Source organism: Mesitornis unicolor, unplaced genomic scaffold (genome assembly GCF_000695765.1).
Source record: "Mesitornis unicolor isolate BGI_N332 unplaced genomic scaffold, ASM69576v1 scaffold7886, whole genome shotgun sequence".
In the NCBI taxonomy this organism is placed as follows: domain Eukaryota; kingdom Metazoa; phylum Chordata; class Aves; order Mesitornithiformes; family Mesitornithidae; genus Mesitornis; species Mesitornis unicolor.
In genome coordinates this window covers 4251-68641 of record NW_010188835.1, presented here as the reverse complement: position 1 = coordinate 68641, position 64391 = coordinate 4251, and the positions used below count along the sequence as shown (strand labels likewise).

At 45.7% G+C, this 64391-nt stretch overlaps 3 protein-coding genes across 5 annotated transcripts; 1 reads left to right on the top strand and 2 right to left on the bottom strand.

Moving 5' to 3' along the window:
- Positions 1–10902: 10902 nt before the first annotated feature.
- On the top strand, positions 10903–14092 carry LOC104541733 (galactose-3-O-sulfotransferase 2-like; the record flags this gene model as incomplete). The annotated part of the gene is made up of 3 exons (XM_010185863.1): positions 10903–11013; positions 11592–12543; positions 13235–14092. Coding segments are annotated over 3 exons (1921 nt in total), but the record flags the coding sequence as incomplete, so codon positions are not given.
- Positions 14093–16939: 2847 nt separating this feature from the next.
- LOC104541732 (aquaporin-12-like) lies at positions 16940–18871 on the bottom strand. The gene is made up of 3 exons (XM_010185862.1): positions 18265–18871; positions 17566–17682; positions 16940–17121 (listed from the first exon to the last, which is right to left on the bottom strand). Exons 1-3 carry the CDS (start codon positions 18869–18871, stop codon positions 16940–16942), a joined length of 906 nt encoding a protein of 301 aa, XP_010184164.1.
- An 8717-nt stretch (positions 18872–27588) lies between these two features.
- PAK2 (p21 protein (Cdc42/Rac)-activated kinase 2) lies at positions 27589–47946 on the bottom strand. 3 transcript variants are annotated; one of them, XM_010185859.1, is made up of 14 exons: positions 47766–47946; positions 41931–42031; positions 40770–40937; positions 40454–40502; positions 39415–39503; positions 38138–38270; positions 37288–37351; positions 36454–36502; positions 34233–34345; positions 33622–33739; positions 31707–31806; positions 28902–29098; positions 28221–28358; positions 27589–27675 (listed from the first exon to the last, which is right to left on the bottom strand). In XM_010185859.1, exons 1-14 carry the CDS (start codon positions 47944–47946, stop codon positions 27589–27591), a joined length of 1587 nt encoding a protein of 528 aa, XP_010184161.1. The 3 variants fall into 3 exon arrangements, with proteins under 3 accessions (XP_010184161.1, XP_010184162.1, XP_010184163.1); XM_010185860.1 differs by lacking the exon at positions 40454–40502 and adding an exon at positions 39859–39896 and having other exon boundaries at positions 39415–39522; positions 40787–40937; XM_010185861.1 differs by lacking the exon at positions 40454–40502 and adding an exon at positions 39865–39896 and having other exon boundaries at positions 39415–39522; positions 40787–40937.
- Positions 47947–64391: the final 16445 nt, after the last annotated feature.

The window sequence follows — 64391 nt, the reverse complement described above, 5'->3', positions numbered from 1 at the left end:
CCGTCTTCCACAGCATCCTCCTGGAGAAGCTGGCTGGACATATGCTTCACTGGGTAAAACACTGCCTGGATGGCTGGGCCCAAAGAGTTGTGGTGAATGGAGTCAAATCCAGCTGGCAGCCAGTCACAAGTGGTGCTCCCCAGGGCTCAGTACTAGAGCCACTTCTATTTAATATCTTTATCAATGTCATGTACAAGGGAATCGAGTGCTCCCTCAGCAAGTTTGCAGATGACACTAAGTTAGGTGAGAGTGTTGATCTGCCTGAGGGTAGGAAGGCTCTGCAGAGGGACTTGGACAGGCTGGATCCATGGGCCAAGGCCAACTGGATGAGGTTCAACAAGGCCAGGTGCTGGGTCCTGCACTTTGGTCACAACAACCCCATGCAGCACTACAGGCTTGGGGAGGAGTGGCTGGAGAGCACCTGGAGGAGAAGAACCTGGGGTGTGGGTTGAGAGTGGCTGAACATGAGCCAGCAGTGTGCCCAGGTGGTCAAGAAGGCCAACAGCATCCTGGCCTGCATCAGGAATAGTGTGGCCAGTGGAAGCAGGGCAGGGATCCTTTCTCTGTGCTCAGCACTGCTGAGGCCGCACCTCGAATCCTGTGTTCAGTTTTGGGCCCCTCACTCCAAGAAGGACATTGAGGGGCTGGAGCGTGTCCAGAGAAGGGCAATGGAGCTGGGGAGGGGTCTGGAGCACAGGAATGATGGGGAGCAGCTGAGGGAGCTGGGGTTATTTAGTTTGGAGAAGAGGAGGCTGAGGGTCGACCTTATCACCCTCTACAGCTCCATGAAAGAAGGGGGTAGTGGGGGGGAGTCGGTCTCTTCTACCTCGTAGCGATTGAAAGGACAAGCGGTAATGGCCTCAAGTTGTGCCAGAGGAGGTTTAGGTTGGATATGGGGAGGAATTTCTTTACTGAAAGGGTTGTTAAGCACTGGAAGGGGCTGCCCAGGTGGTTGAGTCATATTCCTTGGAGGTGTTTGAAAGACAAGGAGATGTCGTGCTTAGGGACATGGTCTAGTGGCAAATTTAGGGCTGGTTCGATGATTGGACTCAATGATCTTATAGGTCTTTTCCATCTGAAACCACTCTGTGATTCTATGAGAAACAGGTAAGTAGCTAGATAGGTCTGTCAGCACACACTGGGTCTCCAAAAGGAGCAACTCCCCTTGTAGGAAAGCTTTAAGTCCAGAGTCCTCCTGACAAAAGGGAGAAGTGGCAGAGCCTTCCCTTTTGTGTATGTTATGGATAGATTGTAGGAGCAGAACATCAGCTTTTCATCCCTAGCCAAATGTGTCACAGTCACTCACAGAAACTCCAAGGACCAGACCAAGAAGCAGGTGAGAACCCCACAACTCAGACCTGAATACCTTTATGTGGGGATTTGGCTTCAGAAGTCCTTCCTTCTTGGGATGAAGAGATCAGTGACAAAGGAGCCAGACCAGGACAGACCAGCATGTGCTGGTAGAAAAGCAGAGGGGTCAAGTGAAGCTCCTTGTGAACTTCTTCAGCTCCTTTGCCCACTTCCAAGGTCTGCAAATTATTTTCCTTGCGCTGAAAACATTTTGGACAAGTGAACACATTCCTCCATCAAAACTAGGGATAGAAAATTCAAAACTCAGGGGCTTTCTTCCTACAAAATGTAGCTCTGATCAGGAAATACTTTATTGTCCCTGTTCTCTGGGCAGCTACCTGCGACTTCTATGCTGCTTTGATGACCCCTGCAGGGACAAGCAGTAAAAAAGTTGTGAGTTTTTAATCCCTCACCTAGAAGAGCTGTGGTCGTTCTTGTAGGACAGAGCTATCGAGGCTGCTCAGCCTCTCCTCCCTGGGGGAAGCAAAGATTTAACACTTGTAGGAAGCTTCTGGAGTTTGAGGTTGTGTTGCCGTGAAGGGTGACTGTTCTCAGCAGCATCCAGCTGTGGCTGGGGATGAACAGAGGAACCAGATACAGCATCTGCCACACAGAAATTCCTGCAAAAGAGCCAAAAAATGAGTGTATGCACATTACTAAGAGTGGTACTGGCTGTGTCCTGATGTCTTCCACCTCTCCTTTGACTTTGACATATGGCGGGCTTCCATCCCTCCCAAAACTCCTAGATGTCTGAAGAGGTGTTTTCAAGCTCGTCCTTCTACACAGCCACTGCTTTATTCCCTTTTCCTGGAGCGTGCTCTTTCTTCTCCAAATCCTTCAAGGACACTAGCACCAGTCCTCTTGTTCTCCTCCTTGCTGATGGGACTCCATGATCAAATTCCCATCAGAACCCACACAGCCTAACACAGGGACTAACACACTCAGCATACAAGAAGGGGGCAGTTCTGCTGTCAGGATCTACAGTAAAATACAACTGCAAAACCATGATTTTGGCATCTTTCCTCTTACTGAACTGAGGCTTGCTTGTGTGCAGCTGAGACTTGGAGAGAGCAGAGCATATTCTCATGTCCCACATCCCACCTCACATGAAGAGAGGATGGAAAGATCTGATTTATCTGTGGACACCTCCTCCAACATGAGCCGACCATGACCCACACACTAACTACATTTCACCATAGCTGCAAGTGTCCCTATTACGTACTGAACCCATGTTTTACAAAGTCTTGGAGAACAGGCTCTTAGATGACTATCAAATGACACACACCTTGCTGTGATGGCCTCCTTGCAGGGTGCTCACAGGAACACTTTGCACTATGTCTCCATTATTTTAAATAAAATAAAGAAATAAAATAAAATTTCTTCAATATGCAGAAATAGCCGTTCCAGGGAGCAGAGCGGGGAGGGAGCACAACCCCACCGCTTTGCGTGTGCCAGACCACCTTGGGACAACTGTTTAGCACTCGCATGTCAATGTGGCAGCTTTCCTAGAAACCATAAAATCTCTCATAGATTTTGCCCTGTTTTGTTGTTTGGATTTTTTTTTCAGCAGGTGGGGCACTGACATTTGTCTGGGCGCCTTGTCACGCTTTCCATAAATATGAGGTGGCAGCAGACCATGAGGTCCCCACCCTGTTTGCCTGCTGATTTATTTCACAAGGCATTTACTCTGTAAACCCCTGCTCCACCTGGTTTCGTTCAGTCAACAGGGCTTTTCTAGCTGGGCTTCACCTGAAAACCATTTCCACTACTTTATTGTGGGCACCATGTGCTGACTGGGGCAGAGCTGGGGCTGGACCCATCACTTACCCACTCCTCCAGGTCAGACGCAGCTGCACAGGACTTTCATTGGCCATGGAGAGTCCTAAAGACATCTCTGACCATCCCCAGGTCAAGCACAGCTTCCTGAACTCAGCAGCAGCTGCCTTTTCCACTCTGCTCAGCACTACTAAGGCCACACCTGCAATTCTGGGTCCAGCTCTGGGCTCCCCAGAGCAGGAGAGAGATGCACTTACCGAAGCCATGGAGACGATGAAGGGTCTGAAGCATCCTTCATACAGGGAGAGTCTGAACAAGCTGCAGCTGTTCAGCCCAGAGAAGAGTAGGCTTGGGGGGGACCTCAGATGTGTACAAACATCTGATGGGAGGGACTGAAGATGAAGGAGCCAGGCTCTTCTCAGTGGTGCTCCCTGACAGGACAAGAGGCAATGGGAACAAACTAAAATGCATGCAGTTCACCCATGGGAGCTGCCTCTCTCTGCTGAGGAGAGCCCGTGGCACCTTGCAGTTAGAATACCCACTTTCTTTTCTGCTTCCAGACACCCACAGATGGGTCAGCAAATTCTCACATGTAACTTGGTGTCTTTGGAGGAGAAGACATGGACAGTCATTGGGAATTCTTCAGCAGATCCTGAATCCTCCAGGGCCCTGAGGGATCTGGTCTAATGTCAAAGCCACCCTAAAATATACAGGTCTTTCTGCACCTGAGTGATGCCAGCCCTGCAGGCTTCAGAGGCTTCCGGAGAAAACCCAGGTTTGAGAAAGATCACTCTAATCTCTCAGAGGTCTCTGGCAAGGAAACAAAACCAACCGAAAAGAAATGGCAAAGCCTGTTCCCAAGGTGAGTGGAGATGTATTTGGTTGTTCAAAGGCTTCTGATAAGGTGACCAAGATTAAAGAACAAATAAGCGTATGGTTAGGGCCAAAGTCCCAATGCAAGCTGAAAAGCATACAGCCAGAAGCAATTACGTGCTCCTCACCTAAACCAGAGTACCTCCAGCTGTTCTTCAGCCGTCACATCCAAGAGGAGATGGTACTGGCTCGGCCCCTCTGGGACAAGGTCCCATGCCGGCAGGGACCCCATGCAGCTCCACAACCACAGCACATCAGCACTGATCCTATACTCGGCTCTCTCTGCACTTTGCTCCCGACTTCCCAGCAGCAGTCATTTGCTCCCGCTGGCCCTGAGCATCCTTTCGGAGGGAGCTGGTGTCAATGGGCACATCACCGCAGAGCGGGCTGGCTTCCATGACAGAGGAAAGCTGTTGACGTTAATAGGAACTAATTAAATCTGGATGACTCCCTCACTCTATAAAGTGTAAAATTAACTAAATATCAATTTAGGCAGGCACTAATGGGCCAGTAGCTGCCCAGTAGCGGAAGGGGAGGCCCGCTGTGTGATAGATTTCAAAATGACTTGGAAAGCAAACTTGCACATTGCTGATAAGGTGGAGTGCTGATTCTCAGAAGAAAGTCATCTAGAAATTATTGTGGGTCACTTTGTGAATAGGTCTGTCTGGAAACTGGTCTGAAAAGCAAACAGGAAAGAGTTTGCTGGAGGTGGGGAGAAGGCCTGTCCCTCTCTGAAGTTTCTCTCCATCAGGGGTTTTACAGGAGTCTGAAAGACCTTGGAAATTGAGGTGTCCTAGACCCTGATTCCACCACTGTGTCCAGGACTGACTTGTTGCTGAGGAAGCAAACACAAAACTCTTGTCTCTTCACCCTCCTGAGACGAAATCAAGCAGCTTTTCAATGCAAGCTCCAGGTTGCCAGAGTGCAAGTGTCACGGCCAAACTGGCCACGTGTAGGCAGAAAATGACAAAGATAAGTCCTTGATTAAGCAATGCACGCGGAAAGAAAAAAAAAAAATCAAAGAAATAAAGGCAGAACAAAAACATGCAGGGACCAGACAGTGGGAAACAGGACCTTGTGGTTATCCTCAGTGAGGAATAGGACCCAGTCCAACATCGGACCTCATGCCTTCCCTGACTTATCCCAGCAGGAACAACATCCTTCCAGGCTCTCAAAGTCTACCTACCTGCCTGGCTTTGGCAGCACTGTTGTCTATGCATCCCAGCCCTCACGGGAGAACAAAGCTTTGCTGTTTATGCCTGGAAAGCCCTTGCTGGCTCCTCACCTTTGCAAGGAGATCTGTCGTGCCACCCACCTAAAGGTGGATGTTCATGCCTTGGGGCTCAGCAGGGAGTGTTCTTAGCAACAAACAGATCTGCCTTTAGCAAGACCAAACAAAAACCCACACGCGTCTTTCTGCCATGTTATTTTTTTATGCTTTCCCACCAGGAAAAGGCACAAGGTGTAGATGAAAGGAGGCAGAGCACTAGTTGATGTTACAGTGAGGATCAACCACTTGCAAGCCTCAGTGCTCTCCCTCATACGATCCATTTCTCCAGAAATTGGTCCAGCCCCTAAGATTGGAAATCTGGGTTAAAGGTCTCCGCTCCTCCTCACTGGAGAGGCAGTCACCTTTCCACACAATTCTCTTCACTTCAGCCTTGGAAATGGACCAGAGATGCCTGCATCCCAGGTGCAGCTTGTCCAGCAACCCTGGTTAAAACCCACCAGCAGCACCTCAAGACCAAGCAGGAAAGCCATTGCGTGAGAATGGCATGGTCCTGGGTGTCTTGAGGCAAGCTGAGGTCTCCTTGCTCATCATCTTAAGCAGGGCTGAGAGTACAGGGATGGAGGACAGCAAGGGACTGGAGTGTTTGGGGCTTCTCATTTGCCTTCTGCTGAGCTCAGCCCCTTCCCAGGTAGTGAACGTGCACCCACCTAGGAGGTGGTTGTCATAGTATGATGACTCTCTGAGGGTCATACTCAGCAGCGGGCAGCTCAGGCAGTTCTGCACTACCAGGACAGTCCTCACACCTACACAGAAGTTATGAGCCCCAGCAGGACCTGGCTGCCTGGAGAGCAGAGGCAGAGCCCAATCCCTCCTCTACAAAGACACTTTTCACATTTCAAAAGGCACAGCTGCAGAAGATGCATTTGTCTGCCCATATCCTGATAAGGATTTAGCATCTGCCCTATCTCCAGCACCTGTGGAAGAGAAGAGACCACTGAGTGTAGCCTCAGAGGACTGGCATCTCCACCAAGGCCCTCAGGCACTGGTCCACAAGTAGAGCCCCATTCCATCCAGGTTATGCTTGGAAACAGCCTCCCTGGGATGTGATTGCAAGACCTGCCAAGGTCCTGCAGAGGTGGCCTTCAACACTCTTGCACATACAAGGCAGATGACAGCGTATGCTGTGCATCACATCACCAGATCCAAGCAGAAGACAGCTTTGCCTTCTGAGTTTCTCTTCCACAGATGTGTCAAGTCATGCCCAAGAAAGAGGCTGCCAGGCAGCAAACAGGAATACAGGCAATCCTGACCAGGATTACCTACCAAAACTGGACTTCCCATGAGATTCTCATGGACAGACAAACTTATCCTTAGGGAAACACATGAGCTGAGCAGCAGCAGATCCTACAAGTGGCAATCCAGCATGAGGAAACAACTAAAGAGGACCAGGATCAAGCCAGTCTGGGCACTCCCACGTTGATGAGCCTCTGAATGATCTCCAAGGGTGCCCCATGCCCTCCACTAATAGGATGTCTCCCAGGGTCCTGCCTGGGTGATGCTTGCAGACCCCTAAGCCATGGCTTATCCATCTCATCTTGCACAGGGCACGGTTGTACAGAGGGAAGGAGAGGGGAGAAGCACCAACCCTCAGTCCCAACAGCAGAAAGGGGTTTGATCCCCAGCAAATGGCAAGCTAGCCCATGGCTCTCACCCAGCCCCGGACTCCCAGATAAGCCTGGGTGCAGGATGGGTGGAGAACGCGACAGCCCCACAGTAAACTTGTGGTTTCGATGAGGTGGACAGGGAGAGGCAGCGCCTGCCCATGCCAGGGTGAGGGGAACAGCTGCCTTCCTGCCTGTGAAGGAGGAAGCTGAGCCCTTTTGTCCCTCAAAGCCAAAGTCTGGGCTGGAAGTGACTTACCTGCCTGGTGTGCATTTCCTGAGACCCACAGGCAGGGGTGAAGGGAAAGTACACATCGCCAGAGTCCTCCCCACTGGTGCGAGAAGGCAGGTGGGCAGCCACGCATCCTCCGTCTCCACCACTGCCCCAAGGTACATGGTGCCCAAATATGAGAAGCGTGTGGTCCCATTACCTGTGCTTAGGGCCCCTGGTCACACAAAGCCATGGCTGTGGCTTGCTGATGCTGTGCAGAATGCTGGGATGAGCCTTGAAGGGGAAGGATGTGGAGGAAAAGCTACTGAAGAGGGAGGAGAACCTGGTCAAAGGAGCGGCTGCGGACCTTCATCATGGAGGGCAGCCTCCCAGTCCTCCTTTGAGTTGTCTTACATTGCTCACCAGCCAGCAAGAAGCAGACTCAGTGCCCATTTTTTTCTACTGGTACTGGAAAACAGTTGGCTTCCTAGCAGGGCTGTCCTGTTGCTGGTCATCCTGGCAGAGCACAGTTCCAGCACAGGGCATTGAGGACTCTGGGGGAACATGGGAGGCCAGTCTGAAGATGGCAAATACAAGACATCAACGTGTGAAGTGGTGCCTGGAGCAGCAAGTAGGGCAAAGGGAAGCAAAGAAGGGGTGGCCAGGCATTGCTGTAATCCCAGTCCAGGGTGGACAGAGCCAGGCTGCGTTGGAAAGTATTAGCTCCACGCCATGCAGGTGTGCCCCGGTCTGCACAGACCTAAAGACTGTATCAACACAGGGATTTTATCAAGAGCTAAACACTCATGATCAAACCATCTCTGTCCTCAGCTTTGTCAAGAAGTAAATGCAGGACAGCAAAAGGGAAAAAAGGGACAACCACAAAGAGCAGAGCAGGAGGACATGAGGTGTCAAAGCAGAACATCAACTGTCATGGGTGAAACCAAGGAGTAGGACAGGAATGCAGACATGAGTGGCAGGGACACACCCCGCGGTGCCCAGCAGTGCCTGGACAGGCTGCCCACAGCTCTACGCAACATGGCAGTGGTCTGCAGAAGGCAGGTTGAGGCCATGGCAGTGTATGAGTGCCACTCACCGGAGCGGAGGCTGGTCACTCCCTGGGGCAGGCACAGGAGAGCAGGGCACCGGTGAGAAGGTCTCAGGTGCCCACCCCGGGGAGGGGCCGCCAGCCGCAGGCACACAAGTCAGGCTGTAGTTGTTTGCTTTCCATTCTCCCAGTCTGACGATAACCACCCGCTCCACAGCCGAGGCCCCAGCTCACCATGCTGAAAGTCAGAAGGTATTTGATCACGTAAGTGGATTTATTTATTTATTTATTTATGCAAAATACTATTTCCTTAAGTAAAATTCTATTTGTGTCCTACCCAGAGGCCATGCCTTTGTAGGTCCCTCTGTGTTGAGAAACAGTTGGAGATTGAAGTGATGATGGGAATGGGCAGAGAGCTTCTGCTCCGCATAAATGCAGGGAGGTCTGGGTTGAGGGGACTCTCTCTTCTCGTGAAGCTCCAAGGGTGGTGCTGCTCCCCTGCACGTTAAGCAGGGAAATGGCATCTTTTGTAAGGCCTGATACCACAAAAGAAGAGGAATGGCAAAGACCTTGGTAGGGCAAGTAGGATGCTGAGCCCTGCTGTCTTATCCCAGGCAAGGGCTCACCTGCGGAGATGTAGAGCAGAAACGTGTCTCTCTGCAAGCCTTTTACATGGCCAACACAATGAATGCGTCCAGGCTGAGGTGTGCTCCTCCACAGCCTCTGTTTTGGAGAGGATGGATGAGGAGCAGAGAAGGGCAAGGCTTGACTGCGGCAGTGCCCTTTTGCTGGGGGAGAGCATTTCAAGGCAGGACAGCCCTTTCCACACACACCTGCAGCATCCAGGTCGTCACACACCCTGCTGCTAATGTACACATGTTGTTAATTGCCCAGCACATATCTAGCCACAGCAAATCTATAGTCATTTTTCTGCCACCTACCTGCCTGGTGAACTCAGCTTCAGCTCCACCTCCTGCCCAGCCAGCTGAGACCCTGCACGGCTCAGCCACTGACCTCTCCCAGCCAGTGCACTTATTTCTGTGTTGGACAGGGAAGGGACACGGGTCAGAGGGAAGCAGGACATCCTCTCTACTTCAAGTGGAGGGGAAAATTTGGAGGCAAATTCTTCAGCTACAGCCTGCCCACAGCCAGAGGCATTCCCAAGGCTCTGCAGTTTGCTCTCACACCCCAACCTGCCCTACGGGGCAGCATTGACTCCCACCAGCTCCAAGTGCATCCTGGACATCTTCCTGGTGCTTTGATTTCAAGTACTCAACTCTGCCTGCGGATACCCACACCATGATCTCATCCTGACACGTTCAACTGACAGAAGGCTATGAAGGAGTTACCCATGGAAAGCAGTTGAGCCTTGTGATGGCTTGTTGTCCAGATACAAATCCTGCAGCTGCTCCAACCTCCCAGACAAAGGCCTCACACACTACCTATGTCATTTTATCCTGGTTTCGCTTCCTTCAGTGCCACTTTGTGGAACCTTTAATGCAAACTTCAGTGCTGCCACAGCGATCCCTTTCTCAGCGCACCCTCCTTGATGCACATGTGTCCCACCAGAGCCACCCTGGAAGAAGGCTTCTGGCTTTATGCTGGCCTGATCAGGCCCAAACAGCCAGCACCACGGCGCATGTTCTCAACTGGTTGTTCAACCCACACAACAGCCATCTCAAAAGAGGCAGCGGGCTAGCAGCAGAAGGACCTGGGTCTTTCACAAGTTCTTTACAGGTTGAAAGGGACCTCTGTGGAAACAAGTCTAGAGTTATATCTGCACAAAATACAGATATCAGAGTAGCAGAGGGAGCTGCCTACCTCAGCAGCGCTTGCCAGGGAACTGTTGCATCATTCTGCCTTTGCTACTGGGTGCTAGTGCAGATCTCCCCAAAGACAGAGTTCTCTTCTTGCCACTTTTCTTAGGCTGGCCAGGCAGATGAACTCATCATCAACTGAGCATTGAGTGACAGTGAGAGGGGGATCAAGTCTCCAACACGATCTGCCCATCCTGGAGCAACTCCTCCTTCACTGTCTTCCCCCTCTTTGGTCTCTCTGACATCAAGTCATGCACATGTTTGCAACCACTTGTCTTTCATCTGAGCTTGGCAGTCTGCTCCTCCAGGGGAAAATAAGCATGGGTACCTCCAAGTGGCCTGAACGTCCCTGAGCATAACCCTAAACCCTGCAGTGCAGTGCTGATGACTTGAAGAAACCACACTGCTGTTGTAGACAAGGCTAAAACCAGACTAAAAGCCAGGTCACACATTGGAGAAGCCCAGCCGGGGTCCCCATGGTAGTGTCACAGCTGCAGCTGGAGCCTCCAATGGCAAGTGTCGAGAGAAGGGGAGAGCAGGGAAAACAGTTTTATCATCTTTGCTTATAAAGACAGGGTCCTGATATTTCGAGGCCAGGCAGGGCAGGGGTGGCTGCTCCTGCTGCTGAGGTGGGAGCTCCGGCTGTGCCAGTGAGGTGTTCCTGAGCAGCCGAGGGACTTTGCAGTTATCGCTGTTTACCTTTAGGTGCGATATTTGTGTCCCAGCTGGAAATTTCCACTAGGCTACACTGCTTGAGCACAGCCACTGAGGTTTATTGGTTATCGCTGCCTCTGCACCTCTTCCACACATGAAAATGTGACCTTACCTTAATAAAAAAACCAAAAATTAAAAAACTGTCAAGGTCTCTCTCCACCCTGCCTCTCACAGGCATTTCTTCTACCTACTAATGGTCTGAAATGTCTGCTTCCTTGCAGGAAGGTGAAAGCAGTATACAGGTGCCAGCCAGGTCGGCTCTGGGTCGGCTTCAGCCTCCTCATCTTCCTCTTGGTCATGCTTCAAGTCGTGGAGAAGATGCAGCCTGCCAAGTAGGTGCCAAGCGGGATTGCAAACCTGCACCTCATCCTCCAGTCTTTCGCTGACCACTGAGGTGGGCTCAGAACTGCCCTTCTCAAAACCACCCAACAGCATCTTCTTCAGACAGGGAGGAAGATCCAGGTGGGAGAGGACCCCTCAGGGCTCTCTCGTCCAATCCCTGTACTGGCCAGAGCCAGTTCTGGGTCCAGACCAGGCTGCTCTGGGCTTTGTCCTGGCTGCCCTCAAAACCCTTGAGCACCCTCCCAGTCTGGGGTCATCTGCAAACTTTCCTCAGCTTCTCCAAGGCACCTGCACTTCTCTCTCCCTACATCTTCTTGCTTTGTCCCTTTCCACCAGCAGGGCAGGGGCATTAGGGCATTGCTGCCGACTTGTCTTTTGCTTCTCACTCCCAGGTCAGTGGTCAAGTCCTACACCCACCAGTAGTGCTACCCACTCCAAAAAAGAGGGGGAACATGCTTTGGGGTGTCTGCAGGGGGGATGCGTTGGGCTGCAGAGGAGCTGTCCTCTTTGCATGCTCCTTCTGTCCTCTGTGTATTTACAGCTGAGTCTCCCATCCTCCCTGTTACAGAAACTGCCGGTGTGAGCTGGAGCATGCCCTGCAGCAGACCACAGACCACAGCCAGAAGAGGCTGAGCTATGGCCTCCAGTCCCCCGACCTGCTGTGGGAGGACGATCCCCAGCACTGGCAGAGGAACGCCGTGCCCGACCCCACTTTGAGCGAGACCACAGAGGATGTTTTTCAGATGCATCTGTACTTCAACCAGGCAACCCCACTGGAAAGCAGCCCAGGCAGCCAAGAGGAGCACTGGACGTGGCAGCCTGCAGAGAGCAACAGGAAGGTGCAAGCCAATCCTTCATCCACAGGGCTGAAACCCCAGCTTCCTAGCCTGAGCAAAGCAGCCAGAGAGGGTCCTTCTCCAAGTCTTCCTGGGAAGGTCTCCACAGTCTGGGGAGATGCTGAGGCCGTCACCAGCAAATTCATAATCTTTGCACACAGGATGACTGCTGAGGAGCACAAGAGAACGTCACCACCAGAAACAACGCAGGTCGCGGCACAGAGCCGGTCTCAGCCTCAAGCCATGGGTTCCCCACACCATCAGTTGGGCAACTCACTCAAACATGCTGTACCTAATTCAGCTCCACCTCCACAGGCAGAGGACTTTTACAAGGCAGACCCGGAGAGGGGATATTTCCCAAGCTGGACAGAAGTCTCAAAGGTTGATGAGGTGACTCTTGGAGAAGGCCAGCAGGCCAGAGGGGTCTCCTCTCAAGGGCAGACCTGTAAGCCCAAGACTGACATTGTTTTCCTGAAAGTCCACAAGAGCGCCAGCAGCACTGTCATGAATATTCTGTTCCGCTTCGGCGAGACACACAACCTCACCTTTGCCTTCCCCATCGGGGGCGGCAACCAGCTCTTCTACCCACGCCCCTTCTTGGCGAAGTTTGTGCGGGGCTTCTCCCCCAGAAACCCTCAGCATTTCAACATCCTCTGTCACCACATGCGATTCCTGCAGGCAGAGGTACAGGGAAAGTCACGATTGATTGGGAGGGGCAAAGGGGCAGAGTGAGAGAGAGGTTTGTGGAGAGTAAGTTGGGAAACCCATAGAACTTGTAAACTCTCCAGGGATGAAGGTGGATGAAGACAGGATTGACCCCAGGTGCCTTGCATGTTGTGGGCATCTCCCAAGAGCTTCTGTAAACAAGGTTTGATGAATCATTGTGCTGTCAACTAAGACAAGCCAGTGGACAGCATCTGTAGCAGTCAGCAACCATCATCTTGTTCTTGTCTGGTGGGCCCTTGGAAGATGTCTTGCTCCCTGGGCAGGCCCAGAGGGTACCAACTGCAAGAGGACAACACCTAAAGCACATCAGTTCAGGTCAGTCGTGTCCAGCATCCACCCTTCTGGATGCCATTGCGGACACGCAGATATGGGGAAAGGCAAGGAAGCAGGACATATCTCAAGTCCAGACAGGTCACCCAGCTGTGTTAGTGGGTAGTAGAGAGCTTTGGTCACTGCTCTCCCTGTGTATCTCTTCTGAGGCTCTTCCACAGCTGACACAAACATTCCTTTGATGAGCTGCACCCTGAAACCCTCTCCAGCACCTCCCATCCTGGCAAGCGTTTCTGCTTTCCAGCAGAGCACAGGATTGTGCAGGAACAGGTCCCTTCTCCCTGCCCCAGCTTTAAAACTTCCTTTTTCTCCTCCACAGGTGCAGAAAGTGGTGTCCAGCTCAGCCGTGTACTTCTCCATCCTGAGGAACCCCGTGCAGCTCATGGAGTCCTCCTTCACATACTACAAGGGCACATCGGCTTTCTCCCGCGCCCACAGCCTGGAGGAGTTCCTCAGCCAGCCCTACCACTACTACAACCCCACTGACGGTGACAGCCACTACGCCAGGAATCTCATGACGTTTGACTTTGGCTTCAACCCCGATGGAGATGTCTCCACCGAGCGTGTACAACTCATGCTGAAGGCCATCGAGGCATCCTTTGACCTGCTCCTCATCTCTGAGTACTTTGACGAGTCCATGGTGCTGCTGAAGGAGGTGCTGTGCTGGGACCTGGACAGCGTTGTCTCCTTCCCACTCAACAGCAGAGACAGCAGCACCAAGTCCCCCCTCTCGGACACCATCATGAAGAAGATAAAGGAGTGGAACAGGCTGGACTGGGAAATCTACGCCCACTTCAACAGGACCTTCTGGGAAAGGATCGACCGAGACATCGGCAGGGAGCGCATGCAGCAGGAAGTCAAGGCGCTTCGGGCAAGGCAGGCAGAGCTGGCGAGGACCTGCCTGCAAGGGACAGGCAGCGTGGCACCCAAGGACATCAAGGACTCTTCCCTGCGGCCGCTGCAGCACGGCAGCGCAAAGATCCTGGGCTATAACCTCAAGCAGGGCTTGGACAAGGAGACGGAGCTCATGTGCCGGCGGCTGGTGACCCCCGAGCTGCAGTACAGCAGCGCGCTCTACAAGAAGCAGTTTCCCCAGAAGCCACCCCAGACCCCCCAGCCCGCTCCCTCTCGGCAGGGTCATGCCCTGCGCCACAGGCTGGAGGACACCCAAAACTGAGCCACCGTGTCCCCTCCAGGCACTCTTCTCCAGCTGCCTTTTGTTGAGGACAGCGAGGCACTAGCCTCCAGGGCTCGGGGGCTGCTTCCGCCCCGGGGTGGGGGCAGGCAGGCTGGGACGCTGCCACCCACCAGAGACCCTGGCCACCTCTCTCCATGCAGGACAGTGTGGAAACTCTCGGGTGCTACACACTGCCATGGAGCAGGATGGGCTGCAACAGGGGGTCAAGACTCAACAAGACTTGGCACATCCAGGGTGGGTCCTGAGCAAACAGGAGAAACACCCAAAGTGAGGAGCAGAACCAGGAGGGGACCCCAAGTCCCCAGTCCTGCACTGAAGACCACAACAGCACAAGGCCAAGTTGTAAATCAGAGCTGCAGAGCTCGATTTACAACTTGGGAAGGAGTCTGTCTGTCCAGCTGTAGCTTGCCTCCGCTGCTCCTTAATGTTACTGTGCTGGAAAAGCAGCTTCTTAATTAAAAATAACAATATTCACTGACACTTCTATTAAGTTCTCCTTAATTTACACCAGTCTGCCCAGCAGACGATCTCCCCAGCAGCCCAAGAAACAGACCTCAAACATCTGGAAATGCCCTGGGAAAAAAGAAATAAATAAAATAAAATTAAATTAAATTAAAAAACAAATAAACAAACAAAACCAACCAAAAACTAACAAGGAAAGAAAAAAAAAATCAGCATTTTGTTGCCCTGACTGTGGTTACATGCTGCCTTCAGATGCTGCACTTGTATGCTGCATTTATAGGACCAGGATCCTACCTTGGAGCTGATGCCGTCATCTTGGTGTCAGACTGCAAGTTAAATACCAATGCAGCCAGGAGATGTCTCGTGAGTGTCTCTGCAGCGTCCCCACCCACCCCTTGGAGCGACCAGAGGAATATTCTATGCTCTGCCTGGGGAAAACGACCACCAGAATGGGTGGTGGGCTGGTCAGCCTTACTTTTCACCTCCTACATTCATCCTCAAATCAAAAGCAGAGCCAGTTTGGATAAACAGAGGCCCCATCTCAGGATTTTCAGCACAATTTCCCAACTAAAAGAGGTTCAGAAAAAAACTGCCAGGGGTATCTGAGTATCCCAACATCCCTTGGCCAGTCATGCAGAGCCTCAGAAGTTTGGGTGCCCACTCAAAGGTGCCCAGTTTGGGCAGTATAAAGCCAGGCTGTGTTCCCACCACCCTGCCCCAGAAGGGACTGGGTAGCACTGAGCATGATGCAAGGGGCATCATTTTTGGGGCATTTGCTGTGTGGGTTTTTGAGGTGTTATTTGTTCCATAGTGTTTCATCTCTAAGGCATCTCAGCATCTCGCTGCATTGATCCCTTCCCTTGTTCCTCCTGCTGGGACGTGATGTGGGCTCGTGGTTTGCAGAGGTCCAGCTCCCCTCTGGGTTCCCTGGTGGTCTCTGGTTCACCTCAGAGGGAAATCCCACACAGGAGGAAGGGCGAAGGGCAGCATCCCCAGGGTACCCCCAAAAACCCACAGGTGACATGGGAGGGTGCAGGCAGCACCACATGCCTGGGTATCAAACCCACATCTGATGCCTTCCCTCCAGATTTTAATCGAGTGCCTCTGTAAGCAGGAGCAGATCTTGCCTGCTCAAGCAGTCCTGCAAAATTGACTATTTTCAGCGAAATGCAAGACCTGGCCATTTTTGGCAAGGGCAGTGGAGACCTCTGTCCAGGCATGCCTGGTGGCCCTGCCCCAGGGATGCTGCACGTGGGATTGCCCCAGCCCCTGCTCTTCCCTGTGAGGACACCCTTGGGGTGCCCCAGCTCCTCCACTGCCTGGGGGCAGCCCCGTTTACCTAAGCAGGCATTTCCACCCAGATTACCCCCCTTCCAGAGCAAGCAGCAAGGCAGGACAGAGTCAGTTCAGACATCTCCATGGCATCTCCCATTGTTGGGGATCAGATGGGATGATCTCCACCGACAGAGCTCACAGGAATGACACTGCTCACCTAAATGTCAATCACAACATTTATTTTTTATTATTGTCACAAACTGTAATTTTGTCTTTAGGAACAGACAGAGAAGAGCCCGGGGATGCACTTCCTCACCCATGCCAGCCGCTTGGGTCTCATTTTTCAATCACAGTCACTTTGTGCACCATTTCTTGATACCTTACAGCACACAAACCCCAGGCTAAGCACTGCGTCCACAGCAGAGCATGAACTCCCTTGCCCTGGAGCATGTTTAATTCCTCTCCAAGAGCTGCCATGTTCAGCCTGTGCCATTCAAGGACCTCAGTTTAACTCAAAGAACACCTATTTTTCACCAATAACTATTTAGTAAGTCAAAAGGTCAAAGCTGGCTTCCTCCTCATCCCGAGTTTCCAAGTTGGTTACTGGTTTACGCTTTGTTTTTACGGCCGCAAGAGACCCAGTCAGATTATTTCAAGCAATACACGATGCAATAACCTGGGGGAGTTGCTCAAGCCTACCACGTAATGGACCCAACTTTCTGTAAGCTTCCTGGCAATACAAGACAACATGCAATTTATGCAAAAATATTAAGGGTTTTTTCCCCCACCGAGCCAGCAATGCAGGCTTGAAACGTTTTGGACTCTCCAGGAAGAGTTTCAAAGCTATTCCCAGAGGAACTCAGGGTTTCAGACATCCTGCAAGGCCGGCTTGGCCCATACCCTTGCCATGCTTTAAAAAAAAAAACCAAAAAACAACAAAAAAACCCCCAAAACATAAAATCTCACCCTGTGGTAGGGACCGAATGGGCAGGATGGACGCTGGGTGGGACAAACAGCAAAATCCTCCGTGCTGGGAAACCCACTCCCAGGAGAGGGGCTGCAGGGACCCCCTCGGCCCCCATCTGCGGCTCAGGCACGGGGCTCAGGGTGGCTCTTCTCCCCTTTCCTCTTCCGCCACAGCTCATCAGCCTCTCTGTGCACTGCCACCCTCACCTTGGGCATCTTGTATTTGCTTTTCTGGCTGTAAAAGAGGTTTTTCTGGAAGAGTCGCGGGATGTTGCCTTGGTAGAGCAAGAGGGCAGCGAGCATCCCTGAAACGAGAGCGTGGACCCTTTGTGTGTGCTGCATTGAGCACCTCCAGCTTCCCCACAGCTCCACAGGGATTTTCAGGCCCTTGCCACAACCTTCATCATGACCAAAAAGTTGCTCAGCACCACTGAAGCCCCCACTGACAGCATCTGAAAGACCTCTGCTGCGTTACTTTAAGAATGTAACCATTGCATCCTTAATATCATACCGTGGCTTGTTTTGACCCCAAGAGGCCACAGATTGTGTAGAAATTGGATTTTAAAAAACAGAGAGCAAAGGGATGACTCAAGTGACAGGGAAAGGGGAGAGAAAAGGACACTTGTCACTAGTAGGACCCATGCTCAGCCCTTTGCCAGGAACAGTTTGTGTTATGCCTGGCATTTCTGCCTCACCCATTGCCCCCCACATCAACCCCTACCCCCCGGTACCTTCCGGGCAGATCTTACCTGCGAGGGGCCCCAGCCAGTAAACCTGGACATAGTCCCAAAAGCTGCTCCCCGAGCAGTGGAAAGTGGTGGCCGTGGCCAGGGCAGGGTTGAAGAAGGCCCCCGTGAAGGGTCCGGCTGTGTGGTAAGAGAAGCACGCCCATCAGTTGCACTTGCAGTCTTTGAAAGACCAGCAAAGAGCTGGACCAGGAGAGCCATGACCCCTCCTGCCTCCCACAGCATGTCTGTTGTGCCCAGTGTCACTGGGACTGTGTGACAGCAATGAACAGGGAAATCCCACCCCTGTCACCTGGAGCTTTGCGGGAAGCAGAGGAGCTCAGTGCAGGACTGAGAGGTTGCGTCAGGGGATCCTGAAGCTCCCAGTCTTGGGGAAAGCTATGGCTTCTAATGTGCCGGCATCTCACTTGCTGCTGTTTTCATCCCAAAATGAATATTGCCCAAAATATGCAGAAAACAAACATCAAGGCCAGGGTGGACAGGGCTTTGAGCAGCCTGGGCTGGTGGGAGGTGTCCCTGCTCACAGCAGAGGTTGCACTGGGGGAGTTTTAAGGTCCCTTCCCACCCAAACCATGCTGTGACTCCACAATTCTAGGATCTCTAGCAATCAATTTCTCTGAAGTCCCAGAAAATGAAAAAGGGGCAGTTTCTCTCCCATAGTGTTTTTCTAAATGGCTTTTAAGAAAGGTGGGTGCTGCTTACCTGTATAGGTCAGGAAGGTGACAGTGGCAGCCAGGGCAGGGACCCGGTACATGGGGTGACTCTGTCGCAACTTGAGGAGGAGAAGGTGGAAAAGGAAAGAGCAGGTGCCTTCCGCAAAGGCAGCCTGGTGCAGAGACACGCGGATGGAGGAGCTGCACTCTGACGCTATCAAGTTCTGGATGAAGTGGAAATGTGTCAGCTCACAGGACCAGTAGAGCTTGGTGAGAGCCCAGCCCAGTCCCACGCCTGCACCCTGGGCCAGCAGCTTGGCAGCAGTGGCAGCGAGGTTGGACTCGAGGAGCAGGAACTCCTGGAGAGACACAGTCGGGTTGGAGGATGCTCCGTCGAAAGAGGCACCGTGAGCCATGAAGAGGACGAAGAGCAGAGTCAGGACAACATCTGGGCCAAAGCCACCACTCCATGGGCCGATCTCCAACAGCATCCTCAGCTCAAGGCAGCTCGTGCACAACTGTAACGAGCCAGCAAGTTCTCTGGCAAGGCAGCCGTACGCTCCAGGAGACAGAAGCCTTTTGGAAATCCACCTGAGCGCCTGGCACACCCCAACAACCAGGAAAAAAAAAGCAATGGAGACATTCAGGCCAGCCATGGCAATCCTGCGCTGGGCAGAGAGACTGGAAGGAGCAGAGAAAGCTTCTGCACCTTTTCTTTATAAGCCCACGTGTAAGCAAACGTGGCGCAGCCCAACAGGCTTGGGAAATGCCACATCTGCTGCCCTCTCCTCTGCGGGGCAATGCCTGCTGCCACAGAGTGCTGGTGGACTCACCCGCAGCTGGATCAGACCATAAGTCATTTGTCCCACCAAGCCGGTCCTGGTGCTATCTCCACCATGCAGTCACTGAGCCTCCAACCCATCTACATGTGAGAGCCTGCAGCCGCTCTCCAGTGCTGCTCAGGTCTTCCAGAAGGACCAAAAGCCTTCATTTCATCTCTGCTTGGCACCATAAAATGCAACCTACTGCCCCAATAATCCCAAAGCCTGGGATGCGAGGGGGACTCATAGAAAGCCAGCAACCCATACAAGGAGTACACATTTCTCCAGGTCAGAGCCAGTCCAAGCCACAGCAAAGTTCATCTTTGGCCAATTTGAAAGCCTGGCTTGGTTACAGCTTCCTCTCCTTACCCTAAGGCCTCTCCTTGTTTTAGTGGTGGCACTAACTGCATGTGCATTTTGGTGACAGTGACATTTCATCTCCTCCTGCTGGTAACACTCCCACTGGGGATAGGATCGTTCCAAGCTCCACTGAGAACACCCCATGGTGTCATCATGACCTGACTTCTGAAACACACACCATCCAAACACCTGAAGACATTTCGGTTTGACCTTTTTAGCCCCACACACAACCCCAGCAGTTGCACCCTCTGCCCCAGCTCCCGCCAGGTCACTGAGGATGCACTTCTGTGGGAAGAAAGGGTACGGAGAGCAACGGGAAGCACAGGAGCAGTGCAGGGATGGGGTGGATGATGTCATGTTATCAGGGTCTCACATTTAACAGACCATCGGCAGCTTAACACATGCGAGGAGCCAACGCCTTTTACTAACACCATTTTATTTTCCACCTTCCCAGTTGATCATAACAGAAATTGCCAGGAGACGTAGGTTTGAAGCACACTTGGGCCAGGGATGAGGTACTTCAAACAGTTCAAGCCAGCTATGGCAACACAGACCAACCCATGAACACCTCTCCCTTATGGCCCTTGCTGCAGCGAGAAGAACCATGATGTTTCGGTAGGTTTTTGGAGATGTTTGCAAAGGTCACAGCCAGCCTCAGCATCTTCTGCTGTAATATTCTCCCTCCTTTCATCTTCATTTCTGCAGTTATTGCTACCACCAAGTGCCCACCCGAGGGTGCTCTGGGGACAATACCTGGTCCCCAGCGATCACCACATGCAGCACTTGCTCTGGAAACCTTGGAAAGGCCAAGCAACATCCTCCCCACCAGAACTGTCCTGGTTTTGGTTGGCCTGCCACAAAACTTACCACAATTTCACCATTTTTAACCCATTTCTCTCTCCAGAAGAGAGGGTAAGAGTGCACCTTTCACCTCAAATGCACAAACAACCTTGCCGGAATAGAGGGAGACGAAATGTGCTTTAAAAGACTCAAAAAATTAATACCATTGACCTCCCAAAAATTCACCTCTGGCAGCGTCAAGCTGCTGGTCATACAAAGCTCCTCATCGTTGCAGAACAGACCACAAAATATTTAAGATCACAACCCAAGGAGTTTCTTTCCATTTCCCCTACTTTGGCGTTTCTCAAACTTCCATTTGTAGAAACTTTCTTCCTCTTCCTCCAGTCACAGCTGTGACATGGAAAACATCATGACACCCATGGTAAAACCAGACAAAAAACAGCCCAACACCTCTTCCTTCCCACAGGAACTGGTTTTACCCTTCTCAAGTATTTTGAGAGCTGGGCCTCAGGAAGTAAATGTTCAGAGGGCTTTAAAAACTATTTCCCGTCCATCACCTGTAATTATGCCCGCAGCACATCCTGCAATCATGGGACACTTAACCCAGGCTGGACAGAGGAGCAGGAAGCTGTCACTTACAAGGATAATTAGGGGATAAAATAACGGCAGTAACAGGTACGCGAGCGGCTCCTTTCCGCCGCGTACCTGTTACTTTGCTGTGCTGCAAAGGCAAAGCCCCTGCAAGAGTCCACACGGCTTTGCACTGCTGCTCTTCTAGAAACAAAACTGTCTCAAAATTCAGATATTCCCATGGAAAACCACTTTTCTGTGGCTGAATATCAGTGTCTTTCCTAAACCAAATTTGCTTTCAGGGCTGTCAAGAACTATAACAGCTTAAAATGCAGATTTTTAAATGGTGGGTTTTTTAGCCATGGAATAGGAACAAGATGGCATTTCCACAGTGAAGTAAAGCACACAAAGAGGTAACAGCTACAGCAGACCAGAGCTGTAAGGTTATTTAAGGAAAGTTTTACTGGGCAGGGCGGTGGATAAGAGCTTTCCAAGAGCAGGCATCTGTTACCAGCTGTTGCGACAAGGCAGCAGAAACCTGGCAGCAGGTTTCCTCCCACATGCCTTGAGCCACATCAGCATCTTCTCCGCTGAGCCACAGTTACAGCGAGTTGGATTCATTATTCACAAGCCCTTGAGAAATCACCAGAAACTGGAGGCTGTGCATTGAGACATGTCTGTGCATTGACACATACTCACAGCTCTTCCAGCCCCATCCTCTTCTCTACTGACTCAATACAACTCCAAAGCAGAAGTCTAGTGGCCTTCAAATGTCCTAACGAGAATGAGCAATCATTAACCTCCCAGTGGGCAAATCCCATTCAAAAGGAAAATAAGAAATAAAAAACAATAATCTGTCCCCCCAGGCTGTTTCAATAATGTCCTGGTTTGAGCTAAAGAGAACTAATTCTCTAAACCTCGACAAATCATGAGGTCAATAGGTAAATGGGACTGGCAGTGAAGTTAGGATGGGCTGGAAGATATTCCCTCTGCAGACACTGCCTGGCAGACAGGAACGGGAAAAAGCAGCATGACCACTGCGATAAGGGAAGGAGTGAGAGAAGCTGCACCAGCCCTGCCCTCTGCCCTCGTACAGGCTGCAGGTAAAGAAATTACAGTCAGAAATTCACTGCTCTCACTTGTTGGCATTTTTCCTCCACCCTCCCAAGAAAAAAAATAATCTTAGAGTTCAAAGTGTGGAAAAAAGCTCTTGTCCACCCTCCCAAGAAAAAAAATAATCTTAGATTAGAGTTCAAAGTGTGGAAAAAAGCTCTTCAAAAAAACAGCTTCGTCCACACATCTGGAAAGCACCAAGAATTTAGCTGAGCCCAGCACGCTTTCACGTACCTTTCTCACATGACTGAGGACGGCTATTTTTACTAAAAACAATGCTCAGAGCAAAATGTAAGTTATAAAAATAGGAAAAAATGCAGCTGTACAAATCCCTGGGAGCAGGCATTTGCCAAGAACTGCCGTGCTTGCGCACGAGCCACGTGAATCACACCAAAATCCAACACTTTTGTTCAGGCACCACTGTGAAAACACTAAATAGAAAGATCTTCAGTTTTCAGCCACCCTGGTTCCAACCAGCAGGCTGCTGGCACAGTTCAAGTAATTGTGTTCAACTCTGTGGTAAACTCACTGCAACCAAACAGCAGCCCTGAAAGGGAGAAATTGTTGCCCCCAACTTTACTATCTTGAAGAACATTGTTTTAAATACCCAATAAATGGACCCAAAAACACAGGACTGCTCTTGGTTTTAGTCTATGCCAGGTATATGCAAGAAAGGGATGAGCAAGTTCCAGAAGATGGTCCCTTCCAACTCCTAACATTCTGTGATTCTGTGAAGACCTAATAGGATTTAGCAACGTTCAGCGTGTGCAAACCACATTCAGCCAAAACCCTGCTCTCCTTCAAGCAGCACAAGTACCGGTACAAGAGCCTTCTCCCTCCTGCCAACTTTTTCCCCCACAAATCAAATGCAAAATCACTTAAATGCAGAGTTAGAGAACATCAGTTTAAATGCATAAAGGGTCAATTATATATAAAGACAAAGATACTACAAAAAGTTAATTAACCTGAAGAGACAGTGCTTTGTGCAAAACATTCTCATGTCTGGTTGAAAAGGCTTCTGAAGACAACTTGTTTCTTCATTTCCTTTTGTCAGTGGTATGAGCAAGCTTGTACAACATGCAAGAAAGGAGAAGAGATGATTTCCCAATAACACACGGGAAACACACAACACGATGAGTCCTTGACATTCTCACAACCAAGACAGAAACATCATCTGGATTTCAACTGAATCAGTCTCAAAGTAAATTTGTTGCCACGTCGTTTGCTTTAGCAAGACCTGCACGCCAACACGCCACAGCATTTTCGTAGTTTCGACGAAGCACGTGAGCAAGTCTCTGCAGCCAACCAACAGGCCCCATTGCTCTCATCCCAAGTCCTAGGCAAGCTGTGACACCCAGCATCCTCATCCCAGGGGGCTCTGCTGGTCAGACGCCAAGCAGCGGGGACAGTACAGAACCAGGAGCAGCATCTTCCAAGCAGGCACCGGGACAGCTCATTCCCCCGCATCTCCTGTGCCATAATGTTTATATGCAGGATACTGGATGATATTCACAGTGCAAAATAAAGCAGTCTTGTTCAGAATAGTTACTGGAATATCATCCTATTGCCACAATCGCAGTTTACTGGCCCATCAGTCCCACCCCAGTCACTACCAAAAGGCTACCTGACAGCAAATGTATGGTGGAAGACAAAACCATGACGAACTATGCTGGTCTTTGCTTTCCTCCCTTCCCAAGATTTCTCTTCCATGGCGGGTGAAAAAGGTGTTTCAGAGCTGCTCTCCTCCCATCAGGGATCTGGAGCACGTTGGAGGAGGCATAACCATCTGCCAGCAGCGCATGGCGGCAAGGAAAGCTTGCAGTTCTCATGAGGTTGGGACAGACAGTGATGAGTAATACAATTTTATAAGAAACAGGGCAGGCTAGTATAGCATAAAATGATATCCACTGCAATTAAAGCATTCGTAAGAAGCTGAATTACTAACAAATACATTCTGTTAATCTCATTAAGACAACTAAACATGTACTCTTTTCAGCTCCTCTTGTCTTAGAGGGTATAAACTCATGACCGGGAAGGGGGAAAAAACAATTTTTTTTTTAAAAGTTTATTTCTAGCCCTGAAAGAACAGTTATTAAACAAAGTCAACAAATACAGTAGTTAATATTGCAGTAACAATTAAATAACATAATGGGATTAAATTACACAAAAGGCAACATTAAAATCTGAAGACAGTTTAAAAAAAAAAGAAAGCTTGCACCTACTTCCATTTCCATTGAGAACGTGAGGAACAGAGAGAAAAATGGACCAGAGACATTTATTTCTTCACCTCCAGCTGGAGAGACCCTTAAACAACCTTGCCCCATCCCCAGCCCACTCAAAGGGACCCAGCCTCTCCCATCCGCTTCAGCCACACCTTTTGCACCTCCCTGGGGAGGAAGCCTATGATCCGTCTCATTAACACCTAGGCAGGTCAAAGTGCACATTCCCAGCGCCATGGTTGTTTTTAACAAAAAGCCTGGTTTATTCTATGGTAACAAGAAAATCCCAGGAGTCACACATTCCCTGCACACTCGCAACTCGGCCATAAGCTGCCTGGCTCCATATGCCCAACTAACCACACCGTGGTACGTTACATTTCAGATGTATATTTGATTAGAATCTGACTCAGAAGCTTATGCTGGCACCCAAGAGAGAGCAAATCCCAGCACTCTGGAGGCAATCCTTCCCTTATCATATATCTACTCCAACTCCAGCCAGTGTCTGCCTGCCCCAGTGACACCCCAGGGCTGAGCAGCCCTGCAGCAAGTGTTAAGGATGCTGATCTGCTCCCTTCAGGGGCAAAAAAATAGAACCAAACCCAAACACAGCTTGCAATTTTCAATCTTGCAGACACATCCAACTGACCTTGTTAGAAAAGTGGTTTCTGACCCACTAAGACACACAAGCACAGCATGGCCACCTTTTCCCTGGCTCACCTCTTCTGCCAGCTCCATCTCTGGCCCCAATTTCTGGCAGCAGCAGGAGGTAACAAACCTCACCACGTAACAATAAAACCACCGCGTGGGGAAGGGGAGGTGTGGGCACTTCGACTCCAGAGCTAACCAACATTGCAGGTCACACAGCAAGTGCCAAGATACATTTTGGTAACTTCTGGATTGGGCCAAGTTTTGTGTGCTAAGATGGCTGAAAGTTTGGAAATCATCTCCTAAGTAGATTAAATTGGGCAAATTTTCTAACATGTTTTAAACCATTCTCATTCACCAATAAAAGTGAACTAATAAGTTAAAGATATTCATGTTTTCTTGGTTTCCTATTTTAAAATAAACCTAAATTTATTGCAAGTTATCTTATTGTCTAGTTTGTGTCATCAAAAAAAAGGAAATAAAAAAAAGGAAAGAAGAAAGAAAAGCTCCCAGTTTAACTCTAGCACAAGGATTTTCACAAAGTCCATTGCCAGCAATGGACAAAGAGGGAACCAGCAGTATGACGAGGATTTTTTCCTCAGCCAAGCCTCCTCACTACTTCATTTGATCAGGGAGCCAGACACACTCAAACCAGGGGTATCACCATTACAGTGTTTCCAGCGCCCATGGCTCGTCATCCATTTTGCCTGGGAAATGCATCTAGAATCACTTGCCTGGAATACAATGCTTCCTCAAATTTAAAACCAGAACTACTCTTACACTTCCAGCTAGAGGGATTTATTCATCTGATGGAACAGTTAATGAGATTTATCCCAACGCAAGGTTTGACTACCACGCAAGAGCGGAACGCGAGCTGAACCGCAATACTGCAGTGCTCTGCACAGCAAGGCATCTCCCTGGTACCACACCAGTTCCTAGAAGCTATGAGTCACAGCAGCAAACGCTGTGAGACCCCAGCCCCACTTTCCCCCCATCAACACAAACAGCCTCCGCCGTTCCAGCCAGCCACTCACAACTGGAAGTTGGTTTTGTCATACCTTGGCTAGCAGCCCCCAAAATGTAGCTATCTCTATCACTATACAAATACCAAAATTATCTGAAAATTGCTATCTTCTGCCAGCAACATTTGTAAAAGCGTGCAAAAAACTTTTATTCAGGGTCCTCCATCCATACCTCTATCTATCCCAGGTCCTGCCCCACTGAGAATGCAATAAAATCCCACTAAAGTAACAGTTATGCTTTCACAGAATCATTTGGCACATTGTAACTACAGTTAGCTTTTCATTAAACTGCTGGGGAAGTTGAAATGCATAGACTGAGGCACTAGAAGAAGCCAGAGCACAAGCTTCTACACTTGCCTCTGGTAACACCTCAGGAACTCAACCGCTCCAGTTGCTCACTGTCCTTCAGAGGGAGGCACTTTCGCTTGCTTTGAATGTTTGACCTCAGCCATTCCAGCTGGTCCAACGTCTTTAGTGAGAAAGGACACACCACATCTCCTTCAGCCTCGAACTAGCCGGTTAAATAAGCCCCATGAACATCTGACGGCGCTGCTCTCCTCTCTCAGCCTTCGTCTTCTCAGAACAGGGCTTTGGCATTTCCAGGTGTTCGTAAGCTTCTGTTTGAATCGTATTTAAAAAATCCTGTATCTTCAGTGTCCTCTGATCTGACTATTTGTTCTTCTGATTTAATTAGTACAAACGAAGCAGATACAAAATTGGAAAAAAATAGCTCTAATACTTAAATTCTGACAACTCCATAGGTTGATGCATTATTTGCTGGGGGGGGGGAATACAACATATACAAAAATGTATTTGATACAAAGAAGGGAAATGTAAAATAAAGTCAAAGGCACCAGCATAACTTCCAAAACCCAAGTCAGAGCACAGATACAATACATGGTTTTGAACCACCCACCACACCAAGCACGTTATCCCTTAAGCTTCTGGCCAGCAAGTCTAATGTGAAAAAATGAGCAGACAGGAAGACAGCTGGAAATTTTTTTCTTGCCCTGACTATAGCTGATCATTTGATCATAAATAAAGTATCTGACCCCTACCTACAGATCCATAAACCAACATCCAAAGACTTGACCAATCATTTAAGTTTCTACAAAGAAGCCACATCTTTGATTAAAAGTCCACAGAGCACGGGCATATGAGAAACAGCCAAATACTTCAATTCCCCCTCTCTCCATATTCATCTTAAAAATCAAAAAACATCTCAACACATTACGGTTTCTTAAGTAGCCAAGTTGTCAATTCTACAGTACAGTAACAACTAATCCATAAAAGAAATGAGAGGCAAGATGTACCTTCACATTTGTCACACCTGCCATGAATCAAGTCATATGGGAGCTTACTAGAGTGATATAAAAGTAAATGGGTAGAGGGGAGGAAGAGGAGAGTGAGAGAGATCAGCAGGTAAAATTAGTACTCCTTTCCAAAAGCTTGAATCTGTCATTCAAGTATTGAAAGCACCCAAAAGGGTACAATGAATGGGAGCTGTTACAGCGAAGTCGTTACAAAACCTTAAAACCCCAGGCACAGTAAGTGGCATTTCTGGGCTGTCTGCAAAAACAATAATAATAAAAAAGGCCAGTAATTCAGTCCTCAATTCCTTCTGGACCCCAGACAGGGATCACTAGAGTCACCACAATTTAGTTTGGGTGTCTTCTGGATGTGAGTTTCTTCCCTTTTGCAGACTTTCCCCTCCCACCCCAGGAAGCCCCTCCCCCCCAGAAATGTAACAATTTCATATATTATAAAGATTTGTAAAATACAAACAAACAAACAAAAAAGGATGAAGGCTGTGGCAATAATGTTAGCGGTTACTCTTCATTGCTTCTTTGGCTGCCAAGATCAGTGGCGTCAAGCTAGACAGAGGTTTGGCCAGTTTCAAGAAGGGATGCTGCCAGGAAGAGAAACAGTCAATTAGTGAAAGACACTGTTTTAAAAAGCCAGTAAAAGCCATCTATCTACACAGCCCTCTTCATCCTGAGGTATGAAAAGCAATGTAAATGCTATCAACGCCCAGCTTCAGAAAGGACAGATCCAGAGCACCCCAAGCCTGATAATCATTCCTCCTCATCCCAAAAGAGCCTAGGTCTTTCCTTTTTCCAGTAACCCACTACAAAGAGGTTTCCTGCTCAAACACCTTCTCTCAGTCCCATTCTGCTTACTTCAGCGTCTCTGCTACAGCAAGACTGTAAACTGTTGGATGCTGCAGCAGCATGAGGACACAGATTACTGATGGAAAGACTTCAGAGTACATAATACAGTCTTTGATGACTATTTTCTACAAACCGCTCTCCACTAGCCCTCAGAGGAAAATACAGGACAGAAGAGGGAGTCAGCCTACAGTGCAGTTCATCACAGGCTGACCTAACTCCCAGGTCAGGAGTAAGGCTGACCTTACTTCTGTATCTCAGACCATGAGAAGAAGCTGACTCTCACCTGTAGCAATTCTTTGGCTGATCCTCTTTTCTCTACATCCATCTCCAAACATCGGTTCAAAAACTCCCGGAATATTGGGGACAGTTTCTCAGGGTTCTGCAGCTCTGGTGTGCCATTAGTTGCTATCAAATATAAAGCCTGTAAAATGAGCAATATTGTATAACCAATACAAATCTTTAAAAGATGCCAAAGAGACCTGCCTAGCAGCAGTCCCTTGGGCTAGATGAGAAAGGGCTCTGCAGCCTGCTTCTCCTCTCCCTAACGAGAAGAAAAACTGAAAGTGCCGCAATTACAGGCAGTCATGACCTATTCTTGCTAGTAGCAAAATAATGTTCAAAATCTTTTGGCAACAGATACTTACCTTGGAAAAGAAAATATCAGATCCTGACACGAGCAGCATTTTGCACAACCTCATGGATTTACGTTCCCTAAACTATCACAGAAGACTGAGTTCAAAGTCCAGTGTTTTAGTTACAAGCAGGTACTCATCCTCTGAACAGAAAAATTCAGGGTAAGGCTGACTGCAAATTCAAGACAGCTGTCTTCCTTTTGATGGAATTTCCTTGCACTGCTGAAGCTTGTTGATTTTTTAATTTAGTTTTCTTTTTAATATAGATATTATTAACAATTACTGAAAGCGTTTCTTTGGTAAACAGCTCTAGTCACATCTAGGATTCTTACCCTCAAGGGGTTTTCGTTGAGGTACGGGGGTTCTCCTTCCACCATCTCAATAGCCATGATGCCCAGAGACCAGATATCCACTTTGGGGCCATACGCTTTCCGTGTGACCACTTCAGGAGCCATCCAGTAGGGAGTTCCAACCATAGTGCTGCGCTTGCTCTGCTCTGGGGTGATCTGAGCACAGAAACCAAAGTCGGCTGTAGGATAACAGAATTTTAAAAAGTTAAATTGGCACACCCCAAGGAAGCGTGCTTCCTAGAAGACTTCTCTACTACTACACATATATTTTACTCCTCTACACTTGAGGGGCTTGGGGGGGTCGTCTTTTTTTTTTTTTACCCCCACTACATTCTCCATACTACAAAATCCAGCGTGCAAGGTAGATACAAAACTTAAAGCTGTTTAAGCAGGGCAGAATCCCATGGAATGAAGATAAGGCTCACTGTCCTCTGGAAAAGGGACGCGAGTATTCCTCTATAGAAGAATGGTATTTTGCCCAGTCCTTCCTTCAAGAAGCCGAGACTGAAAACAGCCAAAAAAAAAAGTCATCAAGCACAACACAGAAGGCAAGTGTTCTGCACATGGTGTGTTACACAGCCCGGACTGAAAAAAACAAATCCACAAATCATGGCTGCTGCCCTGCTAAACAGATTTTATTTGTGCAGCTATTGAGTTCAACATTTCACAGCAATTTGGCCATCAAATACAGGTACTACAGCTGACAGAGACACAGAAACAAAGCTTCAGGTAAGTGAAGTGCTAGCCCACTCAGCAGAAGGAACCTGGACAAACAAACCTTTCCACAAGGTAACTACTGAAGAGAACAACCACACTCAAGAAAACAAGAAAAGTCACCTATTCCTATAGCCTTCAGGTGCAGCAGCAATGCATGTTCCATCATGTTATTTTATCCAGCTGCAGCACTCCCACTTCCCAGGCATGTAAAGCATCAATAAGAACACAGTTAAGGCAGGAGACAGATATTACCTTATCATTGACACTAAGTTTGAAAGAGAAAGAGAGAAAGAGAGACAGAATTTAAAATTTCAAGTTGATTTTGAAAGAGTTAGGCCACGCAGTGCTGACAAGAGCCACAGTCATGAAGGTGCTAAGTTGTACCAAGAGGACAATTTAACGAAGAACTACCCCCATCCTGATTGTCAAAATGCTGCCTTAAGAACACACAAAAATAAAACCTATACCAGCCATTGACTTCCTCACCACAACTTCTTGGCTTTTATAAAGGTGTCATACTCGCCTCAAAGCCCTGCTTATTTCAGCGAACACACCAGAGAGGCAGCAGCAGTGTACATCTCCTGACCAACCAGCAATGCCTACAGCACCATGCCACCAGCAAGGAGAGCAGACAGGCAAGATGTAGAACCCAGTTTTACCAGTGATATGTGTAGGTATTTAGTGGTGGCAGGCAGACCAGTAAGTCTTCTCCTGTCACCAGTCTCTTGGAAGCTGGAAGACCCAGAGAAGGGGAAGAGCTTGCAAAGAAAGTGCAACTTCTTCCACCCTCCATGCAAAACACCTGCTAGAAACTCTATAACCACACATCCAAAGGACGAGTCTCAACACTGCTTACAATACCTCCCCTTCATATAGGGCATTTTAGAGCTAACTCCTGTTCTCTCCTTTCTTTCTCTCCTTCCACCTCATTTTCCCCCAGTCTCCTGGGGCTGACACTCCTTTACACAGGCTGCTAACTCTGTCCTTTCTCCACTCTGCTTTGCTTTGACAGTGCTTATATTTTTAGCCTTCTCCAGCTAGCTCTTCTTAGCCACATCCTCTGCTGTAACTATTCCCCTTTTCTTCAACCTCTGAATCCACACAGCTTGTGCACAAACACATCACGTCCTTCTGAAAAAGAAAACCTCCTGTGCAAGCAAGCAGTGCATCCAACCATGCTGGTAAGCAAACCGGGTTGCTCGTAATCCTTTTTCACACTCCATCTCACAACCAACACAAGACTGCAAACCGCCTCGACTAAGGAAAACTGCTGAGATACATTTTCATGACATTTCAAATTCCTATCCAACTGTAAAAACGCCATCCCTTAACTCTTCAGTCGCTTTATGCTTTGCACATTCCTACATACCAAGTCAGATAATGCACCTCTCTCTCAACAGTTCTGGTAACTTCTTCATGCGGTTTCACACTTTTTTTGTTGCCACACACGATTACACACACCAGAAACCGACTTACTGTGCACAAGTCCATGCATACATAACAATTGCCTGAAAAGCAAGTAGTTGCTTTTGTCATTTCATTATTATATTAATAAAAGTGCATTACACTTTCAGTCCAAGAAAAGGAGACCCAGTACGGGCACAGCATAGGACTGGACTGCAATATAAATAGTTAATAACGTACAGTGATCTTGTTAGTGTTCTCCTAATGAAAAGGGCACATTAAAAGCAAGTCATAATAACCTGAGGAGACCAACAAAGCAACTGCAGTTAGCTGCAACTTTTGTCTTGCAATCATTCATGTCTTTGCTTCACTATATGGTGCCTGTTACTTCATATTTGCCAACGTACTCGTGTGGCAACAGGTTTGCTTCAACATCCTTCCCATCTAACTTACTCACAGCCGTAGTCTTAGGGCCCTCAGAACACCAATACCTGCTACCTGCAAGTTGGACATTCTGTAACATGGAATGAATTTCTACTACTCACATCCAATAAAAATTTGCCTCGAATTTCCCTGCCAACTCTCCTTCTACCAATTTCCGCTCTCTGAATCAAAGTTTACCAGGAAAGGGAAAACAGAACATTGAAACAGTTGTCTTGTACTCACTTAGTTTAACCGATCCATCCATTCCTAACAGCACATTGTCACTCTTAATGTCTCTGTGGATGACCTGGTTGGCATGCAGGAACTCAAGCGCTTGCAAGCACTGGATGGAAGAAAAAACAATACTCAGCATATGGAAACAATTTCTGGATGTGAGCACCAATTCAAAAGCAATGCTTACACCCTCGGCCAGTGCTGAGTGCAAAAATTTAACACACTTTATTAAAATAACCAGCAGAGGAAGCTCTTGTGCTAAAAAATACTCTCCAGATCTCATGAGGTCAAAAATCACTTAACAATGGAATTCCCCTGCTACCTTAACAAACCCATGAATTAAACTCCTTATCACCCAAGATGGTCCCAAAAATCCCAGACGTTAATGCTGGTATATACCACAAATTCTAGAGGAACCAGAAGTGATTAAGCCACAGATTTTAGCCTTAAGTCTCACCAACAGGAATTGGTGAGACTTCATTCTTCATTTCTCCTACAGCGAAGGCTGTGAACATCTTCATTAGGAAAGTCACTAAGACTGGTTTTGCATTGTTTCTAGATCAAAACCTTTCACACTAATTTTCTGCCTAAAACCATAATGAAATTTACTTTTGTTATTTGAGAATAAAAGGCAAAAAACAATTGCAAGATTTTTTCCTTTGATATAAGCAGAACATTTACCATTTACAATTTGGCACAGATGTAGTCCCAAAGGAGTTATTGGAGTCTTTTATTTCCCTCCATTTGCCTTAGCAGAGTGGCACTGATTTGCAGAATGAAGTGTATCTAACATACCAGCCAGCAGAGTTTTGATGAAGTAGGACAGTTCAATATTAGACTCAGGAAAGTTAATTAGCTACAGTAAATAGTTCCTTTCAGTTCCCTAGTTCCAGCTCTAGTTTCTCCAGAAACCACTACCTGTCCATACATGTTAATATACAAGTTTGCTTTCCATCCCCTTCCCCTTGGTTGAGTCATCAAAAGCAGATGTCATGTTGACGTAGTCAAATGAGGGTTTTAAAAGCCTAAGTTTCTCCTGTACAGCAGATAATACAATTACTTCTCCTTCTGCCATAATAAATCATGTCTGAGTTGGATGCCAGCACTCTGACTCAGGGCAGAAACCACTGATAAGTTGTGACATCAGCTATTTTAAACTCTTCCATTTGAAATCTTACTGCAATATGAAAATTATTCCAACTACAAACTTTTGGAGAATTTTTTTTCTGAGAAACTCATGAAGACAGCTTAACTGTCATAGAACTATAGATTTCACACACTATGAAGACTACTAAAATGAGAAAGGGATAGTCTGCATCAAGTTCATCTTCATTTTAGTAGATGTTTCTTAAAGTTTTCCTGTTTCATCAGATCCACTTTCACACTCTCAGCAAACACAGTTCCCCTTCTTTCTTCCGGAAAACACTTTCAAGCTTTCAGGTTTTTATTTTATCTTGCTTTTAAACATATTCACATCTCTCCTTTCTACATTAATCAGTTTGCTTTATGGTGCCTTTGCATATATTTCATTGGTCAAACTTAAAGACGACACTCTCTCCAGCTGCTAAACTTCTTGCACTTCCTTGAGCTTCAGTCCACATTATCATCATCCTTCTGTTAACCTGGTCACCAGGTTAAACAGCAAAACTGAAATCTTGCTCCATCATCTAAAATTCCCAAACACTCACCTCCAAACTGCCACAGCTCTTGTGTTACAACTTGCAAACTGCCCGTTTTCTGAGTTAAACTAATTTTGTTACTTTCTGTAATTTTAATATTGATTTCTGCTCTCAGTATCATTCATTTTTCCTAACTCAATGGCTCCAAGAGCAATTGCTGCAATTAGCACTAACCTAAGTGTACCATAAAATCTAGGGGAATAGAGTGCACCTTCATTCCTCTGCCCATTGACTCTAATACCCACCTCTCTGCAAACAGCAGCAATCTGTGCTTCATCCATGCACGTTTCTGTGACCACATCTGTTAGTGAGCCTCCAGCTAGATACTCCATCACCACAAACAATTCATCTCCTACGAGGTAACTGCAAATAGAAAATGAAAAGTATGCCCATTTGTCATCAAGACATTGAGAACCGAAAAATGACTGGTAAAAGCTGATCAATGAAACAATTCATAAGCACTTCAAGACAAACAGTAAACAAAGTTAATCTCCAGAACGTAGCCTGAAATATAAACGCTGACAATAAAAGCTGCATGCTCCTTGCTGCCTAAATGGGCAGGATAACACCCTACATATATCTCATGCACAACACAAGCACTGCTCCAGCTGTTCTTGTCCACCACTGATGCCCAGCTACATGCAGCTCTGCACTCAAGACAAAAGAAGTCTTCTTACTGAAGCATCAAAACCATTCCCTATAACAGGTGACCTTTTTTCAAGATGACAGTCTAAATACAGTGTTATTTGCTTGTAAGACCCTTACATACAGGCAGTCCAGATCTGTGTAAATATACGAAGTTAAAACCTCTTGAAGCCTCTGGGGATAAAGCACTCAGCCAGCAGTCTGCATTTACCTGTCCAGGAAGTTGACTATGTTGGGGTTCTTTAGCTCCTTCATTACCAAGATCTCATTAATAATCAACTCCTTCTTGGGCTGTTTCTGCAGGTTTATCTGTTTAATAGCAACCTGAATAGGACAAAATAAAACAGCAATCACTCAAACCCAAGTATCAAAACCTTTCAGTCATTCTTACTGCAGTGAAAAGTTATAGAAGAAATTCAGTAACAGGATTAAAGTAGTTTAGCACAGCTTGCAGGTGGCAAGTTATTTATTTACTAGCATACAACTTAAAAGAAAACGATTTGATGAGCACAGAACTCATACTCATAGCCAACATCATCCTCTTCCAGCTGAAAAGATCCACAAACAATAACAAATGCCAGAGACAGCAAAGGAATCATTCAGGAGATAAAAAGATACTCGCCCAATTTCATATCAACGGGCCTAAAGCAGAAGAAAATCTTGCAGCAACTAAGAGTGATAGCACAAGCCTTCCAACGCAAGGGAAGGCAGTTAGTTTTTCTGTATTCTGACCAAATTAGCATTTCGGTATAAGGAACACTGGGTGGCAGAAGGAATTGCTCACAAAGCAATTAAACCAATGTACTATCACAGAGAGAGAGAAGGGAAGATAGAGAGTTATTTCATCCAGGAAATAAGCCAAGCAGGATAACTAGTCCAGATTTTAAAACATAGAACTGTCCCAGCTACATTACCTGCAACACTTCGAGGCAGTTTGGAGTTCATAAGAGAACCTATCCATGAGTCCAAAACCAAACACAAGAACCAATATAATCCTGTAGAAATGACCGCTATCATATTGCCAAGAGCATTAAAAGAAGAAAACTTGTGGCACAGAAACACGAGATAACTAAGACTGGAGGGAACTCTGGAGGTAATCTGGTCCAATCCCTTGCTCAAAGTATGTCCAGAGTGGAGCGGCTTGCTGAAGGTCTTGTGCAACTGAGTTTTGAATGGAGATCTCAATGAGCATCTACAACCTCTCTGGCCTCCTGTCCCACGTTTAATCGCCTTGACTGGGAAAAAAAACATTCTGCATCTAACAGAATTTCCCTTATGGTAATTTTTGTCTGTTACCTCTTGTCCTGTCATTGCGTAGCTCTCAGAGGAGTCAAGCTCCATGTTCTCTACACCTTCCCATTAGGGAGTTGAAAACAGCGATAAAATCCTTCTTTGGCCTTGTTCTCACTGCTGAACAGACCCAATTCTATCCTCAGACATTAAGCGCTGAGAAAACCACAGTACTGCATTTATTCAGTGCATGAGGACTGCAAGCAACCGTTAGCTCCACCTGCCTGACAAGACACAGAGGAGGTCTAAGAAAGGAACTGAAGCACAAAATTTAGTCTACAGTCAGTAAGAGGAAGTGAAGTACTGCAGTGTGCAGAAAGCAAATTAAGAGACAAGATACTGAGATGACTGAAAGGCTTGTGTTTTATCAAGATGTGGTGCTCCACTACAGTGCTGGTAAATGTGGTTACCATTGAAAGGGCAATTACTGATCAGTGACCTAAGGAATGGCTAACTGCAGACAGAGGAAAATTAAGAAATCCTGAACTTAAAGAGAAGCAAATAATTCCTAAAATTTTAGTCCCAGGAACCAGAGATGACCACTAGATGACAAAAAAGCAGAGTATTGCTGATGTTATCAACTTCATCAGGCGAGTCTGGAGGCACTAAGGAGTAAAAGCAAAGAGCAGGATGTGAAGAAGGCATCCCAACTACACCAAAGAATCATAGAGGGCAAACAGTTTCCATACAGACAGGGGCATCCTTCAGAAATAAAACTCTGTTTAGTCTTTGCACACTTGTTCTCTAGTCCCATCTCAGTAGAGGTGATCACCTCACCATCACCTCTACTGAGGCAGGACTAGAGAACAAGTGTGCAAAGAATAAACAGCTCTATTTCTGGAAATGCAGGACACTGTTGCTGACAATTCTTGAAGGATAAACTGCTTCAAAAATCCATTTCAGGAACAACTCCCTCTGCTTTTCACTGGAAAGACAAAACTCTATTTTCAGCTTTCATCATCTGATTACTACAGAACAAGGGACACACTGTTACCACGGACTAGGACAAACATTTTTCTGGGACGTGGTAGCAGAGATGGGTGACACAGAAAGAAATCTAGTCAAATCATTTTGGTCACCTACAGAGGAACATTTATGAAGAAAGAGTATTTTCATTGCAACACAGAACACAGAAATCTTACCTCCTGCCCTGTTGCCACATCAATAGCTGTGAAAACTGTACCTGAAGCCCTGTGAAGAAAAAGAAAAACGTTACAGCCAGTTGCACCTCTCTGTGTAACAAACACACGTGAAGAGACAAACCACAAACACAGAATTGTGTCAGGTTTCAATGTTGCAAGAGCAACATTAAAAGCAAGTGGTATCACAGAAACGACAGGAAGATCACACAACACAAACTAATCTCAAATACGCTCTCTTCAAACACCAGCTATGCCTCAGGATATGTTCAGGATGTCTAAGTCCCAGAACTTGTGCTGCTCTCTATGATGAGGTAAGCTGGGAAGCCCTTTCTGTAGCAGGTTTTACTTTTCGTATTTCCCAGGGCACATTCACCCACAAACACAGACTTATCTGGAAAGTATACAGTAGCAGTTAGGGGTGTGTGTATATATTATATATAAACAAAAGCTAGAACTTTATATACTTTTTTTCTCAGAAGGATTCATAGAATCAGTAGAAGAATAATTCAGTCAAGGCAGTATTGTTAGCTTAGCTCACAGAAAGCCTTCTGACATGCCCTCACGCTATTCAGTGGTCACATCACAAAACAGATTACATCTTACCAGGGGGTTGTTTAGATACAACCACAGATGAGTTACAGAGCTACGCTTTCACATTAAAATACACAATTCAAAATTTCCACCACTGTGTAAAGCCTAGACTGGCTTTTTATTGCTGCTTAATACAGCTAACATTTCTGCTTGCTTCAGTAAGTGGCAGCTATGCAATAGTATCAGAAAGATAAGAGCTTCGAGACTAGCTCACTGGGAACAGAAGTTGGGGTGAACACTTACCCTTGTCCAATTTTTTCATATCTGGTGTATTTTTTCTTGGGATCTCCTATGCTCACAATAGTGCCTGAAAAAAAGAAAAATTTCCACACAAAACCTTAGGAGTCACAGCTCTAGGAAATGCTCTATGCTACTGAAGTACAGCATACCCTGTTGCTGTCAGCTCACGCTGGAAACACACATCAGCCCTGCTGTCCCCCTTCAGTAGGGGCTGGCTTGGCCAAGGTACCTCCAGAAGTGGGTCAGCTCAAGCAGAAAAGGCTGAAGCATGAACATCCAAAGCTTCCTGAGTCAGTGCCAGTCACAAATGGCCCCCTCTCAGACAACAGTTATGCTCGGTTTTACTCTCACCATGACAGATCATGCTATTTCCCACTAATAACTCAATTTAATGATAGTTTTATGTATAGCAAAACCCAGTGTGAGGTTATGACAAATCCATAAGCTCAGCATAGCCCAACCACTCAGTTCTCGACTTAAGCACAGGAAAATTAATATGGTGAAAAATTATCTTCAAGATTAGTATGGAACAAGCAACAGCAGAAACTATTTTGAGTTATTATGGTTGTATTATACATGCGTATCTCATTATCACAACTGAATTTCAATTAAAAAAATAACAACAAACAAACAAAAAACTGTTTTACAATCTTTTTTACCCAGTAGGGCACTGAAGCATATAAATCAGCAAAACTTCTGAATGCAGCTCCTTTCAGCTACTATCTGACACACCACCAACCAAGCACAGTATTCACACAACCCTCACACAAGAATAAAGATGAGGGGAAAAGCTTAACACCACCCCTTGCCCCAGTCTTAAAGCCTTTGTTTATCTGAAACAAAACCCACATACGTAGTTTTTCCATGATCTCTTCATCTGACATTTTGGTCTTCTTCTTCTGCTTATCCCCTGATTTCGTCGCACTGTCAACAGAGGCGTCACCGGCTGGCATGGGGATGGGGTCAATTACAGACCGTGTATAAATCTGTGAAGAGAGACCATTTACCTGAGCATTTTCCTTGCAAACATTGACCTTCAGTTGAAAACAACCACAGTTCTCCAAGCAGGCGGATCCTACGAGATTGACTTCCACAGACAGACTTCTCTGGGTTTTCTACCTGCTTATTCTTTATAACCCACGCTCGTTAACAGGAGGGGCCCTTTCATCTACTTACTTCATATCTGCAATTTCCAAGTTTCACAGAACAGAAATCACTATTTAAAAGTGAGATCATCTACTACCAAGATCTAAAGGAAAGAAAAATAATGTTTCGCCATGAAAGAAAGCATGAGACTCTTAGAATTTCCCAGCTGCCCCCTATTTCGGGGTTTTCCTTGGAGCTTTATTTCATTTCTTTCTGAAGTGTTCCCAGGCATACACAGCTACCCTAAAAATATCAAACTGTAAGATCTGACACATTTCATGTGTCTACATCCCCAGAGAGGGCAATTATAAAGCAGTATACAAAATATACAAATATACAAAATATACAAATATACACAATTCACCTTTGCACTCCTGAAGCAAAAATAAGTGGGCAGATCAGCAATATGTACAAAAAGAATGAGCTGGAGTAAGTGGGATCCCTGGGACTCTGTTAGCAAGGAGCGGTGTTCAGGACAACTATACTAAAATGTAACAAACAACTTTGTAAGCATTTAACTTTTCACGTAACACTGATGCCTTTGTGAGTGAAATTAGCTTTCAATTCTTGAGTTTGAATTGCTTTGGGTTTAGGTAGTGTATCTGGTGAGGCTATTGCACTGCAACCAAATACACTACACTTGTACCACTGTACTGTACTGTGCAAAGTTACAGAAACTATTTTTTAAAGACTAAAAAGCCTCCTCCTCGCATCATGGGTTGAAGGACAGTGTTAACTGGGTATCTGCAATGTGAGCCAACAAACAAATCAGCATTAACTTCAGGATTTCTGATCCAACTGATATCCAGAAATAAGGCATTTTCTTATCAAACTCAAATAAAACCCAGAACTTTTACCTAAAAAAAAACCACAAACTTACAATGGCTCATTTCACGAATAAAACACTGCTACAAAACAAAAGTAGAGAGAATTCTGAAACATTAAGAAATACAAGGCTGCACTGCAAATTTTACAGTTGCTCACCGATTTTGTGTGATCTGGCCGTGGTGCAATAACAGGAGGAGGAGCTTCTTCATCATCCTCATCATCATCTGCCACAGCTGTTGATGGCTCTGAACCTTTGGCAAGGGTCTACATTTTTACCAAATTAAAAAAAATACAATAAACAAACAAAATTGTTTCCCTTACAGTGTTAAAGACTCGTTTTTCATCCCCCCACCTGAAGATAAAAGAATTCTTACTGATGTCAAAAGAAAAGGAGAGTTGAGCGGTTTCAGTGTCCTATTACATTTTATTGCAAGACTAAAATACTATTGCTCCAGTGAAATATGCTCTATCGATGTCCCAAATTGTTTTTATTCCACCAAAAAAATCTCATTTTGCTTTACACTGCAAGATTCAGGATATAACAAATACAGAAGACCCAAACGTGCATGTGCCTAAGAATATACAAAGAACAGTAAACACACTCACCGTTGGTGTTCCTGACGGGAAACCATCTTTTTCTAAATAGGACAAATAGCAGAATACATAAAGTCATCAGAAAAAAATGATAAAAAGTGACCTTTACAGAGTGAAGAACACAGACTGCTTTGGAGATTTGTTTTTCATCTCGCAGAAAGCAAAACTTCATGGTCACAAATGAAAGAAACCAGTACTGCATTGTAAGACCATGCAGAAGGAAAGTCTGAGTTTCTAAAATCCTCCCTTGAGGGTAGGCAAACCCACTCCCTTCCCAACTTGCTTTTCACCCCACTTGAGTACACACACGCGGTTTTACAAATTGAGCACCGCTTGTCACACTTATGTGTTTTATCTTACTGAGACACAAAAATCAGGATCAAATGGACACTTCTGCTCTCTTAATGGAATCTTGAGTCAAGGACAAGAACATTAAAGCCTTATTTCTAAGCTACTTTCAGAAATAATTTGAGATAAAACTAGGTAAATCTGCATGTGTTTGCAGGGCTGTTATTCTCACAGCCCCCTCTATAGCTCCCAACCTAGAAGCCACACCTTATTTTACATCTTTGATGTAAAGTTCACAGATAGCTGTTTTGACCACAGACAGGAGGAGCAAGTTCTCCAGCACAAAACAGATTAATCACAGTCTCAAGAGCCCCAGTTTCATAAACACAGTCCATTAAAGTTCATTTTGGCTGCTATTTTGAATTATCCAGTTCCATTTCTTCCCCTGTCCACTTAAAACAGGAAATTAACTGAACAACGCCAGTTTCCAGTAAGTTTTAAATCCACCTTCAAATATTTGTTCCTCACTGAAAGGCAGCTTGCTCTTTCAGCATTTGAATCTGATTTATTATTCTGAAAGAGAGGAAGACCGTGTTCCAAATATCCAACTCCCCTTCAGTACGCCTCACACACACTGGGATCTCACCTGGAGCAGAAAAACTCAGATACTTCTGTTTTGCTGTGTCTTTGGAGTCATAGAATTTCAGCACATCTAGTACCGCCTGGGGATTTTTCTTCTGTTCTAGCTTCGTGATATTTGAGGTCTGCAGCAACCGAGCCCATTGCTCTGGCATTCCCTGAAATAATAGCAATTTTAAACACGCTTCTAGTATTTCAAAGATTTTTAAAAAGCAGAACAAATTTCTTTCCTCTTTAAAAAAGCATAACATGTACAGCCTTAAACACGTGAAGAGGTGGTAGGCTGGGGTTTTAATGGGGAGCCACATGTCCATGTGTGACAACACAGATCAAGTCACAACTGAAATCCCTCCTGACTGCTCCAGCCTCTCGTGCCTACACAGCACCACCTCTTTCCAGTGTACTAAGCCAGATGTGAGCAATGGGAATACAAAAAGCACTCAACAAAACCAGTGCTGCCCACTAACAAGAGTGAACTGAAGAGGGTTTCTCAGGGAAGGCTCTCCCAGGCAACCCAAAGCATTCGATCTGACATTTACATTGCAAAAGCTCTAACAGGTCACAGTCTCATTACCCTGCATGCTGTACAAATACACAAAATCATAGAATCATGGAATGTCTTGGGTTGGAAGGGACCTTTGAAGATCACCCAGTCCAACCCTGCAGTGAGCAGGGACAATGTTACCAGATCAGGTTGCTCAGAGCCCCATCAAGCCTGACCTTGAATATGTCCAGGGATGGGGCCTTCGCGACCTCTCTGGGCAACCTGTGCCAGTGATCGACCACCCTCATATTAAAGAGTTTTTTTCTAATATCCAACCTAAATCTACCCTTTTCTAGTTTAAAACCATTACCCCCCATCCTATTGCTACATGCCCTGTGAACAGCTCTTCCCCAGCTTTCTTATAGGCACCTTTCAGGTATTGGAAGGTCGCTATAAGGTCCCCCCAGAGCTTTCTCTTCTCCAGGCTGAACAACCCCAACTCTCTCAGGCTATCTTTGTAGAAGAGGTGCTCCAGCCATTTGATCATGTATTTCTTTGATAAAAATGAGCAGACTAGTTCACACTTCACTCTAAAACACCCCAATGGCCTCACTACAGCACTGACCCACAGCTGTTTTCCAAGCAGCTTCAAGGCAGGTACACTTACAGTGAACTCTCCAGTAACAGCATCAAAGCCAACATGGATGGTATGCTCAAAATCTGACGGTGGGGAGATTTCTGGCCTTTCCTTTTCCTTCTTCCTGCTCCCTGAAAGAGATTCAAAAATCTACTGAGCAAAGATTTAAAGTCCAATAGATTTAAAGTCTCCATTTAATACAACCAATCCAACCATTACAACAGTTGGGATGAGTGGAACCATTATTCTGTTACTAGATGGAGATGTTTACATACACAGCACAGGGATCTGATATTTCCGAGATGGTATAAGGCTTCACATAAGGATCAACAACTTGTTCTATTCAAATCACTTCTACTCTAGTAGCAAGCAAATACGAGATTAAAAGCCCCAAAGTGCAAGGAGCTCTGTAGAGCATGTGAAATCTAAACGTATTAAATGTTTACAATGCAAAAAAAGGACATTTTAATATGGATAAAGAATACCACCAAAGACAAGTTCAGTTCAACCTCAAGTTCACCCCAAAGACAGTTAAAACTCAGCTACCTCACTGCTTCAATTCAAGGTAATTAACACAAACTAGGACTTCCTGTGATGAAGATAAGAGTTTATAGCCTCAGAGCAATTACCCAATTTAAATTAAAAATGGGGGAGGGAAGCAAGCATAATAAGTACCAGAAGCAGGAACAGATAATGAGAAGGACAATGTGCACAACCCAACCTAGGTCCAATTAAATTTAAGATGTTTTATAATCCTAGGGCTTGGGGGTTTTGTTTGTTTGTTTGTTTTTCCTGACAAAAAGAAAATAAATAAAAATGGAAGACAATTTGTAGTTAACTCTAAATATAAAATAGACCGTTCTGTTCCCTTTACTCAGAAAAGGTTCAGAGTTAAGCTGGAAGGTTTCAGACATCTGTTTTCTTGTTCATACAAAAAGCTCAAGCCCTGCTTGCTTTCCCTGCCAGAGCAGAGGACCATACTCGCTGTTTGCTCTCCAGGTAGGAAGACAATACCCAAGTCCTGATCTTGCAGCTTTCTGCTGAAAGGCAGCAGCCGGGCAGGGAGCTGTGAAGCATGTTAAGCTGGGACCCAGAAAACTGCAGTGTAACTCTGGGAACACCTGCGGGCTTGCAGAGCATATAAACTGCATTTATTCTAGTGTGCAAGATGCCAGCAAGAAGGCACGGTGCTCATAACCACAAAGGAAAGCTGCACATCATTTCACAAGCCAACTTCAATACCAGTTTATGTTTGTATGCCAAAAAAAAAAGTTTCTTGCTTTGTTTTTAAATTCACCTTAAAAATAAAAGCCACGTAGTTTCAGTACAGAAAGAAGAGCAGCTAAAACAGCATCCTCTTTGTTACTACGTGGTAAAAAACTACTGAACATGGAGCAAGCGCAGATCGAGGTGCTCAGAGCCAGAGAGTCCGTCTGAAATCCCCTCACACTGGCGGGAGAGGAAGGACGGGGAGCCGAGGACAATACTTTACAAACGAAAAGCCATGTGGGCTGCCTCCAGCTGAACAATGCAGTGGAAAGCCACGGCTATTATAAACAGGATATCTTTAATATGGCTGCACAGGTCAGAGCCAAAAAGCAAACGAACTGTCAAATGTTCTCATAAACATCGTTCAGCCACAGGACAGGAGAAACTTGCTTATGTGAAAACCTTTAAGGAACGTACTGTTTCTTCTCAATCTCTTGCAGTCGTTTATGTGAAAGCAAGGGGAAAAAAAAACAAAAACAAAAACAAAAACCCACAAACAAACAAAAAACAACAACAAAAACCCCCATATATATTCCTCAGGAAGGTTCCTGGTCAGGAGCACTCAGCATCTAGGGAACAGGAGCCAGTGCTCAAACCCTTCAGCATGTGCTGCGCAAACAAACCCACTCCTTCCGAAAATACACACATCTGATTAGTAGGGTAGGCGAGGAGACTAAAAATCCCTCCTCTGCCCACAGGAAGAACAAATCAGAGCAGCACTTCAAGCAAGCAGCGAGCTTCAGGCAAGAGGCAAGTCCTGTGAGTCATGTGTTGGCAGGACGTCCCGGAGGCTCTGTGAGCAAGGCCACTGTGAGGCCACGCTGCTTTTCAACCCCCAGTTAGGTCTGCAACACAGTCCTGTATTTACATGGGAACCCCTTTAATAACTGGCAATGTTCATTTCAAACCCCAAGTGAATCAAAGATGTAGTCCCTTGGCCCAGCAGAGACAGCAGCATGCAGGCCCTCTGTTCCCAGGAGGGGGAAGACGCAGCTCCTTCAGAAGTATTCGGTGGAGAATCACGCTGTCTGATTAAGAAAGTGCCTCAAATACAGGCAGCCTCTTCTCTCTCCAAAATGAAGCCACAGGCACTCAGCAAGGCGTCACCCACAGCACTTCACACACTCTCCTGCATCACAAGCCCCGCCTCCAGCATCCCTCACTCCCCACCAAACCTCCCTACACAAAGCCAGAAATGCAGATGTTTCTCCACAGCCCGGGCACAGCAGGTAAACGACTCCAAGGTCTTCTTCAAGTTCCTGAGCTGCAGTGAAACCACACTGAAATCTGCCCTGAGCCAGCACTCTCGGGTTCAGGACATGCATGATCCCGGTCCTGGGCTATGCCCCCCAGCACCTCCTTTAATAAGTTCTGCTCAAAGACAAATATTTCTTGGTTTAGGGTACCATCTTAAAGCTTTCCAAAAAGACATGCAGGTTCCTTTGACTTCAGAAGTCTAGCCAAGGAAATTCATGGCAATTAAGTACTCTAGTAAAAAGATTACTATCACTTCATTTATCCTAAACAATGGAACTAGGGGGGAAAAACCCTCCGTGACTAGATCATTAAATAATCCCTTCAAACTGTGATTTTTTTGGCCCAGAACTAGCTCAGATTTGGGGAAGAAACTCTGCATTTGCTAAACCTCACCATCTGCAGCAAGTAACCCCAAAGCCCTCCTCAAAGCTACCTCCTAAGCTAGAGAAGCCCCCCGGAGCTGTGGCAATAGATACAATGAAGCTGGCCAAGAGGGACCTTGCAAAAATCATATGGCCAGAGAGAGATCTGCAGAACAAAGCCAAACAACGTTACCCAGTACCAGGTCTGCCTGCAGTAGCCTTGTACATTTCCTGGTAAGGCATCCCTTCAGTTTTTAAAAAGGAGAATTTACCATTTTTGTAGTAATTTGTTACCTTTTGCACTGGCTGGATAAATTTTTCCCATGAAAACACTTCTACCCCAGGTTGACAAGTTATTCTGTATATAGTCCCAATATATTTTTAAAATCCAAGCAGGAAGTTAATATTTCTGTAAAGCTTCCTACCAGCAGAATTTATTAAAAAAAAAAAGAAATATTTAAATGGGTACTTCTGGTGAAGGTGCCCCTCAGCCATGGTAAGGAACAAAACAACTCACGTCTGACTGTTGTTTTAGTGCCAGAAAGTCACTGCATTCATTTATATTCTGCTTACATTTGAAAGCCAGTTTTGCAGTCCTGAGGGCCAAAGACATTTCTTTGGCTGTTTACTTTATCCTTGCTGCAGGTCAACCAATCAACCTTTTTCCAAATTGAAAAAAAAGACAACTTGCAGACAGTTTCTTTAAGCTAGAGAATTCAATTACCATTTCTGCTAACCACATTATCTTGTCATGCAGTAAAAGCTGCTGCTTTTTTTCAGAAGGATATTACTTTAAATACTCTTTAACATCTAGAAAAGATAAACTGACACCATTTTCTCCAAAACATACTTTTCTCAGCAGAAGTTATTTCTTCCATTTTTAGTCTGCATTCCTAAATATCAGTAGGGATACAGACCCATTGCAGACAAGTTGGCAGAATAATTTCCACAAATTTGGTACACGGCAGTATTTACAGAGTAGTCTGATAAGTTCATGTAATGGGACCCCAAAGCCAATTCAGATGAGCCAATACAACCTTAGCCAAGTCTTCAACCACCACCTCAGCCATTTCAGCAATGAACAAACCCACCATCAAGATGGAAAGAGGAAACTTCCAAGGAGAAGTAAAGGTGCTACAAAACATCACAAAGCTCTCCAGCTGCATGGCATCCACTCGCACTCATACTCCGCTCCACAACACAAGCAAGTCTTACACAGTATTACCAATTCAGAGCAAGGAAAACCTTCTTTCACAGGCGGTTTGCGTTCTACTTCATTACATTCCTATCTACAAGGAAGGGTCACAAATGCTCTGAGGAACAGTCAAAGCCACAGCATCCTGACAAGTGCTATCCCAGCTCCTAAACTGGTCTCCCAGTCTGAAGATGGACAGATCTGATCCTTCCACCCGATTTTCTTGCAGCATTCACCATGACAATTTCTAGGCATTTCCTCTAATGACCAGCAATAGAATGGTAAAACACCAGTTTCTGCAGCATTGAAGGGCTAAGCTAGAACCTGCTCCAGGCACATGGCACCCAGCTGACAGCACCCAGGTTCACCACCTTCACCCACCTCAGAGGCCTGGAGTCTCTCCTGGGGTGCTGCCACCAACCTGTAGGAGCTTCTCACATCCTCCTTACCTCTTTAAGGCTCTTACCCATGCCAGGGGAAAAAGAAAAAAAAGGACCACCAGTGCTATTGCTGTAATCCAGCCATGGACAGTTATTTCATAATAAGTGGTCTTGTGAAATAACCATTCTGCTTCCAGAAGCTACGCTGGCCAAATCTTTCCATCCTCTGAAAAGGAAAACACACCCACCATTCAGAGCAGAAATTCTGCCAGATCACGGAAAGCCAGATCTTCCAAACACAGGGAAACCTGCGTCTAGCATTTGTCTCCAGGGTGAGACATGGCTGCAGCAGGACTGCTCACACAGCAGCGACAGTGAAATCCAGCCCTGGGGAAAATACTGAGCCAAGCGAATAAATAACCGGAGGAGCAAAGTCTCTTGAAACAGCCAAACCTGTGTCAGCATGACTGAACCAGTCCTGCCCAGCACATCAGCAGCGAGGCACAGGAAGCCAAGAGCAGAACCAGAAGACATTAAGAGCAGATGGATCTTACTCTTGTGCATCTTAACAGTAACCATAAAAATGCTAACTGGTAGAGATTAATAAAATGCACAGCTGCTTCAGGTTAGGCTTGTAAGTCCCTGCACAGTTTTACTGTCCCAGATACTAGAAGATATTTCTATCTATGTGCTGTTTTGTAGTACATGGATACAGACATCCTGGAGAACCAGGACCAGGGCTCCAGCACTGCACATACATTCGCCATACAGAAAAGAGGACAGAAACAAAGCACAAATACAGTCTAGTTTATTACAGCAATTTTTTTTCTCAGAAATAATCCTCGTTTAAAGCAACTCAGCTTTTCCCCCCACTAGTAATTAATCCTAACACTGCAATTAAACAGACAGAAGGACTTAATCTTTCTCAGTTCTACTTCATGCGCACCTCACTACCCCCACTATTTCTTTACTACCTTTATTTCTCCTTAAGGTAGGACATAAATGGTAACCAACATGAAGTAACTTCCAAAACGGCTAGATGCTCAGTTTAAATTAGAAATCTGTATTTCATGTAGCAAAACAGTAGTAATATGATACCCAGGAATCACAAACATTTATTAGGGTTGTCTGAAAATGCATTACTTTAAACTTGGCAGCAAACATGAGAAGCAAGAGGTGGTGGCTTTCCTCAGTGAGCTATTTCATTTCTCTTACTTAGCATTTCATCTTCAAACGTCCCAGTGCAAACAGAAAGAACATCTCAGCTCATTGAACACACATACCCAACTTTCAACACTTCCTCCAATCCCCTACGCTCGGACAGGCTGGACTCAAACGTCCAAAACTGACAAGAGCAGCAAAGGAATAGAAGGAGTAACCTTGGAAAACAGAAGCATCTTACCCTTTTCAGTGCCGGAGAATATGGCGATGATTTTATTCCTAGCTTTTCGCTCTTCTGGTACAGAGGGCAGGGGTTTCAAGCTGTGGTTAGCAGACAGCTGGTCTTTGCCCACTAGAATAACGCTGCTCATTCGCACGGGAGGAGCTGGTGGCTTGTCTTCCAGTTCTCCGTTGTCACACATGGCTCTCAATAGCTAGTGAAAGCACTGAAACAGAAGTATTTGTTTTAACATAGGAAGAGAGCACAGAATACATAAAAGCAGCATTTCTCCTGTTGGCCAACGGGGAAAGGAGGTGTGAATTCTCCTCTGAGGAACTCTGCAAGCACCGCACTGGCAGATGCTGATGTCTATGCCAAAGGAAGTGGATTTCTTCCTCCTCCCGCTTCTGGGCCACCCCTTCATTTGTGTCAGCAGTGGCATTTGTGGGATGGAGGCACAAACCTTCCCAGTGATGACACTAACCCACTCAAAAAGAACAGCCAGTTACAACGCAGACCAGTTCCCGGATCTGGTCCACTGCCTGTTCACACACAGGTTGCACACGTGGAAAGGACAGTACATGTACAGGCGTAAGTACAACTTCTTTTAGGGGTAGCTCTAGCCCAGAGAGTTTCATGCTCTAAGCATCTTTAAAAATATTAGATGCTTTCCTTCTTGTCATATATCAGACCTCAGGGAGAAAAGAATAGCATATGTTTACAAGTCACGATTCAGCACAGTGTCCACATTAAGCTGTATTAAGCTCTCTACCTAAATTATGCAGCCTACATTGAAAAGCATGGGGACTAAGATCCACTGGATACATTCCCCTTCTGAATGAGGCCTTGCATTGCTTCCCCACTTTGTGCCATGCTTTCTCCATTTGTAAAACAAGTAAATACTATCGACACAGAATCATCCTCTTCAAGTCCTTAATGCAAAAACACGAGAGAGATGATGAACACATACCTCCTAAAGCTAAAAAACACAGACAGCAAAGCAGCTACACGACACATTTCACATTCAAGAAAATCTGCACTGGCCTTTCCTCCCTCCCCGTAATATCCTGGAGATCTTTCTCTGATCACCAAGAAACAGGCGGCCCCTCTGCTGTAAACGGCACAAAGAAAGATTCGCAGAAATTACCTCGCGATGATAGCTGAATAACGAATACGCCTCTAATTCCTCCGTACGCTTCAATGATGAGCTACCCCTTTGGAACAGGAGCCAGCACGTCTCCTCTGTGCTGACTTCCTCTCATGCCAGTCTGGAAAATAAATGGCCTTCCAGTGTCTACCAGAAAGGAAAACAAATCAGTGTTGCAGCCTGAATTCACGCAGCACATGAGCACACAGTTTTACATCATGAAGCTCCAGAGAGACTCAAATTAATTATCACTATAAATGCCCATGAAAGCATATAGTATCTGTACAAATACCTTCAGAGGCAGCACAGAGTTCTGGCAGTGCCAGGAAAAACTGGACACGTGCTGGTTGCCCCATCTCCTCAGAGACTGATGTGGTCAAAGCTGTACAACACCCACCTAGACAAATCTGCCTTCCAGCTCTTGGCCTGACTGATGGAGCGATAAATAGACCTGCAGCACCTGAACAAGCCTGCAGCGATGCAGCTGTCAATCAGACCACGATTCCCATCCTCCAACAGTCTTCCAAATTCGCTTACTGATTGCTCTTTCAGATGTTGCAAGTTATCTACAGGATCTGCTGTATTTTCCAGTACCTATACTGCAATATGGGGAAAAAATTAAGGAGCCTGCAAGCTCACAGCAGGTCTGAGCAGCCTACCCACAGGGATTGGATGTTAACTCCAAACGCTTCCCTAGCAGTACAAACTGTTTGCACAGAGCATGTGCCACCAATCTGAGAAGTACATATTTGTAGTCTGAACCACCAAATCCAATACAGGGTATTTAAGAGTGCTGTTGAAGTTGGGATTGGAGTGATGGCAGCAAAGAGGACTAGAATCCATTTCCCTTACACTAACTGAATCTCAGAAGAGTAGTTAGCAACAAGGTGGAAGCAGGTACATGGAAATCCAAAATTCATCTGTTCCACAAGAAAACCAGGTGCTTCAAGGAACTGGCATAACAGCATACAGAACCCTCCGAACTGCAGTTCTTATCTGTGTTTTATGTTCAGAAATATCCTTGACCTTGCTGGAAGTAGAGCCATGGGGCTCTGAAGGAGGAAGACGAAGCTGCGGGGCTGGCAGAGCAGACTGGAGTGGCAGAAAGAGCTTGGGCACCTGCTTCCCACCTGAAGGACAGCTGTACAAAATCCTTCAAGGTCATTAAATCTGTGGTTTAGTGAACACTCAGCTTTTAGGAAAAACTTAAGAGATGCAATTTATTTAATAACACAAAGCAGCATAATTTCTGGGCAGCTGTTTCAAAGACCATCGTTAACGTACACTGCTAGATCCAAACCTATTTTGCACACAGGACCATTTCAACGCACAGTAGCTTTGAATTCGCAGTTTAAAGAAATTACAACAGCTCCACTCACAACAGATCGCTTCAGAAAACAGAAGTCTGATCCTTCAGTCATCACTGGAAGTTAAAAATCAATCCTTTTGCTCAGGTTCAAAACCAAACAGTCTTTTTCTGACAGCTGAGCGCAAAAGAAAAGAGCAGTTCCCCTGCCCTTTACCCTTTCCCTGTCTTCGTTACACAGGGAAAGCTGCCACAGCATCAGGAACTACTTCTGAAGCTGCTGTGGAGGTTTGGCACTGTGGGCAATGACTGGAGGTGGGATTGAAAATAAAAAGAGTACAAATACAGCCCAAAGCTCCTTTGCTGCTCTCCCACTCCCCTGCAGAGGAAAAGGAGCCTGTTCAGGTCACAGCAGCCAGGCATCGTCACTCTTGTACCATCACCCATGTGGCTCCCTTGCTGAATCACAGCTTGCACAGGGAATTGCAAGGACCAGGGGATATTTTCATGTTTTCCAGTGCCTGCCAGAAGTCTCTGTACTGGCAAAGGGGATGTCAGGTTTGTATTTCTCTCACAGAATCAGACAACACAATCAATAGTGGGGTTTTTTTAACCTCGGTTGAAAGACATTTACTAAAATGGTTAACCTAAGTTTGAGCAACCTCATAAAAGTATGCTAAATCTGGAAGAAAGGTGAAAGAGACAATTTTTTAAACAGAATTGGGAAAAAGGATTCTTTGCTGTGAAGATAATACCAGTAATAATAATGTGTTCAAGCACACTGGCAACTCCCCCACAATCACTAGTGGCACCACATTTCATTACAAGAGCTGGAAAGCAATGGAAAGAACCACAGAGACAAGCTGTGAAGCTGTAAACAAGACTCAACTACAGCTTTCAGACAGATTCATTCTCACCACAGGACAGCGCTGCAACCCACTACGCTCACTACACTCACAAAAAAAAGACGCAAAAGGACCAAAAAGCTTTTGTCCCAACAGTTCTGCTGCTTTACTCCACAAGACATACTCACAGGAACTAGCACTGGTCACTACAAGGCTCTGATTCTCCATCCTTATCTCCAGTATATGACACTGCTCCCAGCAGCTGTCCCCTCCTTTTGGCAAAGGTTTCTTGTCCTGCACTGAGGCAGTAAAAATGGAATTACTCTCTTCATCCTCACCATCACAACACAAACAGCAGCTAAAGCACAAACGTGCTCCCTCTGCTGCAGAGGCAGCAGCAAGTGGCCAGCCACAGCCGGTGCTGTCCTAAATCACCCTCCACACCAGTGGGAGACCCGAAGCTGGTCCCTCAGAAGCACAACTCTTCTCTTTCCACCTTTGCCCAGTGAGGCTGAGGCAAGACGCACACAGGGAGCTTAGCCCATCCTCTTCCCCCCAGTCCCTGAAGAGACCTGCAGTGACCGATCTGCACGTGCGTTCAGTGTTTCGTTTTTACAGCGACGTTCCAGAAGTCAGTTCTGCTGCTCAGTAACTTTCTTCCTTTTGAGGAAGAAAAAAGCCCAATAACCCATGGCTTACCCAGGTCACAGAAGAGAGACAGCAGTTCCTGTCGCTGCTACTGGTGGGAAAACACCCAGAAACATAACCTGGCAGCGAGTAAAAGCTGGGGAGTAAAGTGAGAACTGGGCAGGGTTTTCAGAAAGCTGACAAACACATGCTGCTGCAGCACATTAGTGCGACTGCTTTAGCTCTGGCTTGGGGTTTTTTGTTGTTTGTTTGGGGTGCTTCCCCCCCTCAATTCCCCCTTGTGTGAGCATAAAGCAGGGCTGCTTCCTGAAGCACTTCCTAAGTGCAGCTCTTGTGTTGGCGCTGGCTCCCTCATGATGGGCGTCAGGGCTGACTCGCACTCCCACCCCAGCTGGAGCAGGGTGCTCCACCGCCAGGCTGCTGCTTACCTCCTCTCACTGCTAAAAAAGCACACACATTCTTCCTCTCCAACTTTTCTGCAGAATGACTGAAGAGAAATACAATGAAAAATTGAAGAGAAGCATTTTCCTTTCTGCTATAGCAAACAGTTGCATTTTTCCTGGAGCACTTGGACTTGAGCAGATTGAGTTTTAAATATGCATTATGCATGCGTACACATCAGTCTTACAGAGCAGCACTGTAAGGCCCCAAGCAGGGGTAGGAAGATGGTACCATGCGTCAAGCAAAAACAGCTGGTGTGGAAAGTTCTCGTATCGTAATGAGTTGAATTCATCATCTTGAGATGTTCAAATTAATGCATTTGAGGAGCATCCAGGCAGCACTCACTGCCTGGGATTTGATGGAAAAGTAACTTGGGCTACTGCTTGGAAAAAAAAAATAAAACAAAAAACACATCAAGCTCAGAGCTGTTTGATAACACGTACATAAATTCCTACTCCTGGCACACAATACCTGTGTTTTACGCTGCCACTTAAGCAACAGACCTCCAAGGAGGCAGAAATAAATCAGTGAAATAAATCAAATCCTCCTTATGTGCATACCCTGACAGGAGGCTCACAGAGCTGCAAACTGAACCCTGTTCTGTTTCTTGCAGGTAAAAATTACTCATTTACCAATGGCAATGTAACACAGAAGGAGCAACACAAATATCAAACTTGTCTATTTTGCAGGGCTGACCAAAAAGCAGAAGTAATGGATTTCAGGCTAACAGTGCATTAAGAAACACAACCGCCCTGCTTTTGAAATCACAATCCTCAATGTCCCACTACAGCTGCAGGACCTTACTGGGACAGCACCCCAGCTGCTGCAAGGAGGGCTGCAGAACATTTGGGACACAGAGGGCAGGCACAGTGCTCCAAAGCAACACAGCAAAGCTGTTTGTTGTCCAACAGAAGGAAAGGAAAAAGAAAGAACAAATCAAAAGTGAAAAAAGCCCTGATGATAAGCGCATTTCCCTGTCCCTGCTCGAGCAGAGGGAATGAGGGTTGAGAAAAGAAATTATCCTTACAGCAATCTGCACGGCAGTGACTGTCATTTGCTTTCTTCCTGTAGAGCCTTATAGGGTGCTACTGCCAACGTCTGTCACGCACAAAAAGCGCCATCCGGGACGGCCAGGTCCAGAGAGCAGAGGAAAACAGCAAAACAGAGGTCTCACAAACAAACCTCCGAGGCAGATGATGTCAAGTGAAAAGAAGCACAGAGTAATTTATAACAATAAAATAAAAGAGCTAGCGTGTGATGCTCTGAGTGTAACAAGACAGATTTAAGAGAGTCATGTCCCACTCTTGGTTTATATTATAAAAATCCTTGTTGAAAATGTCTGAAGACTCATTCCCCAAGCACCCAATGGTTTGTTTTGGTAGCTTGTCCTCAGCCTCCCCACACCACCACCACCGCCTTTTAACACCTGAAAAAACCCTTTTTGGAGATGAGACTTGATGCTTCATTATTCTGGAAAAGAGGGTAAACAGATCCACACTGTGCAGTTTTTAAAGGGGAGATCAGAGGGCTGCTCATTTCATCAGATATTTCATTTTCCTGGACTAGACTGGTTTTGGAGGCCAAAAGCAGAATGAAATGTCCGCATGGGTATTTTTCTTCCCCCCTTCCCCCCTACGCTGCCCTTTTTTTTTTTTTAAAGGCTCCCGTTGAGCAATAGATTTCCTGTGATTAGCTCACTTAGTACTGATTATAGCTCACTTCCTCCCAGGGATTAGCTGAAAGCAGCTTTCTGACAAGTTTTTATTCAGCTGGTGCTACCTAGCCACAGCTCACTTCCTGCCCCATCTCTAACAGCAAGTCAGTTCAGCAGCTCATCAACTGGAAAGGATTTCACCGCTGCAGAAAAACTCCAAGAACCAGCAAATCACAGACTGTTTTCTCCACAAAAAGCAAAATAAATAAATCTTTAGGGAAGTTCTTGCTTTCCAACTTGAAGCATTTTGAGGTGTTTGGAACACTATGAGACTACCTTCAGAGACTGAAAATACTTATCTTTTCATTTCAACTCAGAAGAGCTGTGCAAAAAAACCTCAGCAGCGGCAGAACAAAGAATTATTTTCTAGCAGACTTGGCAAATGCAGGCACAGATCTTCTGCCTGCCAAAAGAGGACTTGTGCATAAGCAAGAACAAGAGCAACCTTGACAATGATAATGGGCGGCAAGAGCCAGCAGGATGATCTGTTCCACCTACAGTGCTCACAACACGTGCAGATGCTCTGAAGCAACATGCAGCTCTCAAAGCCTTCCCACCACTCAAAAGGCAGGCACTGATCTCCACGGGACTTGCTGAAACTTCTCTTTCCAGCTCCACGGGGTCTTGGGTAGAAGTGTTTGGTCAATGCCAACTTTTTCTTGTTTTCTTTTTTTTTCCCCTCCTTTTCAAAATTAACACCCCACAAGCACCAATTTGCCTCCTTCAACCAGAAAGGCTACAACCATAGAGTTTATAAACAGGTTTTCTTGCTGTCTTCCCTTTCCTGTGACAGAGGCAACACATAATATTCCCACTATACAAGAGTATAGGAGAAGTTCGGTCTTTTGCAAAAATCAGACTGAAGGCCACATATAAGGTACCCAGCAAAATTCTTTCCATTTGGTCTTTTTATGGCTCCTCAAATTCCTTATGATTTTTGCTGGGTCACACGAATAGAAGGGAGAACACAGCACAGAGAACAACAATTGTCGTTTAATTGCCAAGTGAAGAAGAGAGCTGGGGGAGAAAGAGAATAAAAAAAAAGGTGTGGTTGAACAGAAGAAATAAAAAAGCAGAAAGGAAATGATCTTTTGTTCAGAAGAAGGAATAGTGTCTCCAAAACTGTAATTAGATGTGCTTACAGAGAACCAAGTTACAGCAGACAAGTATCCTATTCGTGGGGTACCTGAAAGGGTTACTAAGGCTTCCTAAAGAAAAACTCTCTTCAGACCCACTGCCAAAGTACATTACAACCTAAAGCAATTCAGCTATTTCCTCCTTAAGGCACTTAGCAGATGTGCAAAGTCTTGCGTTGAAAACGAGCAACCAGTCGGCAAAAAATGTCATTTTAGAAATAAAAACGGATCCCAGTCTTCCAGAAGCAACCTGCAGTAGAAGTCACCTTCTCATCCCCCAGCCAGCAAACACAAATGAGCATATTTCAGCTCGTACTTCTTCACACGCAGCACTTACGGCTCAGTCATCCTCACCCCTCGGCACGGGCACAATACAGTACAACTTCCATAGAATCGCTGGTAAAGACAAGCAAAGCAGAACACACTTCTAAGATTCTGGCAGCCTTCCAGACTGGCAGATCAGATTCACAAAGTCTGTAAATACAGTACAAAAAAAGACTCAGCAATAGCAGAAACCATGGTAAGGACGATCTTTTCTCCCAAACTTTCATTTCTTAACTCTTTGAATCTGGGAGCAGGGTATATTTTCTTAATTATCAGCTATGTTTTGCAATTGAAAAGTATACCACCAGGGAAAAATCAGGGAGGCACACACAAGATGAGCAAGACTCCTGCTAAAAGCCCATTGATGCATAGAAAATTTAAGCAAATTAACGATACTTGACTTCACCATATACTGCAGCCACCAGCAAGCCTAGCGATACATCTCCACTTTCTCCCTTTAAATCCTGCACAGCAATCAACTCTCACGTGAACTGTCACTTCTGCTTCGGAAAACAAACGTATTTATTTTCACCATTGCACTGTGGTGGCGTATTTTCTCACCAGTGAACTAGAAACATCTCTGCTTTATCGCCTCTGAAACAGCTCAGCCACCACAGGTGACAGTACCAGACAGGCCTGAAATGACTTCTCAACTGCCTTTATTTCCCATTTACCCTAAGTTTGGCAGGAAAATTCACTCTGCGAGGGTACAGCGTGGTTATTGCCAGCTGATGACAGCAGCGCAAAGAAAGGAGCCAGACGGTCGATGCTCATTCCTACCTTGCAGGTCCACAGAGCGCAACGGAGGAGGAATTAAATCAATTAAATCAACTACCCTCTGGGTAGTTACCACCCACCAGCTGAATTCAGCCCACGCTTCATTTTAGACAGCCCACAGCCACAGTTTTCCTTCAACAAGCCATTGTGCAATGCTGCATGCTGACTATGTGGACTCCAAGGTGTTTGAAAAAGCCTCTTCAGCCCTCACCAAGGAGATTACTTCCCCCTGCTCTACCTCCTTAAAAACCCGAGTCAACCAAAGGCAGGCAAGACAGCCCGCAGGGTGCACATCACACACAAATCCACGGTTCAAGGTGTTTGTGCTTACTCATATTTCACCAACCAGAAGACACTTTTCAGCCTTTATTTTCATGAGCTGAGATTTTCTAAAGATCAAAGGAGAACAGGGAAAAGGGCGAGTAGGGAAAGTTTACGAGAAGAAAATAACGAAGTCTGTATCTCATCATTGAGATTCTCTTAATTAAACCCGGCATTTACAGGCAGGGAGGGATCACACATTCCAGAGCAAAAGTTAGTTGAATAAAGGGTGCCCTGTGCCGTGCACTTTTCTATTCCTAACAGCATTCACAGCTGTTTAACCAAGACAATCACCACTCAACAGAGCAATGATATCACTCTAAAAACGTCAGGCTACTGGTGTTGTGCAGAGAGAGCCCCAGGAAAATAGAAGTACTAGAAAGCAAAGGCTTTTTTTAACCTCTGGAAATATTATTGGGCAACGTTAAAACAAGGCTGTGGTTTACCAGTCCAGATTAGAGGTCCAGGGATAACTGGAAAGAGAAAGAATCCAAGATTAAGGGATCTGTCTCTCCCTCATCACACTGCTAGAGCTGTCAAATGTCAGCTACAGAACAAAGTAATCATATGGGAAAAGACAAAGGGGAAAGAAGCGAGAAAGAGCTCCCTGCAGAAAAGCTACCTTTTTCATATACACTCTGGATAGAGCTCTCTGTTTCTCTCTAGGGGCTGGTCAAGGCTTGTCAACTGCGGTTACTGACAGCCAACAGCAGGAACTTTAGCTCAGCTCAACAGCCCCAGGGGCCAAACCCTCGACTGTAAAACAGCCCCTGCACAAAATGCCACAGGGGGAAATTCTGCCTCTTCCAAGTTGGTCTTTGCATCCACGGTGTGCACCAGTGGCCACCTGTACAGCCTTGCCACCTGCATGATCACAACCACTTGGAATACTTCATCAGTTTGCCAAAACCCCGACGTGAACAGACCCAAGCTCAAGACACTTCTTCATACTCACACTGAATGTAAATTCAGCCAGAAAGAGCAGAACCCACAAAAAAAAAATCAAACACAGGATCTGTAAATACAAAACACACTTGAGCATGGCAGCAGGCCTCTCAAAAAAACAAAGCCAGAGGCGGCTTGGGTGGACATAACTCATTTTCTAAGCATATTACAGCAGCACCATACAAAAGGCCAGAGCTCATTTCTTCTGGGAGAAGGATATTCCATTGGTGCTATGACAGACGAGCACAGTGACGTCTTCAAACACTCAGACTCCTACGTCAGACAAGTTCCCTGCAGCATCCCACTCCTGTACCAGCTCATTTCACTCGCCACTGGCTGGGAATGCTATTTTTGGCGAGCATACCCAAATCATACAAGCCATAAGCCCGCTAAGAAACACAAATAGCTTCTAGACTGTCACCAGAATAACCTACAAACATAAATCAGCGCTGCCCTGTCAAAGTCTGCAGACAGCGCTAATAGTTTTGCCTCTCTTGCCCCTAACCAGGGTCCTGCCCATATCAACAAGCCTGATAATGCCCCCTCCACAGCCAGCCTGCTCTTGGTACCAGGAAAACTACAAAGCAGTCTTTATTGCTGCACTTACTTGGAAGAAAACTGGGAACATGGGACGACAGCAAGTGAGTTTCCCTGCAACCAGTTAGCAACAACCAGCTGTAGATCTTGATGGGGAAGCAGGGCGTCCTGTGAGTATGGAATTGAGGATGTTCATTTATTAAAACAAACCAAAAAATCAAAGCAACACGCTCAGGAAGGGTCACTCCAATATCTCTCAGCTCAGGACCTTAGGATGGCATCAGATCTTAGTAAAATACTCCCCAGAGCGCAGCAACAAAACCTCACTAAGTGTGCTCTTGCCTGCAGCTAGCTTGGACAAGTATTTAAAGATTGTCTCATTCAGAGAGAACTTCACTACACTGCTGAAGTTTAAAGTTGCACAAATTTTGTACAAAGGGACAAATGATTAGCAGTTAACCTGTTTTTTTCCTGACATTTAATTCTATTAGCAGAGGTAAAGATAAATAGATGGGGCACACAACCAAATTCTGCAGTCACTGCACAACATCACAGGCAATCCTTCCTCATTATTGCAAACAGCAATAAACAGTGCAAAAAGCACAAACTGTAGCTGTCACAGCTCAAAGCAACGTGAATTCCTAAGATCTCTATGTGCAGAAAAACAGCAAACTGTAATACCTAAAACACCACAGGATACAGGGAGCGAGGCAGTGGCTCTGTAACATCTGCATCCCCGCTCCAGTGCTGGTTTTGAGACACTGCCTTGGTTTGCCTTGAAGGCTCTTAGAGGTTTTCTACTGGAAAATTACTTGCACGCACACAAGCAACACGGTAATGTACGGTTTAATGCAGCAAATCCCTGGAATTTGGGCAAACGTTCTTCTGTGTCTTTCAGGGAGCCAAACCACTCAGAACCTGGAAAGAACAATTTACATTAAAATACTGGATGCCAAAATGAGGTTTTTAAACTAATTTTCTACTTTTTTCTCATTTAAGTAATTCCTAGTAAAACTACTTCTCTCACTCTTCTTGCTCATAAACAGGTTTTTATCTAACGTGCTGACAAAATTAATTGAAACCAACTGGAACTGGGTGCACAAGCTACAAATCAAAATATATTTTAAAATCAGCCAAAAAAGCTTAAAATTGTATCATAATTCAAAAATAACGCATCTTTATTCCTCATATGCTGATGTGGAAACAATTCTTGCCAAGCCTACAAGGCAATTATAGGAGCCAATAAGCAGGAAAAAAAAAAGATGATAAAGAAACTGAACCTCTTCTGAGTGTTATTACCGCTACATACACTTCCTCCAGTTCACAAATCAAATGTATGACAAATGCATCATAAACATATATGTGTATGAATAAATGTACAATGGCTTAAACACCAACTGTGAGTGGTCAAACAAACAAGTGATGTAGCACATCCTACCACTTTATGTTATCACACTCTGCAGAGGTTACTATTTTATCCCTGCTTTAAGAGAACTAGATAAAAATTATCACTAACCATCTATGACTGTTTAACTAGGATGCTGCAGCACCAGGACCACAGAAATAGATTTTACAGCTCAAGAAGGAAATACTTTTAAAAAAATAAAAATACAAAATGAAAAACACATTTACCAACTGAAGAGACAAAAGGACTGTGAATTACAACACAGGATAAGCAGCACTCTGTGAAGCAGAAGAGTTCCAAAGGAAGCTGACAAGTTAAAATAATATTTAAACAGTTGACATAGTACTGAAAGTAAAAAGCAGCAGAAGACTTTAAAAACTTGCTTATATCAATGTGCAAATTACGACAGCAGTTTAACACAATACATGTATCCAAGCATATATGGGTGCAACCATAGTGCAAAAGGTCTCTGTCGCTGGTGACAGGTTGCCCTTGGGTATCTATCAGGTCCCTTAACAATTTAAACGAGAGGTTAAGCAACTGTAAACATTTATTATTCCAAGTGTTTCCTTAGGGTGTTTTATAACATTAGCATTTCTAAGCTGTAAGACCTGGGCCTTATTGTAACTATTGGCCCTTAGTATGGCTATGGAAAAAGTTAACCCTAATAAAATACCTCCAGAGGTGGTCAACTTTCCAAGAGCTTGTCATCGAAGGGAAAATGTTCTCAGGTCCTTTCAGTTCCGTTAATAAAACAGGAAGTGAATTGCAGTAAGCCATTTCCAAAGAGTAAAACAGAGATAAAGATCTCTATTAAACTTAGCAACAAAGGGAGAGCCCACAAAATACCTGCTAGAGCAGCCACTTGCCACCAGTCTGTCACCACTACTGACTGGAAAACGGCCCAGCACCCATGGTTGGGACCAGGATGTGTGAGCACACAGGCAGCACATGTGAAGCCAAGAAGAAAGAAGTGGTGATACCTGTACCCCGTTTAAGAAATTAAAAACAAACACGAGAAAGCACCAATTAAGACCCCAAGTGTTGAGGGTTACTGAGAGTTTTTTGAGAAAATGAAAAAAGCATTAAGGGTTAGGAAGAGGAAGCAGTTCCAGCAGCAGAGGAAATGCAAGCACGCTTGTTAATTAGTGACACTGAACAGGAGTCACATCTATTTTCAAACTCGATCAAGACCTGTGAAACAAAGATTTCTCCAGTTAAACTGCAGTTTTGAATTTAGAAAGCTGGCAGCTCACTTTGGCCGGTGGGCTTTGGAAGCGCTAAGGAAGTGAAGTGCAACGATCACCAGTCACTCAGCCAAATAACCCCGGTAGAAAAGTACCGTCAAAAATTAACTTCTGAAGACTTTCAGTACCAGGGCAAGGAGGATCCCCACCAAGTCCTGCTGAAAGTGCTAAATGATAAAAGTCAGTGCCGACCACGTGTCTGACAAGTATCTCTGCAGCAATGAGTGAATGGGAAAAATCCATTTAAATCCTGTCAGTGTTAATACAAATTTTGTTTTGCTGCAGTAACAAAACCATTGCTACCATGAATTAAACCCAAATAAAAATAATTTCATCTTGTTATTTCCATTTATCCTACGTTCTTTCAGTTTATTCCTCAATCCTTCTTTCTATTTTTTTTTCTTTCTAATTTTCTTTCTTAAGGCGCTAAAACTTTATAAGGTTACATGCTTCACACTCTAGTAATGTTGCTATGAATGTGCTATCATATAGGTTCCCAGGTGTCTGAACTTCTTCCACGAGTAACACTCAATCCAGGTTTGCCACAGATGAGTGTATTTGCTTGTGCTGCAAAAAGACTGTAAGACTTTCCAGCGTGCACACCACAAGCCAAGGAGAATGAGCATTATGCCTCTCAGAAGTAAAATACGTTACAATGGAATAATTATTAACAAATAAGAAAATAAAAGACATCACAGCCACACACTAAAACACACATCCCTGCTTGTGAAGAAAGCATCCAAACAAGCTGTACTGAACTATTCTGAATTTTTATTTTCCATTTCCAACAGTTACCTAGAAAAGTAATCTACACCTAAAAATCTGAACACCAATCCTCTCAAAAAAAAAACCAACCAAAAACACAAAACCACAACAGTACTAGAGCACATGTATAAAAAAATCCCTGCAAATAGGTCTAGAAGAGCCAGAAAGAAAAAGTAGCATTCACAAAAGCAAGGAGTCACCAGCACTGCCAAGACATACTTTGGTTACTGTGAAAGAGTCCCCATCCCACCACTCTGCCATACCTTTGCAACATGTCAGAAACAAAAATCCACAGATGTACACACATGAATTTCCTGACTGCTGCAGTCAAGGTTCTCATTACCACAAAGACTTACTTGGTAAGCTGGGACATTAGCATCAAAGATTCTCAGCATGTCAGCATCAGATTAAAATTAACTGTTCTTGTTGCTAAGAAAGCTGCCAGGCAGAAAAGGACCTGGGGGTGCTGGTTGACAGCAGCTGAACATGAGCCAGCAGTGTGCCCAGGTGGCCAAGGTGGCCAACAGCATCCTGGACTGCATCAGGAATAGTGTGGCCAGCAGAAGAAGGGCGGGGATCTTTCCCCTGTGCTGGGCACTGGTGAGGCCGCACCTCGAATCCTGTGTTCAGTTTTGGGCCCCCCACTCCAAGAAGGACATTGAGGGGCTGGAGCGTGTCCAGAGAAGGGCAATGGAGCTGGTGAGGGGTCTGGAGCACAAGAATTGTGGGGAGCGGCTAAAGGAACTGGGGTTGTTTAGTCTGGAGGAGGCTGAGAGGAGACCTTAGCACCCTCTACAGCTCCATGAAAGGAGGTCCTAGCAAGGTGAGGGTCAATCTCTTCTCCCTGGTAGCTAGTGACAGGACAAGAGGAAACAGCCTCAAGTTGCACCAGGGAAGGTTTAGATTGGATATGAGGAAAAATTTCTGTAGAAAGAAAGAGTGGTCAAGCACTGAAGGGGCTGCCCAGGGAAGTGGTGGAGTCACCATCTCTGGAGGTGTTCAAGTGCGTGGATGTGGCACTTCAGGACACGGTTTAGTGGGCATGGTGTGATTAGATTGATGGTTGGACTTGATCTTAGAGGCCTCTTCCAACCTTAATGATTCTGTGATTCTGTAAATATCTTTGAAAATCCAGGGCTTCACTTGCACCCTTAAATGGAAAAAGCAAGGGGACAAGCAGAAAAGATTTTGCTAAGTATTTCACATTTGGTAATAATGTCCCAACTCTGAAAAGAAAACATTTCACATCATTCATTTTTGTAACAGAGACAGCTAACATTTCACACATTGAACAAAAATGCCTCTTTCAAAGTAATAAATCAATTAACAACATTAGAAACTAATTTTCTATGCCATTGAAAAAGATGCCGATATTTTGTGACGAGCTCTACAAAACCACCCATTAATTCATTTAAGATTTGATCCACTGACTGAAGTAACGTTCCCAAAAATTCAGAAACACACCTGGAAAAGGCTGAAGAGCATCAAGCCAGACACACAACTCTCCAGCTATGCCAAACCGGGCCATTAATGTCACTGAGCAAAGTTTCCAAGCCAAGTTTAACATCAGTGATTCCTTTTCCATCTGTTTATTTCCCTGATGCAGATCACTCAGGGATGCCACAACACTGGCTTATCAAAGTGAGTAGAAACAAGCGGTTTGGGGCCAAGGGAGAGCAAGACCCTCTCCTTTCCCCTTCCAACACAAACCACTGGTTCTCATATTTATCTAGTTGGAAAATCAAGCAGTACCATTACAATTACATATTTCTGGGTCTAAAACAGTCGCAAAAAGGTGGACTTAAGATCCTGGTAAAAACTTCAAGCAGCTAATGTATTTAACACTAGTATAAAGCATCAAGTATTTCATGAACTGCAATCAGCCTGTTGGCCCAAAGCAAGCAAGCATGGCAGCAGCCACCCAGGATCATACACAAGTCAGGCAGGTGCAGAAAAGGACCCAACTAAGATCCAGGTGCTCGAGCTGACCAGCAGCCCCATTGCTAGGTTCTGTATCCCCAAACCGCACGAGTCGAAGCACTAAAATCACCAAGCGGCTGCTGTTGATGTAGGAAACATCTCTGTGTACTCGCAGCACACCAGCACAGCGGTGGGAAAACTGCTGCAGCGTGTGCATTTAGAGCAACGTTTCCATGTGAATCAGCCAAAACGCTCACTGACATGAAGCGGGGGCTCTCTGTGGACAACTGCTCTCACTCTTTTGGTCCTTTTCCACCAGCACCTTCACGGAATGTTTGCTGCTGGCATTTTAGGCAGCCTCCGGGCTGCCCACAGCAGGAGAAGGAGATCCTTTCCATGACCTCCTAAATTCCAAGGAGGCCTTTTTAAAGCAGCACCTGGAATTGGGCCAGAAATTGTTTTTCGATTCTGATATCCTGAATCCTGGCAAAAAGGTCAAAAATGTTTAATTCCTTGTCTTATGAATTCCTGACTGGTCAGTCTAAAACAGATTAAAAAGTTGGCAGACTCTTATGCTTCTCCTCCTTTTACCTTTTAAATAATGTTTTGGAATTTTAAAAGTTGCTCACTTCAAAACATTAACATAACTTATTAAACATGTTTTTTACACCCTAAAGCAGGTTCTACACAAGCTGAAGCACACTTTCAATAATGAGCTATTTCCATAAGAAACTACCTAGTCAGCTTCTGTCTGACCTCCATGGAAGTGAAGTCCAAATCCCCAGCAGAACCCTTAAAAAGAGGGTGGCCTGTTGCAGGAGACAGGCTTAGGGGAAAGACATTTTCATTTTCATTCCTCCAGGTTCTCACTTTATCAAAGACCTTTTCAAGAGGCAAGGGTTTTAACATTCAAAGGTGATTTTAAAAAATATCTTCCAGAAACAGCCTTTTCTCTCTCTTGTCCAAGACATATCTGTTAGTTAAAGCAGTTCTAGAACGACTGTAAATGAAGAACAGATACAACTTAGAGTAGAAAGTATTACACTTGTTTCTAAAATAACCCCCACACTATTGGATAAAACTCTAACTTCACACATTAAAGAAATTATGGGAAAGCCTACGTGTGCTGACAGTTGCACACTCCTGTGGGTACACAGCGAGTCAAACAT

Excerpts from the sequence above, each read along its gene's own strand:
- LOC104541732 (XM_010185862.1), bottom strand. The coding sequence starts at position 18,871 with ATGGCTGGCCTGAATGTCTCCATTGCTTTTTTTTTCCTGGTTGTTGGG. Across the intron at positions 17,683-18,264 it reads CACCTTCCTGACCTATACAG|CCGGACCCTTCACGGGGGCC; the intron begins GTAAGCAGCACC and ends CTTACCACACAG. Across the intron at positions 17,122-17,565 it reads CTGGCTGGGGCCCCTCGCAG|GGATGCTCGCTGCCCTCTTG; the intron begins GTAAGATCTGCC and ends CTCTCGTTTCAG.
- PAK2 (XM_010185859.1), bottom strand. The coding sequence starts at position 47,946 with ATGTGTGACAACGGAGAACTGGAAGACAAGCCACCAGCTCCTCCCGTG. Across the intron at positions 42,032-47,765 it reads ATTCTCCGGCACTGAAAAGG|GGAGCAGGAAGAAGGAAAAG; the intron begins GTAAGATGCTTC and ends AATCTCTTTCAG. Across the intron at positions 38,271-39,414 it reads GGCCAGATCACACAAAATCG|ATTTATACACGGTCTGTAAT; the intron begins GTGAGCAACTGT and ends CTCTCTTCACAG.